Raw genomic sequence first — 72,089 nt, forward strand, 5'->3', positions numbered from 1 at the left:
TTTTGGACCAACTGTAAGCGTGTGAGGGAAGCCTGGTTAACACCAACTTAAAGTGCATTACAGTAGTCCAACCATGTAGAAATAAAAGCATGAATCCCTCGCTCAAAGTTAAATCCAGTCCTGGAAGAACTGAACAGAATTTATTTGTTGATCCAAAAACAGAAACCTTGAACAAAACCTGACGTTAGATGGGTAGCCATCTGCCTACATCAGTCAGAAACACCTGAATAAGATTATTTTTAAGCAGTTAACATCGAGTTCTTTGAATTAAAGTGAGTACCAGGCAGACATCTTTAATAGAATCTGATTTCAGGAGGGTCACCATCTGCTCATACTAGGCAAAGCATTTTTTAAATCAATAAAACAGACATTTTAGTTGGAAGATCATCCGCCTAGAACAGTCTTGAGTGCCTGAAATTATGTTTTATCACCAAAGTAAATACCATGTAGCGATAAAACAGGCACAGGGATTGGGAGAACCTTGTCCCAGGTGGATAGCCATCTACCTGGACTGGTTTAAAACACCTGAATTATGATGTTTTTTGAACATCAAGCTTCATGTTTAGAAAAACATCAGGGTAGGCAGAAAAATGGGCAGACACCCTGAACAAAACCTGACTTAAGTTGGGAAGCCAACATTGAATTCCTGCAGTTTTCTTCACTCCAAAAGTCAATGCCTAGTGCCAAGTCGTCAGTTTTTCCTTCTAAGCAGTAAAGTAGACAGAACCTTGCTCCAGGTGGACCGCCGTCTGCCTTGACCAGTCACTAACAACTGATTTAACATGGAAAGTAAGAGATTGATGTTATTTTTTTCTTCTCAACAGATAAACAGGCAGACACCTTGAAAAGAACCTTGCTCCAGGTAGACAGCCATCTGCCTTCAAAGAACACCTGGACGATGACCATTTCTATGCCGTTCTCATTAATCCCCATGGAGCCCTCTTGCTGTGATTGCCTGACACATCCTATTAGGACCCCTGGGTGGCCCTCGGAGCCCACTTTTAGAGCTGTGTGGTGGTGAAACCTAAGGTCCGGTGGCCTCTCCGTACGGCGCTGTGCCTCCTCGCCCCGCTCTGCTGTCACTCTGAGCAGCTCACAGGGCTCAGCATTTATTTTTGGACTGCCATGGCGTCTGTTCCTTCCATTTGTAGGAAGGGGGGTCGAGTTGGGCTCAACATGAACCTGCCGCTCTGACACTCCGGGCTGGGACAAGCAGGCAGCAGCCGGCCGGCCGCCCCCCGAGCAGCAGTCGCACAGGTAAACACCCCATAATTGCACCTTTTATTCTCCTGATAGGGCGCGGGGACGCTGTTAGACGTGTGAGGCGGGCTGCTGGATCCCCCTCCTCGGCAGCCAGGGACCTGACATGTTTGGAGAGCTCAGGGTGTCTTTTTCTCGTCCTCAGTGCAACATTAAAGCACCAGCGGGCTGAGCTAAGTGTTAGCCACGAGCTGTTTTTACTCCCAAACACACTCTGCCTGCTGTGCCACTTATCTGTGCTGGCTGTAATGAAGCATGACTGACCGATGATCACATTTAAGCTTTGACTGTTAATCTTCCTTATGTTATATGCCAAGGGGAATAAAGTTAGTTTAGATATCTGACATGAATGTTCTCTCCTGTTCTTTAAAGGGGACCCTGCCTGGAGCACTCTGAACACCAGCAACAAGTTTTTACCTGGTACGTTCCCACTGTTCCCATTTAAACTTCCTGTTTTCTGTCTTTGAATCCTCATAACATCACCTGATTTTTGGGTTGGATTCATTTACTTAAGGAGGCCATTGTGATTCCATTGGTTTTTATTACGAGTCTATTATTACCCTTTCCTCTTTTGAACTTGCATCCTGAAGGCGCTCCAAATACCGAGGCTACCGAAGCCTTAAAAGGAGGAGTGGGCTCTCGTGTGTCAGGCAGGCAGCAGGGTTAGTGGGGGGGGAGGTTTGTGAGGGGCTTTAAAGACAACCAGCTCTGGCCTACATTTCCCTGAGGTGACACACATAGTAAACGGAGGATATTAAACAGTTGGTTTTGTGTGGACTGCGTGATGCCAGCAACCCAAACCCTTTGGATAGCCATGAACATATCTGACTCATAATTAAACTTTATATCGGCTCTGTTCATGTTACACGAAGCTCGTGCATGGTTATTTTTAAATTAAGGATCTTATTTTGGAGGGTAAAGGCTGAAAATAGAGGAAATGGTCCACACAGTTTCTCCAAAGTCAATATGCAGAGCAAAATCAGCATGAATGATGGAAAAATTTAATGAACCTGCATTTTTATGACTATCTTTAGATTAGAATTTGCACAAAAGAACTCAAAATGAAGTATTTTTCTTATGTGGTCATTGCAGAAGGAAGTCCACTTAGTCTGGTTCTGCAGCAATGGTATAAACATGCTCTTTCTGCAAAGTTTCCTGTGAAAATTTTTCTGAAAAAAGAATGGGAAAGAGAGGTGTCAGGACGATTTATCTAAACAGGGAAATTTAAGCCAGTGCAAATAACTTTCAATAATACAAAGCAATCAAACAAAACTTAAACGTGCAATAAATGATCAAAACGCTGTTGCATTACAACACAGAAATATGTAAATATAAGTGCACAGCTAATGTTTTAAACTGGATTCTTATCCTGGCATGTGATTGGTTATTCTCAGTGACAACATTTTCCTGTGGCCCTATCAGGTGTCACTGGGCTGTGATGTCATGAGGTCGGATGTTCTGCATTCACTTTCACCCTTCAGCAGATATTTATACACGGCTATAAGTGTGTGTTTATGTGGGGAGAGACACGAGAGGATCCTGACACGACAAATCTGCAAAATAAAGCTCAGCTTGTAACTTCCTAGCTCGGTTCAGAGGAATTTTCTGGATTTAAAGTACAAAGGCTATAAAAGTACTTTCAGCAACATGTTAAATGTGACAAATCAGAGATTTAGAAATGGTCATAGACTGCAATTACACAATAATTCTGAAAACTAGAGCCCTGTGCAGAACTCTTTTCTTAATCCGGCTCCTGTAACAGGTGTGTCAGATTGCACCCGCATCCTGCAGGGATTATGACAATTACATATTTAAAATACCAGACAGTGCATTTACTGAAAGGCAATATTGATTCCTGTCATGCATAATGGTGCCACACATGAATAAAAGAGCAGCTGGGAGTCTCAGACTGATGTAACTCCTGGTTATGGATTAGTAATAGCAATGCCAAAGTAGTATTTTCCAACCTTATTTACATAGAATTTATTTAAAGTCACACAGAGGTGAAATTGTTTCTTGATCTCTGGAAAGTTTGTGTGTCATAAAACCTGCAGCACACTTCCATCAGCTCTCACAGACAGTAGGCTAATCTTTTTTATGCTGTGTTATTACCATCCTCATCATTAGATGCGTAAAGCAATAAAGCCAGTTTGCATGGAAAAGGTGTTTTTCCCCAAATATCGGCATAATGGCTCAGCTTCTCTGCGTACCGGTTACATATGTGCAGTGATAAGCCCAGAACACAATAAGAGGAGCATTAAAGCTGTGCCTTTTGATTTATTTACAAATTTTTAGTGCAGTTTTTGTGGAGCTTTAACAGAGGCTCACACATTTAAGCTGCACCAGCGACTACAGCTGACAAACCAGCAAGTAAACCGTGATTTCTCAGAGAATGGTTCTAACAGCAGCGTGTGACACATCTCGTGTGTTATCTTGTTTAATATGAGCATGGAGGAGCTCTTTAAAGAGAGCTGACTTTGCTCATGGAGCAAGTGTTTCATCTCATCCTAATACATTTCCTTATGGCCGTGTTTAAACAAAGTGCAGTTGTTTTCTAGCTTTGCCACTTTTTCTTTTGAGTACATAGCCAATAAAACACAGAAGAAGTCCCTGAATGATGACTTGGCACATCATTATGGGATTTAATAGGAAATCTGTACAAATTTAGGATTTCTGTCATGGCACAGGTTTGGAAGAAGTCTTCTGAGAAGAATCAAGGACAGACACACTACCACTACAGTAGTAAGATTTGGCTCCAAAACAACAAAACATTTATGGTAGTTACAAACATTTGAGGCCATACAGAGAGATATTGGTCAATATTTTTGTGGAAAGTACCATGTCTCATCAAATACTATCCAAATTAACATAGATTGTAATTTGTTTAGGACTATTAACAATATTGCAATAATCTCTGTGCAGTCAAGGTTCATAATTAGTGCAATGACTTTATTGTAAATTGCATTAACTGGATGCTTAATAGTCCATTTCAACACACTGTGGTTAAGCTACTGCAATGCCTGTGATAGCATTGAACCCATGGTTGGTGCTAAGTTTTACCTTTCCTTGAGCTCTCCCCTTATCGTCAGCCAAGTATGATTTATGTTAAAACCTGAATATCCACACAGTAAACTTCCACATTTTCTTTTCATTTTAGCAGCTTTCTTTGTCCCCAGAAAAGGAACCCTAATGATTTTACTGATCCCTGTCTTCACAAGCCAATACCAGCATTTATTTTTTAGTTGCAGCATAAAAAGCATAAAACCAAAATGCATATAGTGGAATTCTAAAATGTGACAAAGACAGGGCAGATTAATCACGGTTCACTGTAGGATTGAACAGAGTGATTTTGATTTTTCAAAAATTAACCCACTATAGTGTAGCAAACAGTGTAATTTATCATGACATTATCACCTAGTAAGAAATAGCAATCAAATCTGAAAATGATTTCCATCTTCCAAGGCATTGCTAGATGTTTCTAAAATCAGCTTTGTGTTTATTGTTCTCTCAGGATAAACCTCAGATAATAATACTGATGAACTAAGAACCTGTCTACAGCTGCTGCTTGTGATGATCATCAATTAAGAAGATCAATAAAGGAGTTGGGCACTGCCAGTGCATGAACACAGACCCTTATTCCCTCTCCTCCAGTGCCATAACCACTGCTGACTTTTAAACTATGTGAAAGAGAAATAAAAACACTAACTATTCCTTTAAAAGTTCTGCAATCAAATCCAGATTTTCAGGAGATAATCCATTTCCATTACGTGATTTTTAAAGATCTTTTTATGTGTGTTTAATTGGACAGGACAGCTGATAGAGTTGGAAACTGGGGAGAAAGAGGCGGTGTTAGAGGGGATTTGATCACAGCTTCCCTCTCTGAGAACAACAGCCTCTGCATATAGAATCATCTGTGCATCAAAACTTCCACATTTACCTAAAATTTTACCATGTGTTCATGATTCCAAGAGGATAAACCCTAATGTATGTTGTTTATCCACTACCTAGACATCAACCCTCTGACACTGACACTGTCGTATACAAAAAGAGACACAGGATAAAAAAGTTTTGAACCATAAATTGAAGTTATTTATTGTTTTTTTTTTTTTTTGTTTTTTTTTTTTGCTTTCTAGCTGTTACGGAGGCTTCTCTAGCTAGCCTGGAACTTGGGTGTCTTTAAAGATGAAATCCACATCAGTAACTCCAACACTGAACAGCTTTTTATCAGTTTTAAAAATCAATTTTACTATGGTTTCCACTGCTAGCTCTGCATTTGTCACCATATTGGTTGTCACATGGGCTGTGGCAACCAATGGCAGGCTGTTTCGTCATCACGTCTTACTTTGCCAAACTGCACATTTCTTACAGTGTTTTTTTCTTGGCAGCTAATTTTAATTGTAGTCTTAGTTTTAGTCTTTAAATGAAATGCATGTTAGTTTTAGTCACATTTTAGTCATTTCTACCCTTTTTAGTTTTAGTCGATGAAAACTCACAAAAATTGTAGTCTAGTTTTAGTTCATAAAAAGTCGTCACGTTTTAGTCTTAACTTTTAGTCCAAGCATTTATTTTCTTGCCTAAATCTGGTACCAAATCAGTAAAGTGTTTCCTCGCACTCTGCCGAAGCTGGGGTCCCTGCTTTCTACAGCTGAGAGGCAGAATAGATACAGATCAAGGTTATAATAGTTTTGGATTTTTCAATAGTTTTTATTTTTATTTCGTTTTCACTTTCTTTTTTCAATTTCAGTTTAGTTTTCATTAATTTTTACTGCTGGTTTGTTAGTTTAGTTTAGTTTTTATTTTGCAAAAATGCTTCGTTTCAGTTTCGTTTTTATCAGTTTGAGTGTTAGTTTTAGTTGTTTTTTTTTTGTTTTTGATACATGTCAGGCTGAGGGAGCGTCATATATTTTTAAAAACATATTGAAACCGGTTACTCTTTACTTTTCATTTAATTTGTTTTAAGAAAATGTTTAAATACAACTCCAGACATAAAACTGCCAGGCAATTTTACCCTCCCCAGACTCTGGTGTAGGTGCCAATCAATATGGTTGTATCAAAGAATAAAATTGAGGATATTTTTTTCTATATTTTCATTTTATTTCAGTTAGTTTTGTAAGCGCACTATAAAGTTTTCGTTAGTTTTCATTTTTTCAGTAAAGCTTTGTTTTGTTTAGTTTCAGTTAAGTAAAATGATTTTTGAATTTTATTTTAGTTATTTAGTTAGTTTTAGTTAACTATAATAACCTTGATACAGATGCATTGTTTTTAGACAGAATTACCCACAGTAGAGAAATATCACAGACTTTGAATGTCTGACGAAAACTAAATTACATTTTTAGTCTAGTTTTAGTCCTCTTGATGAAAACTAGACTTTTTTTGTCAGTTTTGGTCTATTTTTGTTAGTTGTTAGTTTTTGTCAAGTTTTTGTCATCAAAATAAAGGCTGTTGACGAACATTTTAGTCATAGTTTTAGTCGACGACATTTACTCTGATGTCTTAACACCTTGATCTTGGAGGAAACAGCCAGAACAGCTAATAAAGGAGAAAACAAGCCTGTGACATGTCCCTCTGTGTCTCTGCAGACAGGAGCAGCTAACTTTTAAAAAGTGCAAGGACTTTTTCAGCAAAATTTGTGAATATTTTGAAGAATTTTTGTCATAGAAAGATTTTTTTTTTTTTGGTCCCAAAGAGATTAGAGAATAAGTTTGTGCAAAAAAAGTCATAGTCATTAATATTCACTGTGTGTAACACATGAAAAACGTTGAGTTTTAATTTCAGTTTAGCCTTTTTTTTTATCTTTATAGTCCCATAACTTTTAAAAAGATTGAAGTGACATTACTGCAGCACGCATATTCTTAAAGCCCCGGTTGTCCTGAAGAAAAGGATGTTAAGAGCTTGACCATGCACCTCAGGATTGATGTTTCACAACTTTTAAGACAAAAAGTCCAGACAAGACACAGTGGTTAAAAAGAAGTCTTAGCTTAGATGGTTAAATGCCATAATAAGGATTACGTTTCTGTTTAACAGAAGAATATTAAACTTACATGGTGCTGATTGCTTTGAAATTGTCTCTAAATATATTGTAGCTCCACAGAGGATGAACCTTAATGACTTAAATGACCCTCTGCCCTTTCCTAGCACAACACCGTTGGGACCAGTCTGCTCTTTAAGCTCCACTACTGGTACTGGTGCACTAAAAATAGATCATAATCTGGGTTTTCTTGTGAAAAAGTTTTGTTATTAGGTGATTAGATTTGAAATTCTTTGGCCGTTTAATAGTAGTATAAAGGAATCAAAAGGTTAAATAAGTTGATTTTTCCTTCCTTGATTAAAACATTACCATCAGAAATTAAACTTTAAACCTTGTTTAATTGATCTATTTTTAATTGATCTTTATCCTCTGGTGTTGCAGCTCAGGTTATACAAATTTTAAAAAATCTGTAATCTAACATTGAGCGAGCTCCCTGCATGAAACCATGACTAGAAACATTTTCTGTCATGTATAATTATGTTTCCTCAGTTTCCATGTATTTGTTTCTAACTGCTCTCCTGTTTCAGGACGTTTGTCTCTGGTGTCCTGAGGGCAGCTGAAGTTTCAGAAGCTCCATCTGATCTGCATCACAGCGCTCTGATTTATTGTTTTCAGGAAAGTGATGCAGCCTGTAAAAAGCTGAGTGTCTTTTAAAAAAAAGGAGCAAGGTGATTGGTCGGCCTCGTAGCTAAAATTAGGCCAAGGCTCAGCTGTGAGACGGTAACATCATCCAGGAAGACTTTGGCCTGATTCCCCTGTGTGGGTGTCCGGTCTGCAGGATTTATCTTTGGCTTTTTTAATTATCACTAACACTATCATTATAATCCACATTAAAACACCTGTACGTGAAGGTTAGGACAAGTGTTATATAGCAAAACTAAATCCTTATAAAGCCTTTTCATAGGTTTATTATTTTTAATGTTGATGTTTTCCATTGGAAGAACACCCTGGAGGGCACTGGGAGGAAACCTAGAGGACACGATCACATTTCGTCTTGTAGAGGGACACCCTAAAGAGGACTTTATCACGTTTAACATAAAAGCTTTAACTTTATCATGCTTTGCTCACTGGAAAAGCACTCTTAAAGGCACCTTATCATGTTTTATTAACTCCAGCAGCAACATCAAAAGCACCATATGTTTTTCCCACTGGAAAGAAACCTAGACGGCATTTTATCATGTTTTGTCCTCTTGTACAGCACAATAGAAGGCACTTTATCATGTTTTGTCCTCTTGTACAGCACAGTAGAAGGCACTTCATCATGTTTTGCCTCTAAGAAATGGACACCATGGAGGACTAGGTATTATGTATTGTCCACCATAAGGAAACCAATAGGGCTCTTTATCACAATATTCTACAGATATGTCATCTTAGAGGGCACCTGATCATGTTTTGTCCACTGATATGATAGTAGCCTCGCACACGTTAAGTCGTGCGAGGCTACTCACTACTACAGGTTTTGACTACTGGAAGGGCCACTAAGGGCCCTTTATCATGTTTTGTTACCCCAGAGAGTACCCTGGAGGGCACTTCATCATGTTTTGTCACCTTTGAGAGCATCCTGGCAGGCACTTTATCATGTTGTGTCATCTCAGAGAGCATCTTGGGGGCATTTTATCACGTTTTGTTACCTCAGAGAGCACCTTGGGGGCACTTTATCATGTTTTGCCACCTCAGAGAGTACCCAGGAGGGCACTTCATCGTGTTTTTTGTTACCTTAGAGAGCATCCTGGAGGGCACTTTATCATGTTTGGTCACCTCAGAGAGCGCCCAGAAAGGCACTTTTCCAGTTCTGTCATCTTATACAACACCCTAAAAGGCTCTTTATCATGATTTGTTACCTTAGAGGGCACCCTGGATGGCAATTTATCATGCTATGTCATCAAAGAGAACACCCCAGAAGGCTCCTTGTCATGTTTTTTTTTCAACCCTGGAGGGCACTTTATCATGAATTTGTATCTTAGAGAGCTCCCCAGTGGACAACTTATGTTTTTTCAAGGAAGAGAGCACCCTGGAAAGCACTTATCATATCTTATTACTTAGAGAGCTCTCTTAAAGGCATTTTATCATGTTTTGTCTTTTAGAGAGCTCCCTGAATGGCAGTATATCATGTTTTGTTACTTGGAGAGCATCGTGAAGGGCACCTTATCATGTTTTTTCACCTCAGAGAGCGTCCTGAATGGGCGCAGTTGCCCTTCTGACTCTCCTCCACTAGTCCTTAAATGCATAGTAAATCCTATATACAATGACAACTTATAGTATTCCCTAAATTTTAAATAGTTTTTGATTGGTAAAAAGCAATAAATTTTGAATATTTCAGTTGTAGAATAAGAAAATTGTGATAAGACTGTGGTATCACGTCATCCTGGTATATTAAAATGAAGGCAAGATGAAGCAAAAGTAGGAAATCTTTTTAATTTATTTAAGAAAAAGGGTTATAAACACAAAGAAATTTGAATTAAAGAACATAAAGACAAAGGTGTGCAGTAGTACAGACGGACACTGATGAAGACGGTTTAACTAAAAGACAAACATAAAATAGAGCTTGTAGAGAAAATAATGAGAGTTGTCGAGATTCAGCAGATAAACCAGTTTTTGGTGCAGAAAGTGTCGAGCCATAATTCAGTCAATCTTTATACTTTTAGTCCCTGCATTTTCACCAGGACGACATTACAACTGTGAACTCCTCCATGTTTCTATGTTTTTGTATTGATTTTAAAGCCAAAGAGTATGTGAACAGCAGATAAAGTAAACCTGACGTGCAATAACATTACATGATTGAAAATGAAAACTTTTCAGTCTAACAGAACTTTACGTTTTCACACATAAGGAATCAAACATACATTTAAAGCTCACAGTCAGATATATACATAATTAAAGGAACATCAGAGAATACAAAAGCAAAGAAGAAAATAGACAAATATGGACAATTATGATCAGACTGGAGATGATGGTTTGGACTTGTCCATTTTTAAAGAGTCGGAAAAGAGATTTATTTGGACAAAAATAAAATACTGAGTCTTGAAATGCTGCCCTAGTCCGAGACAGAGGATGCTTGTGTGGATCAGGATGGAAACTCCTCAGTAATAACCATGGCATGAATCTGCAAGAGAAACAAAGAGAAGGTTAGATACACAGATATTATCCAGTGGTTCAAGTTTTTAAACTTTTAAGGTGATCAGACAAAGATCTAAAAGATAATATTTGCATAACTTTCAGACTTTTGAGGCCTAAAGTGTGCAAATAAACTAAAATTTGCTTAATAACTCGGTGTACTAGGCTTGTGACCTTGGATGTTTTTGAACAGGTTTGACTACTTTGATTTTGGTGATCATTTCTCTATTTTTTTTTGTTTTGGAAAGAATTCCATGACCCCCCCCCCCAAGGGTCTCGTAACCCCCCTTGGCTCCTGACCCCCACTTTGGGAACCACTATGTGAAACAAAAATTCCAAATGGATTCAAAAATGTATGTGGCTACCTTTGTCAGAATTGACATTACATCTTGTCTTGAGTTTAGTTTTCAGAAGATCACCGGACCTTCACATTTGCCAAAAACTTCAGGTCACCACAAAGTTTCTTTTCTTGATTTGACCATTTGCTGTTTTTTTTTTTCCATCCACAGGGTGCAGAAGCGCTCATGGCTATCGCTTATGGTGCTGTAACTCAGCTGGGCCTGCTTTCCCAGCAGTACCCCCCGCCCTTGCTGCCCAAGCCTGGGAAGGACAACATTAAGCTGCAGAAGCTCCTCAAGAGGACCGCTAAGAAAAAGGCCTCCGTTCAGGCATCGCAGTCCGCCGCACCTTTCCGCTCAAGCCTTTCCCCTGTGAATGAAGCAAGCCCTGACCTCGAGCACAGTGACCACTCCACACCGCCCAAGACTCCAGAGGCACCGCTCAGCCTCTACAGTGTCCAGCAGCCTCAACGGTTCACCGTCAGGCCGCTGTATCAACATGTTGCATCGCCTTACCCGCAGCGTGCAGCTTATGGCAGAACAGCAAGGTTCTCGCCTCAGACAGTGACGGTGCCGTCGTACTCCTATTCCCAAAATGTCACCACGGTTTCTTCTTATTCCTCATCAACCTATGTTTCAGGAGTCTCACCAACTCCTGAGCCACTCTCCCAGTCACCTGTGCCCAAAATATCTCTGCCGGCATATTCTGTGCCAGATCCAACAGTGCCTGAGGTGAAAAAGCCAGCATTTGGAACTTCTGGTAACAATCATGCCAGCCTTAGACCTGCTGCTGCTGTAGGAACTACTCAGCAAAAACCCACAAGTCCTGGTCCAACTCCCTACCAAGCAACAGGTTCCCCAGGTTTGGTACGGCCTCTCATTGTGTTGACACCACTTAAATCCAAAAGTCCAAGACCAACATTTAAAGCGACCGAAACTTCAAGATCACCAAAACCGATGTTTGATGTCCCTCAAATAAGGATGTACACAGCAAGCACATCTTACTATGAGACATCCAGGACCCCACCAGTGTACGACACAGCTGGATTAACCAATATTGGAAGTATGGTACCTCAAAGTAAAGCATCGATAGAATCAATGCAAGATTTGTCCCAAGCATTTGAGGTAAAAAGAGGTGCAACACCAACGACCCAGCCATCTCTATCAGGCTCTGACCCCCAGAGAAAGACCCCAACTCTTGAAGCTAAAAGATCCACGCCGACAGCAGACATGACTACGGTGAAAACACCAACCCCTGACATAAAAAGAGCCACTCCCACGTCTGAAATCAAGAGAGCGACTCCAACATCTGAGAGCTTAAGATCCACTCCAACAGCTGAACTCAAAAGAGCCACCCCGACATCTGAAATCAGAGTCAAAACCCCAACTTATGAGTTCCAGTCAAGGATTACAGCAGGACGACCAAGAACCCCAGCATACCATACTGCTCGGGCTGCAACCCCTGTCTTTGAAGTCTCAAGACCCAATCCTCTTTTGTTTGCAGTGTCTTCAATCACAGTAGAGCCAGAGAGGTCAAGAACACCAAAAACAGTGTCACCAGCAAGTACTCCTGTGGTGACTTCAGAGCCAAAGCCTACAGAGACATTGCCAAATGGGGACATCCTTCCAGACACAAAGCCTGCAGCTAAACCAGTACAACAAAACATAACAAAGGCCAAATCTGAGACTGATCTGACACAAGTCAAGATCCTGTCCACTCAAACTGGCACTCAAAGGCTCTCTCAAACCCCAACACCTCAGGCAACACCTCCAGCAGTGACTTCTTATGGCTACCAGAGGCCTAAGACTCCGACATTCGAGGCGTCCCGACTTATGGCCACCTCTCCTGGCTACAAGAGACCAAGAACACCAACAAAAGGGACTACCAGTGTATCACCTGTGGCCTTCCAGAGACCCAAAACCCCAACACAAGTGGCTTCAAAGTCAAAGTCTTCATATCGTGGTTTGACACCGGCTGAATATGCTGCCTATGGTGGAATCAAAACGTTCACTCCAGCGTTTGGTATCGGCAGTTCTGCAACATCGACCGAAGATGTGGTTAAAGCGACACAAGAGGAATCAGCAGTATCCAGAACACTGAGCCAAGAAGTTCCTGTGAAGGGACAATCTGCAGCTGAGGTTTCAAAAGTGATGGAGGACAAGGTTCCCACCACTCCTTCAGTGCCTGTAATTATCGTTTCCCAAGCTTCAGACTCCCCAGGAACCCAAGAGACAAGTGTGGTTTCCAGGCAAGTCGTGGCAAAACAAGAAAAAACTGTGATTCAGGAAACACCAAAGGCTGCACCACCACCAACAGTTGAGGTGAAAACTCCTGAGAAAAAGAAACTGGAACAAGAAGTCACCAAACCAGAGCCACCAAAAATGCCTGAAGCCAAACATCCTGAGCCCAAAGGGGAAGACCAGGATCCTCTCAAGGCTGTAAGGAAACTTCTGGGCAAAGATAAAGTCCCAGAGAAACCTAAACGTGAGACAAAAGCTGATGTCTCAGACAAAAAAGAGCCAGCAAAACCTCTAGCTGCCACCACAGCTAAGGTAGAGGTCTCAAAGCCAAGTGTCACGGCTCCTGTCGTGAAGCCAACAGAAAGTGAAGACAAAGGTAAATATAAGAAGACAGAATCTGAACCTAAGAAAAAGGAAGGTGAAGAATCCCTCCCAGCTGAGCCCCTCCTGAAAGTCTTACAAAAGCCAAAGGGAGTGAAATCTAAACTGAGTGGGTGGTCCAGGCTCAAAAAGCACATGGTGGTCGAGCAGGAGGAGCCTAAATTTCCAGAAACTGGCCCCCAGAAGGAGGCGACAGGGCAGGACCAGAGTGAGGGGAAGAAGGTTGAAGAGAAGGCCGCCGACAAGCCCAGCGCCCAGGATGGGAATCAAACCAAAGACGCTCCCAAAGCAACCAAGATGTGGGACGCCGTCCTCTTCCAGATGTTCTCCACCAAGGAGAACATCATGCACCAGATCGAGTTAAACAAAAGCGAAGAGGAGAAGCAGGAGGAGAAAATGGATGAGGTGAAAGAGATACCGTCATTTGCATACCGGCTGCCCGTGCTGCTTTTTAGTCCAAAGTTTGACGCCAAAAGGCTCAAAGAAGCGGCATCGAGGCCGGTGACTAAAATTTCAACAGTGTTTGAGATGGGTTTGATTGGGCGGAAAGGGAAAGACGAGGAACCAAAAGACTTTAATAGAAAGGCAAGGGGGTTCACTGCTACTTAAGCTGACCTAACATATATAATATAAAGTGAAAATGTAAAGAAAACAGTTATTTACGTGTTTTATGTACAGGTAGAGAAATCTTAGCGACAGAAATGATGTACAGGTCTGGAATAGTCTTTGTGTTAATCACTGATGTTTGTGGCAGTGTGGTAGAGAAACTCGGCCTGAACTTTATACTTGACAAATGCTTCATGTTGCAGTTGTGATTGGTCGTCTGGATGTTAAATGTTTGTGGCGTAGCTGAAAAAAGAGGAAGCTACATTTGTCTTAAAGTCATTCAGACTTCAAATTAAAGCGTTTATGTTTTAAGTAACTTCAGATCTTTCTGTTTTTTCTTTGACACACCTTCACCATAAGTGATGAGTATATAAGCATAAAAATTAAGCCTGTCAGCATTTATAGATCCCAGATCAATCTATTTTATATTAATCATGCTATTTTGCCCATTTAGGCACACCGTAGTTAAGCTATCTTAGTGGAGCAACTGCCTGCACCTTAAGATATCACACATTTCACTCTTTCTACATTTTCTTTACGCTGTTTCCATGTAATTTTTTTTTTATCCATAGCAAGTTCTTTTTTCCTTTAGCTAATGTCATAACTTTTGAGCTACAAGAAGTTCCTTGTTTTCCTTCAAAATAAAAGCAGCTTTTTTCCAAACGGGAAGTAAAGTACTTTTAGTTTAAGAAAATAAATAACAAAATAATAATAAAATCTGCAATGACAACATGCAATGACAAATAAACATTTCTATGATTATCTTTTATTATTGGTGTATGTCAGCAAGAAAATAGAGATATTATTAGAAAGGCGGTAAAATGCACTAAAAATAATCTTCAACTATTGTGTTTGTAAAAATGGTTTACATTGGCATAAATAAATAAAGCATTACTTTTTGCATTTCTGCATGATGAACGCTTTATATGTATACATATATATATATATATATATTTTTTTTTTTTTTTTTTTTTTTTTTGCTTGATCTAAAGAGGGGTTGTCAAGATTATTCACATTAATCACGATTAACTACAATCCAAGCATGTTTAATTAACCTGACACACCAGATGGATGTGTGAAACACATCCATCTGGTAAACCTTCCATAGACAGGGTTTGGGAAAGGGCAGAGCCTTTGAAAAGAACTCGGAGGATGATTGGATGAACATTCTGTCTGTCACATCTTTATGGGCCAATCAGAGCAACAAAACATGTGATGTAGCCGCTATTGAGGAGTAAACTCCATAGAGAACTGCATAACATGAACCATGGCAACTGTAGACATGTTGGTACACGGCATTTATCGGTTTTGAAAAGAAAACAACTCACTGCTGTTCTTTGTTCTTCTTTTAACAAAGAAATGTCACCAGGTTCTGATAAAACTGGCGCTTTAGCAGCATCCACGCTAATCTCTTCTGCCATAATTGCACCGGCCTCTTGTTTCTGCTTGCTAACGTCACGACTCCACCGCACCCGAGAGCACTGCCCCTCGATGCTGATTGGTCCTGTCACTTTCTAACCAGGCTCAAACGGTTCGGGTGGGAGCTTTGCAAGATGGATTCACCAGTGAGAAACATGGAAACGGGCGAATCCACCTGCTTTGAAAGGTTAATGTTTGATAGCATCTTGTACACTTAGGTTAAGCCACAGTGATGTAGAAATAGAAATTCACAGACAGCTCAGTGGGCGAGTCAGAAGTCACCTGAACCTTATGTTATCAGTTTTTTACCTCTTAAGTGTCACTTAATTCCTTTTCAATCCATAACAAGTTCTTTCCTCTATAAAATCAGGTCAGTATCTAAACAGAAAGTCAGTAACGCTTTGTTTGAGACAGTAGAGAAACCAGAAAATGACACATTTGCAATTTTAAATGCAAAACAGTAACATTTTCAAATACGATGAATAGGGTGTGATTAATTGTGATTAACTACAGAAATCCTGCAGTCAATTGCATTCAAAAAATATTCTGAAAGCCCTTATCAAAAGTAATCAAAGTTGTTAAATTATGAGTGTCCCAACATTTGTGATAATGTGAGGATAAAAATAATTTGGCCTTCTCTGTAGCTGGTTTTTAATCCCTTCATTATTTATTTAATAGAAAGTTACATTATTAAACTTCCTCTTAGAACTGTGGGTGGACATCTAATCCATCACATGCTACTGATTTTAGGTTGATAGTGAAGCTCTTTAACTGTTTTTGTTTGTTTATATGAACAACTCCACCATAGGAGGTGCTCTGAATGAAGTTAATTTATGCTACATGTTTTAAAATGTCTGGTTTCCAGGAGGAGGATGAGTTAAAGGAGACACAGGTGATTCACCTGTGGACTGATCTGAGTCACACCTGCAGATCATCAAGGATCTGCTGACTGTGGTTGACTTCAGGTATACAAAGGAAACCTCTGAGATTTTACTGCTGAAAATATCAAAATTATCTGCTGAAAATATCAGGTTATAAACTCCCAGCAGCGTTTTCAAATATCTCTAGTCCGTCTGTGATCTTACCAGATTTCCCGTTGCTGAACGCTCCTCCGTCCTCGTCGTCTACGGCGATCTTTTCGTATTTTCCGTGACCGGTGACAACAAACTTGTACTTTTTAGTGGCTGCTGATCCCTGAAGAGAGAAGACACAACACCTGATTACATGACGGTTAATTGTCCTGTTATGATGATAAATAAAATAATAAACTATGTTACTACTGTTTTCATTTCTCTGTTAAAATGCCTCACAGAAATAAAAAAATGTTGATGCAGAAATCTTCTGCATTAGTCTGATAACAACTAAAAGGTTTGTGATAAAACCTTAGAGTACATTTTATTTCACACACACGGTGAGTACATGTGGATCAGCCAAAGGAAAAAGGATTTTAAAGCAAATTAACCTGAAATCACAAAGCTCCATCTATCATATAAGCATGATGGGTAAAATATAACTATGAAGGTAAATGTGAATTAAAACCATTAAAATTGTAAAGAATTACAAAAAAATGTAACTGAATGAAACTAAACTTGATATTAAATAAAGCAAGTATCATCAAACAGTCTCTAAACAGATTTAAACATGGACACACTGACAGTAAAGTCAGTTTCTGATCATTTGCCTCTCACCTTTGCTCGGCCCCCCGCCCGCTCTGACGAGTCTCTGATCCCCTCCCACATGTTCTTCTTCTGCATCACGTCTCCAGGCTTCACATCCTGATAAATCAATCAATCAATCATCAATACAGATCAATACAGCCCGTTTACAACCCAAATCTGAAAGGAACAGACTGACATTTTAGAAATCTCACTTCTGTTAGGCTAATGAGTCAGGAAGACGGTAGCCAGCTTAGCTTAGCTTAGCTTAGCTTAGCATAAAGACTGGAAACAAATGGAAACCGTTAGCCTCATCCTGTCTTAACTTTAGCTAAAAGCAGCAGTGGAACGTTTCTTTTTGCAGAGGAAGGTTTTTAAATGAGCAGAATTACTCAAAGATGTCTGAGTGAGTCAACAATAAGAGCTTCATTATTAGAAAAGAGGAATCAGTGCTTCTTTAACTTTACATCCTTCCACAGTAAACGTGAAGTTTGAGCATTTGTAACTTTTTGTAAAGTCTCCAACATTTGACTGTTTAAGAACAACAGTAAAAAAGATGAAGGATGTGTAACTTATTTCCTTAGATGAAGTGAATGAATAGTAATGGAGGAGGCAGGCTGACCCACACGGCGTAGGGATACAGGGTGGATGGATACACATTCTGGTCAAAAAATAGTTCCAACAAGAACTTTTCCATGATGACTTTCAGCACTTTTGTCTTTTTGTTTGTTTTGACTTTAAATGAAAATGCAGTGGAATAAAAAAGCAGATATATGGCTTCAAAAATCAAAAGAAACTTTGAAAACTGAAAGGATACATGTTTCTCTGTGAAAGGTTAAAGGGACAGTCTGAAAAATATAAAGTCATACATTTACAGGAGAATTGAAACTATTTGAGATTATAAAGTATGGGAATTATTTAATAAATGGGAATTATTTAATAAAAGTCTGAAATTTATGGGGGAATATCAAAGTTTAAAGTTAAAAATGCTGTAAATTGACAAGATGTTTATACACTTTGAAATCATAAAGCTATAGATTTACAAGAAACCAAACTTCCAAACACATTTCTGAGTTTAAAGCAGTCATAAATGAATGGGGGAAAAATGTTTTGTTAAAAAAATGTAGTAGTTTTATGGCAAAATTCAAAATCTTTGACATAATAAAGTCATCATTGAACAGAAAAACAATCTAAGAATTTTTAAATTAAAAAGTGACAGGTTTATGAGAAAATTCAGTGTTTAGAGACTATAAAGTTCTACATTTTTACAAGAATCCAGGCTGTGAATTTCTGAGTTTACTCGGTCACAAAATTAACTGGAAAAACAAAATTCAAGTAAAAAAACACGTAATGCGGTCAATCTCTAAATCTCTGAATCTCTTAAGGTAAAATCTTCAAATAGAAATAAAACTAGTCTCAGGATCTTAGATCTGTGGACGTTCACAATAAAGTGAAATCTTTTTCCAATGTAACAGATCTGAGGTACAAAGATGCGTGCCTTGAAATCACACGTGGCGCTGCTCGCATCATTTCTGAGAAATGAGCCGCACTTTAAGAGACGGTCCGCCATGTTTATTTCCTCACATTCAGTGTTCTTGTTCACACTGACTGCTTCTCATTAACCCTGTTTTCAAGGCACCAGGAAGTGAGGCATTGAGGGACTTGTTAAGATTGAATGTAAATGATGTTGATGGATTCAACCAGCCCTAGCCAGAATCTATGGTGTTTTAAACTCAAAGATTTTAATGCTTTTCTCCACTTGTCAGACCCTTTTTATTTTGTATTTTTATTTTTCCTAAGAAAATACCAGGTTTGTTTCCACGTGTTTTCTTTTTTTATGTTTTCTAATCAAAATATCACTAAGAATGAAAAATCAGACAGACTGCAGAGGAAGAAGCTGGTTTGAACAGGATGTTCCTTGTTTCTCCACTAGAGGGAAACCTCCCATCACTGACTTCAGGCTGCACCTGACCACATCAGTGTCAGAGGTTAAACCCACCTTTGTTTAAACATAAAGACCAACAAAACTATGAGAAAACACTAACTATGATTAGGGCCAGATGCATCCTCCATAATTAAAGCTGGGGTAATGTTAGCACATCAACTGCCTTCATCTAAAAAAGCAGCGAGTTCATGAATTAATCCTCCATCAATGATTTTTTTTTTAAATTCTTATTTAGAAATAATGAAGCCAGGGTTTGTTTTGGAGGCATTCTCATGTTTTTGACTCTAACATCAGTTCCCTGCCCCTTAATGCTCTCTGTAGATAAATCAGAGCTGTGGAGTCGTGTTAATTTCTGCTCTGGTTTTTATGAAGCCATAGCGAGATGATGATAAAACAGGTTCATGTTGGTGTCAGACTTACTGCTGGTCTGCAGGGAGACTGTCTGCCGCCGTCAGATGGACCTTTAACCCACTGAGTGATACGATTGGCCACGCCCACCTTCAAACCCTCCGTCTCCTGATACAGAGAGAACAAAAACACTGTCATGTTAACACACTTTTCTCAATCAGAAATTTTAAATGATGGATTATGGTTAAAATGGATGATCTGAGATTTTCTACATGTGACATAAAGAACTCCGGTGGTGGGCTGTTGATGAACGAGCTGGTTCACAGAGCCAGCTCTTTAACATGAAGGTAACATTCCTATTGGTAGAAGTAACCTGATGTGTCATGTGTCTACTGCATCCACATCCATCTAAAGATGTGGAATATGTAGAAAAACGAAAAGATTTGGGAAGGGGAAAGACTCTCAGAAGGTAATTAGATGACCGTTCTGTCTGTCACATTCATGATGGACCAATCAGAGCAACAAGTCAAAATGAGGTTGTACGCATGCACTACTCTTGAGCTGCTGTAGATTGTTATTGGTGAAGCTTCCCAGTGAATAAAAGTTACACAAAGGCTGGTCAGTAGACGTGCAAAAACATCTCTGCTGAGAAAAGCTTTTGGTGTGAATCTCAGTATTTGATTCAAAGCAAAATGTGGTCCAGTTCCGATTAAACTGCCACTTTCCTACAGCTAAATCAGCTAACAGCTACTGCAGCAGCAGCCACTGGATACGCCAGCAGACTCCACCTCTAAACTCATGCTGAAGCAGACCAGGAGAAGAGCCGAAACTCTTAAAACCCCCCCTATTTTGTGGCTACATCCAAGCTAATCACCACACTCAAGGCAGCTATTGCAAACGGCTAGTATAAGGAAGCTCCGCCCACAGCTACCGCCTCACTCTCCGTAAATGATGCTGATTGGTCCGAACCGTGTTCAGAGTGGCACAAATGTTGCAGATTGGAGCTTTTCCAGACAGATTAGCCTGATGACACACATGGAGTCTGGCACATCCATCATCTGAATGCCAGAAATACAGAATCAGTGTGACATGTGACACAAGCTTTGTCTTACCAACAACAATCATGCACTTTTAAGGCATTCTGAGAGTAGGAATTTTCTTTCTGGATATTTTCAAACAATGAAGGATTTTAATTTTTATGGCAGAGTTAAAAGATGTTTTGTTAGATTTGTAGCCCTCTGTAGGTTTGTTTGATTTTTCCTCTGAGGTCTGTCATCCTCAAACCTGTACACAACTGAAATGTTCTACAAGCTGTTGGTAAATTTACTGAAATCAGACAGGATTCTGCAAAAACAGATCTGTAGCTGGACTGAGATTTTTGATGTTGCTACAATTTTTTACCTCAAAAGTGAAGAAATAAAAACATCATTATTAATAAATCTGTGATGAAGCAGAGGATAAAAGTGTTTGGCTTTTTTTTGAAAAAGTTAATGCTCTTGCGGTAAAAGTTGTTTGTATTTTTTTTTTTTATAGCTTAGTGGTGAAAGTATAATGTGCCGAGTTTATTTTCTGTAACAGCCAATGGGAGATGCTTTTGTTTCTTTGGCGCTGGTTTTTAGTGACCCAGGTCTCTAGAGTGTTTCCTCACCTTGCAGCTAGCTCCCTTGCTGGGGCTCTGGCTCCAGGCCTCTCCAGCCTCAAACAGGTTTTTCTTGGAGGCGACGACCTCAGGTGAGCTGGTCGGCAGGTCGTTCAATGGTGCCTTCACTGCCCGCGTCTCCTGGGAATTCAACAACAACAAAAAAAGGTTAGATGGCAGCCCCATTGATCTATGGGAATTTTTAAACAACAAATAAGTCAGTTAGTAAAATCTGGCAGCATCAGGCTTCCATACAACGGTGGATTCAGGCTTATCTTTTTGTTTTTTTGCAAGAGGGTCTGGCTGCAGACCTTGAAAAAACCTCTACGCTGGGGCATTCAGCCGGAGACCTCTACGCTGGGGTGGACCTCTACGCTGGGGTGGACCTCTACGCTGGGGTGGACCTCTATGCTGGGGTGGACCTCTATGCTGGGGTGGACCTCTACGCTGGGGTGGACCTCTACGCTGGGGCGTGCAGCGTGTTAGCTGTTGTTAGCATGACTACACTGCTGTGCTAACTAGACCTTAGCATAGCCCCATACGCTGGGGCGTGCAGCAGCAGACCCTGACCCCTACGCTGGGGCGTAGCCCCAGTGTATGGGTCTACGCTGGGGTGTGCAGTAGCAGACCCCAACCTCAGGTCTACACTATTAACACCCGAGTGGTTCGGTTTAGGCATTAAAACCTGAATGGTTAGATTTAGAGTTAGCCAGTGGGCAAGCGGCTAGAGCAGAAAATTCGTCGTGGGTAATTTATGTCACACCCCAGCGTGGAGGTTTGCTCGAGGTCTGCAACCAGATGGCTCTCATTTTTTGGGTCGTTTAAGATTTTATTTTAATATTGGTGATCATTTATGGCTACAAACAAACATGAAAACCGTTTTTTTATTTGTGGGGACTACATGAAAAATCAAATTTTATTACATCTATTTTAGAATATGCATTTCTTTAAAAGAAATGGCATATTTTGTGAGTCAAATTTCCATTTAAATTCTTTAGTATTCAAATAGAAAGAAAATATTTGATCGGTGATATGAATAATATTGGCAAGTTTGACTTCTGTACAGTTTGCATTAAATGGCAATTAACAGAGTGAAGTAAAAACACTGAAATTAATTTTAAACTCATCATTAAACAAATCTTAACATAAAATTGATTTTTTTGATATCTTAGTTTTATCTTTTGTTTTTTTTTTATATTTGCACCCTTGGACCACCCTAAAGCTAGCATTGTGTTGAATCTGAGTTACTTTATACATTTTAAATGCCTTTTTTGTAATTCTGATATTTATATTAAAACATGGAATATACCTGGGTTTTAAAAATATGTGCAAATAAATAATTTTAAAAAGGCTAGATTGCTTTTAATTTATTGTCAGCCTTGGAGGAAAAGAACTCAAAAATACTTGATCAATTAAAATAGTACAGTTAATTTTAAAAGTTAAAATGTAAATGTTGGAATAGGACAGTTCTCTCATATCTTAAAAGTTGTTTAAATCTTTTTTTTAAATCATTTCTTTTCTGATTAGCTCACTTGCATTTCCATACATTTGGCATTTAATTGTGTTAAATTAATGTTTTGTGTTTATTTTTTTATTTAATATTCTTTTTAAATCTCCATTTTTGGCATTAACACTAATGATTTATTATTTTTAAATGAAATCAGTAACTAAACTTTCCAACTCTAAGATTTAGATTTACAAACAAAATGTCAGTTTGATTAAATGACACTGGCAGCCTTGGACCTCCTTGAAAAATTGTGTGCAAATGGAAGGTAGTATGCTTTAGTTTATAAGCAGCCTTGAATGAAAATAACTTTAATTTCAACCTTTATAATTTTAAAAAGGTTAAAAATGCAATAGTCGAAATAGGGAATTATTCCTGCATCTTAAAAGTTGTTTAAATCTTTTTTTGTTGACTAACTTGAACTTCCATACAATTGGCATGTAACGATGTTACCTTTTTAAATTAATATCATTTTGAAATCTCCATTTTAGCATAGATACTAATGATTTAATATGTTAAATGAAAACAGCTACTGAACCTTTGCATTTGAAGAAATAGATTTGAAAATATAATGTCACCTTGATTAAATGAGATTGGCAGCTTTGGACCTCCGTACCCTCAAGGTACGTAGTATGAATGAACGTTTACCACTGAGGAAACACCAAAAACAGCATCTTAAAACTGTTTTATGATGCTAATAATCATTGATCTTTAAACCTGGAGCTCTTGTTCTCTCTTGCTCTTTGTGTCAAACATGATTTAATCGTTTAAAACTCTCCATGAACAGGAGTGTTCGTGTTAAACATGATTAAATGTTTTAAAGCTCTCCATAAATACGAATGTTTGTGTCGACCTCGGGTCAGTGAGTGAGCTGTTAATCAGCCTGAGAACAGCCTGAGGTGAGGAGTAAAAACACGGAGCGGAAAGATAAAAATAGAGATCTCTGAGCGTCCCCTCGTATATCTGTCTGCCTCGCTGCACCTCCGTGTCGTCGCCCAGGTGCTGCAGAGATTTGTGAACGCAGCACAAAGAGGGTCAGAGCCTCCTCTGCCCCTCCGCTGCTTTAAAACAATAAAGGTCCAAAAGTTTAACTGCTACTGTGCACCAAAGACCACACGGTTTCAGAAATTTAGAGGAAGATCACCTAGCCTGGGCTTTTCTCTCTTCTTTATAAAAAAATATTTGCCTCTGTATTTTAGCCTCTAAATTTACAGAATTGTTGCAAAGAATCTGAACATGTATGTCAGTGTGATATTTCCGTTTTTTATTTTAATCATTTGCAGAAATATCTGAAATTCTGTTTTCACTACAATGGGTTACTGCACCTAGATTAATGAGAATGAAAGTGAAATTAAAAGATTGCAGCATCAGGATGCAACAGAACAAAACTTAAAAAGTGAGGGGGTCTGAATACTTTCTGAATGAGCTGTAAATTTGATAAAGAAGTCATGTTTATTTTATCGATATAAATGTTTTAGTGCATAAATAATTCACATTGCAGCTTCATGTGTTCCAAATTCAGAGACATATAAAACAAGTTAAACTTAGATAAACTCAAATTTAAATTCCTTCTAAAAAGCTCATTAAATGATTTAAATAATGTTAGTATTTCTCTGATAGCTTCATTATTATTGGGCCCTTTTGTCTGATGTGTTCTTCTTTGTGTACATACATAACTGTTTGTTAATAATGGTTGCTGTGTGCATGCGTGTGTGTCAGCCGACCTCCACGGCGTGAGCGTACTGCTCCATCTTGTCGTCGATCTTGGGCAGCAGGACGAGCGGCTGAGTCTTCTTAAAGCTGTTGCTGAATCACACAAAAGGACAGGAAACATTAGCAGCTATTAGAGTACGAATGTCCTTAAAAACTTCCTCCAAAGCCGTCAAATCAATCTGTGGTGCACTAAACCGACAGTTCTGTGTGTTTCTAATAACATCTTCAAATCTGTCAAACTGCAGAATTCATCCTTGGTGGATCAGATGATGCTGAAACAATGAAGGTTCTGGATGTTTGGAGAGAACGGCACTGACGTCACGCCTCCTCTGAATGCTGATAGATTTTCCTGGTACAGTTATCCAATAAATAAATAAATCCACTCTGAGTTTTCTCTCCTGCTGAGGTCTCCTCAGATGGCCCGGAGTCGCCGTACCTCACGGCCCATCAGAGGAGAGAAAATACAGCCGCCTGCATCTGGACGGAGTTAAAACCAGGACATCAATCAGAACTGAGGAGGGCAGAGGTGACCTCTGACCCTCTAAATCAGTGTTTACCTTCAGGATAAACGCACCGTGAGAAACCTGGAGCTGCTCCATGATGACTCTACCAACAGAAATACACTTTATGATAACGGTATGACTGTCAGTTATCGTTTTAGTTTCTGATCAATCCTAGGGCCAGGTATTTTTCCGGAAATTTCAGGCATTGTTTGGTTTGATGCAGCCATAAAAACTGTTAGTTAGAGTAAAGTTGATCAGGATTTTGATAAATATATTTACCTTTTCTTGAGCGAGCGGTTCAGGGACTCTGTTCTCTCTGTGATCTGCAGAGAAAAGAAGAAATCTCTCATTATTGACTGAAATTATCGCCCTGATCAGACTGTTATAACTCAGACAAAGACAACAGAAACAGCCGAGTCTGCAAATCTTCATCAAGCTCTGAGTTTCACAGCAGTGCCAGGAGCAATGCATTATGGGAAACAGAGCATTAGGCTTATTTGCCTTATTTCTGATTGTCTTAGCGGTTTTCACGCCTCATTTCAGAGGTTTCAATTAAATTCTACTAGAATTTAACCCTCAGACCTTAGATTTAAAACAGTTTGGGGAATGTTATGTCAGCGCTGATATTTTTGCTGCTTTCAGGACATTTCTTGGAGTGTTTTCTAATGTTTCAATCATCTAAATTTCACCACGATATTCATAAAAGTATTTACACTTCATATATTTCTTTGGCCATACATTTATTGAAATAGTAAAAGTGTTGAAACTAAGTCATAAATTTAAAAATGATCCCCATATGTTTTCATATAACTTTGCAAAATAAAAAACATGAAACCTGATGATTCAAACAGGATAAACAATTGCAAAACCTCCAAATTAATTTTATTTTACACGCTATTTTGAAGAAATTTAGCTCTTCAAGTCTAACCTAAATGTAATCATGTAATCACAGTAATATCATTATCATACAAAAATATTTAGAGCAAATGCATTAAATGTAAACATATTCTATTCCTTTCTGCTTATAATGATCAAGGTTCATAACTAAAAAATATAATATTGAAAAAGTCTGAATGCATGCATATATGTCAATGGTTATGTTTCTTTTTTGAGTTTAAAAACCCAACAGGACTCAAAACATGCAGAAACAACATTAAAAACCCGTGGATAAGACTGTATGAGGACAAATAAGACATCAAGATCCTGTAAGTCTGGAACAACAGTTAAAGCTTACTGAGCTCAGTGTTTCACATGGAACTTTGACTTTATTTTTTATTTTCTAGTTTTAATCAGTGATCAAATGTCAAGCTGCAGAGGTTAAATTTCAGGTATTCTTCACACTAACTGTTTGCTAATGTCTATAAATGGTCTAAGCTGACACACAGACTGTTTCCTATCTCCATTGCATGGATGTATTGTATAAAAAAACGGCTTAGAAGGTGATTGGATGAATGTTCTGCCTGTCACATTTATGACGAGCCAATCAGAGCGACCAGACTAAATGATGTCGTAGACATGTGGAGAGCCGATCCTAACCGGAGCTGGCATTGTTTATGAGCAGCAGAGCCTCTTGGTTAATAAATCCATGCCATTGCCCGTGGGGAGACGTGCAAAAGCATCTCTGCCAAGACAAGCTCTCACTGTGGCTCTTTGCTCTTGTTTTAATAAAGAAATGTGGTTTAGGACGGCTAAAACTGCTGCTATACTATAGCTACAGCACCACTTATTGCTACACTGGTGGCAGCTATTACTGCGAGCATAAATGTGGTAGATTGGAGCTTTGCAAAATGGATTACATGGAGTTTAGCAAATCCATTTGCTCTGCAAGGTCCTAAATATTCAGTTTTATGACAAAACAACAACAACTGAAGGTGCACAGGTGCAGGACACACATGCAGTGTCATGCACATCAAACATCAACAATTCTACACACGACCTCAAGTCAAGGGAATCTTATCCTTAGAATATGATGACAATTCTTCAGAGGCTTTTCTTGAGATCATAACTTTTTTGCCTACATTCTACTGCATCCTTGCTTTTGTGCACAAAATTAGAAAACTGAGGAGCTTGCCGCCTCCAGCTGCCAGATATCTACGATAAAAAACACTCACCAAAAGCCCTTAAAAAGTAACTGAACCCCAGAGTTTTAGCTGAATTACTGTAAATAAATCCTTCAATAAGGGAAAAATGTCTCTTTGGAGGGTTAAGACTCACTCAGATCTACACAGTCTTTTCTGCTTCTTAGATGTGAATTTCTGGCCATAATGCCAAGTCAGGCTTACCATGATCATGGTAAAAGATCATTTAAAAGACTCAAGCTTGCATGTTATCAACCTTGTCTTAAGAAAAACATGGTTTGGGCGCAGTCTTGGGTTAAAGAACTACATTACCCACAATCCTAGAGTATCACAGCCATGTGTCTGATTGGGAGTGGCCGCTATTTCCCTTTAATTTCAGCTACCAGCTGCTGAAAATGGGTGATAACTGTTCTGTGGTGATGACCTGGCATATGTCACCCGCCCCCCAGATCAGCCAATAGGAAAATTCAGTTGCAGTAGTCAGGTTTCAGCCTGTAGAGGGCAGCTGTGTTTCAGCAGAGAAAAGGGTCTCGGGGTTTAGTTGCTCTTTAAATCATCAGTGAATTCTCTGATCACACACCATGCTTGTCCTGGTGAAGCCATAACACACAGGCTCTTATACACACATGAACACACACATGCAACTTACAGGCTGAGCCCATCAGCTGTGAAGATAACACAGTTAACTGTTAATAAGGTGTTTTAGGAGTAACATTTAACTAAAGGCAGGCTGCCATCGCTGTGTTCACCTTGTGTGTGGGAGCTTTGGGGCTGAACGGGCTGAATGTCTCGTCTCCATCCACACTCAGGATCTTCATCCTCTCTGCTGCCTCCATCCTCCTCCTCTCAATGTCCTCCTTCATCTGTCTCCTCTCCTCCTGGGACAACAGGTCATAAAGACGGTTAAACTCCTTATTTCTACACAGGGAGATCCAGAAGGTGGCACAAAGGACACAAGACCCGTAGACGATCCTCTTTTACCTCTTCTTTGGCCAGCCGATGCTGCTCTTCCTCCTGCCTCCGTCTCTCCTCCTCCTCCCTAACTCTCCGTCTGTCCTCCCTCCTCCTCTTCAACTCCTCCAGCTCCTGCTCGGCCTCGGCCTGTCGGTGTCTCAGCTGCTCCAGCTCCTGGCTCTCCTTCTGCTGGAGGCCCTGCCGGATCTTCTCCAGGCGCTGCTCCGTCTCCAGGATGGCCTCCGACTCCTCCGGATCCGAGCTCCTGCTACACGTGGAGATGAGTTCACTTTTTAAATGCAAATATTACTTTAAATTCATGCAGTAATTCTGAAGTCTTCATTCACATATAAATCTAGTAAGAGAGATTAAAGACCAGCTGGGCAGGTAGATTCTCTGTTACCACAGGGGGCGCTATGCTGTCTCAGTGTACTACTTGGACTTCTTGTATTGTGTAAACTTGATCTTCATTATGTCTGTGTTTAACATTACAGCCCGAGAACACTGACTGACAGCTGACAGTGATCCTGGTTCTATCTTCACTGCAGCTGTGACTCAAACACTCACCTGCTGCTCCGTTTTGTCTTGTTCTTCGTGTACGACATCACTTCCTCGCTGGTTGCGTCTCCGTTGCTGTGTTTTGGCTCTTGCTGGACAAAAACTTTGGATGTGTAGGAGATTTTAACTTCTTTTCTTTTCTCCACCTGGCCAAGAAAGTTTGACAGAATTAATTCTTATCCTCGACGTTTCATTTCAGTTAAAAGATTTTCATCTTCTGATTTGGTCTATGAATCACGTCAGTCTTGACAAGAAAAAAAGATATTTCCATTTGAAATCAACACTGGACTTTTTAAAGCCTTGGACTTGTGGCAGAAATGGTTGTTTTGTCTCCTACAATTCAAAATATGACTCAGACTTGTTTGGACAGTTTGCAAGCATCACTTAAACCTTTTATTGTAAAAAGAATCAGGACAAGAACAAAGGATCTGAGACATAAAAAGAACATATTTCCAAATATGTCAGACTTGCCTGTAGACTTGACTTTGACCTTAATGGACAGGTCTAAAACATTTTTGGTAAACATCTTTGGATTTGACTTCATCTCAACTTTAAAGTCTTGTTTTGTGATTTGTTATGAGTGCCTTGACTTAAGCTGACAAAGACTGAAACTGTCTGGGTCTGGATGACTAGACCAGTGGTTTTTTGAGCTTTTTTTTTTGGCCGAGGCACACCCAAGAGTGAGCCAAAATCTCAGGACACATCATCTCCATAATGATGCAAATTTTACTCTTTAACATGTCTTCATGTTGTATTTTTTTTGACAACCCTGGCCTTTACCATTTGGTAGTAACTGGCGTACACAAATGCACTCAAAATTATGTTTTTGCAGCGTACATTTCAGATATATCTGCCTTATTCACAGTTGTCGATTAAAGCAATCTGTCGTTGCACATCCAAAAATTTTTGCACCTGTTATTAGGCATTTTTACACCTAATTATCCAAAATATGTACAGTACTGTGCAGAAGTTTTAGGTATGTAGAGCGCTAATGGTTCCTCACAGGTCCTGATGTTCTCCAACCCCAGGCTGAAGAGAGGAGGGAGGGCAGCCAGAGTCAGTGTCGACACATTTGACATGTACGTGTGTCGCACAGCAGCCAAGGTTGAGCTTAACAGCATTCCTTTTGTCCGGGCCTTTGCACCCCTGGTATTACGCCCAGCAACCACCAACAGTTTTCAGGTGCTTAGAACACACAAACGACAACCAGGGGGTTGTGGCAGCCCTCCTACCCGCCCTAACAGTACCCCAGGCCATGTTTAAGCGCCACATCTACCCATAACTCCGCCCTAAATCTGTGGAAGAAAGAGCTGAGTCGAAATGCGAAGCTCTCCATTTACTGGTCAATCTATGTTCCTACCCTCACCTATGGTCACGAGCTGTGGGTAGTGACCAAAAGAACAAGATCACGGATACAAGCGGCCAAAATGAGTTTCCTCCACAGGGTGTCTGGGCTCTCCCTTAGAGATAGGGTGAGAAGCTTTGCCATCTACTGGGAGGAAGCCCTGGAAAGACCCAGGACATGCTGGAGAGACTATGTCTCTCAGCTGGCCTGGGAACACCAAGGGATCCCCAGGAAGAGCTGAACGAAGTGACCGGAGAGAGGGAAGTCTGGGCTTCCCTGCTTAGGCTGCTGCCCCTGCGACCTGACCTCAGATAAGCGGAGGAAGATGGATGGATGGACGGGTCGCAGTAATCATGCATGGTTGTACAAATCCCCAAGGCACACCAGTGTGCCTCGCCACACCATTGAAGAACCACTGGACTAGACCATGGACTGTATAAAACATGGACATAGCCTCATTTGGCCACTACTGGCTTTTGGAAGTGTAGGTTTGATGCACATTGGTCACCATATTGGAAATGCTGTCCCATATTAATTTTTGATTGGTGTAAAAACAGGCAAAGAGGTGGAGCCAACGTGGGCTGTAAGCCTTCTTGGAAATGGATACAATGTGACCATTTGTTGGTCAACTTAAAATCTATGTATCTTAATACTTTAATACAAAAACGGACAAATGGTTTGAAAATATCCCTCCTCCACAGTATGCCAATAAAAAATATGAGCCCTTGACACCAAATTTGTGGCTGAACCAGGCTGTAAAGATGCTGAATTCTGCTGTTAAAAAAGGACATTTTAACATTGGTGTGTGTGGGATTGCCAAGGCTTTTGCAGCCAGCCTCTAGTGGTTGATGGAGGAACTGCAGTCTGCAGAAATGGCTTACTCTACATGGAAAAAAAAGAATTCAGCCAACTCATAATTACACCAACAGGAACTGTAATGACATTGTATTCAAATCCATGTACTTTAATATGGAGTTGGCCCCTTTAAGACTTTAGAAAAACTCATCATCTGATTCATCAGAGACTTGTCAGGAAAGAACTGAAACTAATAAACTCTCACCTCTTTATTTGGCCTCTGACTTTCCTCCCTCCTCTTCATCATGGCCTCATCTCTCCTCCTCTTCTCCTCTTCCTCCCTCTCTCTCTCCCTCTTGGCCTCCTCCTCCTCACGCTCCTTCCTCCTCTCCGTTTCCTCCTGCTCCTGCCTCTGGACTCGTCTGTGTGATGCGCTCGAAGCCTTTGCGGGCATACTTTTGTTCAACATGACCTCCTCTTCCTCCTCCTCCTCTCCTCCCTGGCTGAGCTCCTGCAGGCGCTGCTGCCTCTGTTTCTCCCTCCGTTGAGTCCAGTCGCTGAAGCCTTCGTCCTCCTCCAGAGACGGGGAGCTGCTGGGCTTTAGGCCGCCGTCGTACCTGCGGACAGAGTCAGGATGTCTTACTGACCGCTGGTGGAGAATCAGAAATAAACCCACAAAAATTACAACTTAGACTGCTGGGACTGCCTGGCTTTTTCTAAAGTTCGGGTTTGCAGGAATTGTCCTCTTCCTTAAATAAATCCTCTCTGCTGGTGGGTTAAGTTGTTGTTATACTCCTGAGAGGTTTTGGGAAATCATCATTAGTCATAAACTTAAGAAGAAACGGTTCACAGCTCAGTTTAAGTCCATCAGAAGGTATTAGATGATTTTATTAATGAGGCTGCAGCGCTTCAGTAAACAGAGATGGAGAGAGAGACTTCAGGAAGGGCCAGCGGCGCGTCCCTGGAGCACCACTCCGCTATGTTCAAGGTATGCTGCAGGTCTTTTTCAGTGCCGGCCGCTGCCAAACCGCATCAATACCCGTCAATCAGAAAACTTCAAAAAGGAAGTCACAAGCGTAGTATATCCGGTCGTAAATCATCACGATCTCAACATTATGTCTCATCCTGCAGCGAGAGCAAAGGGTCACTGAGAGGTCAGTGGGTCACAGAGCTACAACGGCGCCATTGACGAGGAAAAGTTAACTTTTGAGGACATTTAGCCAAAGAATTTTGCATAAAAACAAAGATCCTTTAAGCAAACATTAACCTTTTAACTTCATAATGTCCTCACCCAATGGTGGAAGCAATAATACCATGGTCTTATACTGAAAAGGATGATAAATTAACCTAAAAGGGTAAATCGTCCGCTGACATACTATTCCTGCGTGAACTTGCAGTTCTCCTGTGATCTCTGCCCACTGATCAGGGCTGTGCTCTAGACTCACCTCCAGTGGGCGAGGTTGATCACCTTCAGTCAGAGCAAACTTGTGGCGCTTCGGTGCGCAGTGCAGTAATCTTATGCGGGTCAGACTGTGAGAAACAAGATTCTCTGGTCTGATGAAATCAAGACTAACCTGTTTGCTCTCAATTCTAAACCTTATGTTTGGAGGAAAACAGGCACTGCTCATCACCTATCTGCTACCTTTGCATGGTGGGGGCAGCATCATACTGTGGGGGTGTTTTTCAGCAGACATTTCCTCGATGAAAACCTGTTCTGCAGCCCTCAGGACCTCAGACTAGGTTGAAGGTTCACCTTTTAATATGACAGTGACCCTAAGCACACAGCCAAGACAGCACAGGGGTGACTCTGTAAGTGGCCAGGCCAGAACCCTGACCTGAACCCTAACCAGCATCTCTGGAGAGACCTGAAAATGTCTGGCACTGACGGTCCCCATCCAACCTGACTGAGCCTGAGAGGATTTGCAAAGAAGAATAGCAGAAAATTCCCAAATTCAGGCGTGCAAAGCTTGTTGGTCATATTCAAGAAGACTGGAGGCTGTAATTGATGCAAAAGATGCTTCAACTAAGGACTTAGAAAGGGTCTGAATACTTCTGTCAATGTGATTAAATTAAATAATATATTACAGTTTCTAAAATTCTGTTTTCAATTTGTCATGACAGGGTAGTCAGAGTGTCTTTGGCAAATGCTTTTTCTCATTCTGACATCTGGAACATGTGCTGCGTTCAAATGCAGTAAATAAACCAGAGCAAAGCATTTCTGCCCTGATTAGCCTCGTTAATCACAAATCCATTAGCAGCAGATTAAAGCTGGTGAATGTCTGATTGGCCTCAGACAGCTGGGATAATAACCTGGACAGAAAAACATACGGGACACATGTTCCCAGAGTTCAGTCATGACGGAGGCGTTAAGGTTTTAGAACATCGAAGGTTTTATCCACCTTCTTCTTTAAAAACAGTCTGCCAGGTGACCATCGCAACAACACAAGACTTTAAGTGGCATGATTGCGTCTGTTTTTGCACACGTCTGCAGCTGAAACTGTGGTAAACATTACAGAGAATGACAGCAAAATGTTAAAGAAGTTCTTATTGGGGGCATTTTCAGTCCCGCTCTGAGTGTTTTGTGTTCCCGGGAGCTGGCAGAAAGGAATTCACTCCACATTCCCCACATGATTAAGACACTCCGCTCGGACCGTAGAGCCCCCCCCCCCCCCGCTGCATGATGGGGGTCTCTGCATGATCTCACAGTGGCTGACAGCCTTAACGAGCCACCATTTTTCTGTTTGTGTGAGAAGGAGACACCTGCACTGATTCCTGACAGGAGTGAGTCAGACCAGGTTTCATCAGGAAACACCTCCGGGGCTCTGGTGTACTGTCTGTGACGTGGAGCTGAGCTACAGCTGTGTCACACGCTCAGGATCTTTACACAATCGTTGACGGGAAGAGGACGAGTCTGGTGAACTCTCTAAACCCCCCCGGGTGCAGGCTTGTCAATCATCTTATTCTATTCTATCACTCATGTCAGCCTTTCTGTTGCATCCTGCTGAATCTCACTCAGGGTCTGGACTAGGCCCCTCGTCTTAACTCAAAGCGCTGATAACCAGCTGCTTGGCATGATCTCATGAAGATAACCTGAGTTTGTAGAGTTGTCTTCATAGTTCAAGCTGCAACCCAACGCAGCTGCCACATCAGCATCCGAAGGTTCAAACTGTTCCTCCTGATCTCAAATGAGGCAGAAAATCTTGCAACAAACTCTCACAAACAGCATTACATCAGGGCTGCTTCTGACAGAAAACTTTAAATTAGAGGCTGCAGAGGAGCTGCAAGCCGGGTCACTGCGGCCTCAGAGCAGCTGACGTGACGGAGAGGAGAAGGTGTTGTAGGTGCAAGCTGTAATCAGGTTTTGTTAAATTAATAGTCAGTGGCTGAAACACAAGCTTGGACACGTCCGGGGTTTGTAGTAAACATTCTTTGGGGGTTGTGTAATGAGAAGGCAGCTGTGTGTTCATCTTCACATCGCCGTGGCAAGAAGGGGAAAGGGTTATTTGCAGCTTCTCCCGATGGAAACATTTGTTTTTTGTAACAAGACATGCATGAAACCTGTAAAACATGAGTGTACGACCAGGAGGAGGAGGAGGGAGAGTGAGGACCGCTACAGCTGGAAACATGACGACAGACTCTTTAAAGAAAAACAGCCACACAGTCAGCAGCTTGTACAGGAAATCATTGGACATGAGGGAAATGAATGAAAAATGTTCTGCTCTTAATAACTTCCTGGGTTCCCATGATGCCATGGGCCAGGAATTCAAGGACTGTTTGATGTCACATTTACATCCTTTAAGGGCCAGACTCTTCCAGATTTTAGACATGACTCAACAGCACTAGAGTCAGATCTCTGCCAGGGAGTGAATCTACTGCATGAAAGTCCACTTTGACAATGTGATTTTATGAACGACCTTATCATACATTTAGAAATATGCAGAGTGCATTAGCAGACTCAGGAGTGAAAAAGGGCACCTGCTGTACGATGTGAGGTATCAGTGCAAGTTTTTCCCACTTGGAGACCAACAAGAAAGACACTGTTTTCTGATCAGCAAAGAGGCACCTTGTTTCATTTTGCCTTCCAAAAATGAATTTGATCATCTATGGTCCATATTGAAGGCAGCCCCTGAACATAATCCCCTACAACAGCTCAAATATGCAAAACCAAACAATAAACCTGATTTGCTATGATGGTTGAACTTTTTTGATTGAATCTGTAAACGTGAACCCAACAGCAGGTATGTCTCCTGCTAAAGCTATGAAGTAGTTTGTGAGGTATCTAAGTGGCTCTGTGCTTACATGCTCTCCTCTGCCGGCGTCTCGTTCTCTGATGAAGACTCTGCGTGTAGCGAGCCGCCGTTCGTCCAGCGTGACGCCTCCCGAGCTCGTCGTCGACGCTCCCGCTCCACCTCCTCAGCATCCTCGACGCTCCTCTGAGCTGTCAGCCTGCAGGGAGATAGATGGTAGACTCACTATTATTCTGGGTTACCCATGAGACTGCATTTACAAATATCTCAAATCATGACACTTGGTTGGGACATTTTGCTTACTATATGGATTTTTTTTGGCTTATTACAAGACCTTGGGTCTCATGAAAGGTGCTATTTAAGTCCAAGCTATTATTATTATTATTATTATTATTATTATTATTATTATTATTATTATTATCACTATTATTATCATTATTATTATTATCACTATTATTTTATTATTATTTCAATTCTATTATTTTTATTATTTTCATTAGTATTTTTTATTATTATTATAATTATTATTAAACTCAGGTCTTATTTTGCCATTTTAAGCCTTTAGAGATCATTGGGACATTTTGCACCATTCAGTTTTTTTTTTTATTTTCAAGCCATTTTGGCTCTGTTGAAAGAATACAGCTCAAGATGGCCAGAGGATATTTATTCATGTATAGAAATCTTTAAAACAGTTATTTCATTGGCTTAAATTAGCCTAAAATGACTATCTACACAAAAACCGACGCATTTGTTCCTAAAGACCAAAAATGTCCCATTGAAAACCATTGAAAATGACTTTTTCATCTGATGCATTCCTTTATGTTAAGAATTAATTTTGGACACCTAGCTTTCTGTTTTTATTTTACATATTTGTTGTCCATCAGATGGCGCCACTTTTTCCCATTCAAAGTATGAAACAAAATGTCACTATCTTTACTGTTATCTGCAGGGGTTGCTTGCTACTGACAGGATACCTGTGACACTATTAATGTTAGATAAAGGTGTGTAATTCAATTAAACTTTTTGTGATTTTGTTCTATTAAAACAGTCGCATGTGTAAACATACTGGCCTTTGAAGGGTAAAATATTTAAAGATATAATTAATATTTTACATGTATATTTCAGTCTAAAGTTGTTTTAAAGGACTGAGTCGTTTTAAGTGGAATAAAATATAAATATATTTTATTTTCACAGCAGTTTTTGGGAAGTTGGGCTGGGAAATTAATCAAAAATTAGATTAAATCGCTATATGCCCTGCTGCAATTTTCAGATTGCAGAAGATGCAATTTTCTTTAACCTGAAATTTGTGTCAAAATAGCAGATTAAAACATTTTTTTGCAGCAGAGACAAAAATCCCAAGTTTGTCTTATTAAATTTGAGAATGACATAATAATCATAACTCCCTTCAATATATCAATTCTTGTCCAATTTGCAATACAAGTCAAAATCATCACTACAAGATATTTTTCTAGTTTTACCTAAAATTGTGTTGGTTATAATATAGAATGATTTGATGATTTATTGCTTGTCTGTTTGTTGGTTAAAACATAAGGAACTTAAGAAATAATCGCATATCAAATTGCAATACTGGGGAAAAAAATTGCAATTTGATTATTTCCCCGAATTGTTCAGCCTTACTGGGAAGTGGACATGTTCTGTCCACAGGGTTAAATGTGTTAGGACATTAAACAAACTCTCAAGGGTTAAATCTGGAAAATGACATAAGTCACATTCACTCCAAAAGTCAAAATAACAGCTTAAGTGCAATGGGATTTTTTTATTAACCAGGAATGAGACAAACAGAGAACTGATGAATCATTGCAGCATATCTTAGAGTTTGTTTACTCGTGATAAAACGCTTGGAAAGAGGACGTTTGCTGCAAAGAGAAATCAAAAACTGATGAAAGTTTTGGCAAAAACAAACAAGAAATTAGCAGATTTAATTTCTTTTCATCATATTCTTTTCCTCAAAATGTTACTCAAGTGTTGTGAAAAACAGCCTCAGTCCTTCAAACTTTAAACTTGTGTGTTAATCTTAAAGGATGAATAACACCTCTGCATAAGTCATCCTGTATAATTTCTAAAGTCAAATCAGTGCACTTAATGGAAACTTTACAACAAGAGGAATGAATTTAAAGAAATTCCTGTAAAAGTTTAAAAACTCAGAGACATAAACCACTTGAGTAACACTTACTAAACTCACAAAGAGCAGTTTGGCCCCTTAGAGACTAAGTCTCTCATCTCTGGTGGTTTTAAAGCAGTAAAAGTTCAAATGAGAACCATTTGTCCCGGATCACTCCCACTGCTGACTCACGACTGTCCCCCCTCTCTCTGTTAACAAAGACTCTGTAACTGAACATCCGTCAGCCTCAGATAAAGAACGATTCTCTGTGTTTATATCAGGATAAACACACCAGCTGCTCACCTCATGTGTCAGCATTTATTACAAACAATGTGAATCTTTATTTATTCAGAGACAAGGAACACCAACACTCGAACATGTTGTTAAAAATTCCTGTCAGAGTCGGCGCCTCAAACGCAGCCTGCACACAGAGAAACAACCAGGCCTGCTGTAGACCTCATGTACTGCTCACCAGCAAGAAAAAAGTGAGAGAGGCCACCAAGACACCTATGACTACTCTGAAGGAGTTCCAAGCTTCAGCAGCTGAGAAGAAAGACTCTGCAGACAACAACTGTTGGCCGGGTTCTTCACCAGTCAGAGCTTTATGGGAGAGTGGCAAAGAGGAAGACACTGTTGAAGAAAACTCAGATTCAATCTGGACTAGAGTTCACCAGAAGGACTGTGGGAGACTCCATGGTCAAGAGGGAGAAAGTTCTTTGGTCTGATGAGACCAGAATGGAGCTTTTTGGAGATCAGACAAGATGCCAAACACACCATCCCCACTGTGGTGGTGGCAGCATCACGCTGTGGGGATGCTTCTTAGCAGCCAACCCTGGAAGGCTTGTTTAAGGTAGAGGGTAAAATGAATGTGGAAAATCCTGGAGGACAACCTTTTCAGTCTGACAGAGAACTACGGCTTGGGAGAAGATTTATTTTCCAGTCAGATACTGAGCTGAAGCGTACAAAGCTACACAGAAATGGTTTAAAGACAACAAGCAGGATGTTCTGGAGTGGCCCAGTCAAAGCCCAGACTTCAATCCAATAGAGGACTTGTGGCTGGACTTGAAAAGGGCTGTTCACACCTGATCCCTGTACAACCTGACAGAGCTTGAGCAGTTAAGCAAAGAAGGATGGAGTTTAATTACAGAGTCAGTCAGGCTGAGGCTTTTACCTGAAATCTGGAGCATGCAAACATATTCAGACCCCTAAATGTTCCTCAGAGTTTGGCGTTTGTTGGTGTTTCATGTGTTTTAGCCTCACTGGTGTCGAGTTTCTAAACTCACACGTGGCCCCAGGCTCACTAATAGATCCCTAATGGGTCCTAGGCTCCATCTGTTCCTCCACCCTCCACTTTCTTCAGTAGACAGACGATGTAGGTGGGACACACTTTGATCTCTGACCCGAACCTTCTTCCTCTCGCCTCCGCAGGCTTGGTTCATGGTTGTTGGACGGTTGTTTGACTGATAAATGGATCTTAAAGGCCATTAAAACTTTACTGATGTATTTAGACTGTATGAATGTTTCTGGCTACAACATGACATCTTCAGTCCTCCTTGAAAAGCCCTGGTCAGCAGGATAAGATGCCAGCTTTATTACAAAGAGTGGAAAGAACTATGTAAGAGTGGGCGTTGATTTAAGAGCAATGATAACCTCTACACTCATCCACATCACTTCCTCTCTTCCTTCATTCTCTCTCTCTATCCTTCCTGTTAGAAGGCGGGGGCAAGCAGAGAGGAAACGAGGGAAATGGTGGAGGTGAAGAGGCCTGAGAACAGCTGGATGTGGGTCAGAAACTCTCTGATAGAGGCTCAGTGATGATAAGGTAAAAGGCGGGGCGACAGCAGCCACTGTGTCATTAACAACAGCAACTTGGAGGCTGATTGGATGAATGGTCTCTGTCACATTTATTACAGTTTATTCAAGGCATAAAATACTACTATAAATTCTAATAACTGTGATTACTTACTAGCAAAGCCTGCATTAAATTGGACACATTTTATTAATGCCCTGATGTTGATCCTTGTTCAGACATCACATTTATGTTTAACCCACTGGCCATAGGATTTAGGCCCTTAATAACCATTAAACTATACTGTTTCCTTTTTAAGCTTTTAAATCACTAAAAACTCACTTAGATGGAAGGTCTTCATCCAGAAAGGGGCATCGCTGAGCAAAGTACCCAGTTGGATTGCTCTTATTTATAGACCTCCCACTGTCAGAGGCTTACAGTCATTATAAGCTGCCCCTCTCCAAGATGGCCGCCGCATAGACATACTGCTCCTGTGAACAGTAGAGAGCCAGGTGGAAACTATGTTTATATCTGTGGGATTTATTTATCTGCAGTGGATGTGGGTTTTAGTAGTAGCATGAGACTGTAGCTGCATACTTGCAATGAATCATGGGACTTGCAGGCACTTTTAGCATGGCTCCATTAAAGCACATACTGAGGTATATCTAATTTAATATGATAACCATTATCTTTGATTAGACAGAAAAAAAGAATTGCTGAGATGATTTTGTCCGTCAGTGTGAACACTGGCTCTAGTTGCTGGTTTGACAGTTTATCCTGAGGTTAGAGCAGTCTGAGAGTTGAAAGCATAAACTTTGAGCTGAGCCCTCCCTCCTCTGCCCTCTCATTACGTCTCCTTTCTGTAATCAGTGCTGCGGGATTCAGTGGGACTCTGTCATACCTGGCACCGGCTCAAACATCTGATTCAGGCTGAATGATTAATCCCTCTCAGAGTGATTTTAAAGCACCAGGATTACCGGCAGCTTCACTTCCTCCTCCTCGTCCTGTGTGTTATCAAAACTTGCTCTGTGGCCTGTACGGAGGCTAAAGTGTGTCCTCTCCTGACGGTTGGTGCCTAAAAACACTTTCACCTCTGTGGGAGTTGAGCAGCTCTTTGTCTGTGAGTCTTGTGTTGTTGTTGCTCTGTAAAGTGACACCGCAGACATGACCGAGCACGCCGCCAGCACCGAGTCTTCCTCTGTTAAAGCTGACTAAGAACGCTGGGGGGTCTGTGTGACTGACAGGAGGTTTAAACCCTTCTCAATGATACACCTGAGCTCTAAAGTCAACAAAGAGGGAGCAGGGAGACCAGGAAAGCACTTTAGAGATAAAAGAAAGGCACTGGATTACACATCATTATAAAGCCTTTTAAATTGTATTTACAGAAGAAATTTTGTTTATTTTCTGCTTGTATTCTCAAAATAACGTTCCTGGTTTTGCTGTATTTCAAACACACTTTACTGGGCAGAAGATGACGGTTTAAAGTGGAATAAAATGGGAACAAAAGTAACAAAAGTTGATCCAGTGAGCTCCCAAGACGACAACATAACCCCTGAATAAGGTATAAAATGGTCAGTCTTTTTTAATAATCAATTCAAAATGGTAGATTACCTGTTGAAGTTAGGTTATGACTTCTGGAGGTGTTTTGGAGATCACATAAAGCCACTTAAGTCCACCAAATTTTATCCATGTAGGTGAAAGTGTATTTGATTGGGAGCCATTTGGCAGGAACTACAGGATTAACATCAAAGCTTTTTTTTTTCCACCAAATCTGATGCCTCTGTGAAGTTTCAGAAGTTTTTGGACCATGTGATGTAATTTATTTAAAGAAGTTCAAGTACAGATGAGAAACAGAGTCATTGACATCTTTCAATCTGGAAAGGGTTACCAAGGTTGGATTTCTGAGGCTTTAGGACTCTGGCAAACCACAGTGAGCTCCATTATCCACTAATGGGGAAAACTTGGACAAATGGTCAATCTAAAACAATGACTCCAAGAGCGCATCCACAACTCATCCAGGGGGTCCCAAAACAACCCAGAACAACATCTATAGACCTGCAGGCCTCGCTGACTCAGTTAAGGTCAGACTTCATGGTTCAATAATAATAAAGAGACGGAGCAAAAATGGCATCATGGGAAGGTTCCAAGGCCAAAACCACCCCCCACCCCCATCAGGAATAAAACTAACACAGCATTCTTTCAAAAGAACATCAGACCAACAGTCAGACATTGGGGAGGGATTTACAGGACAATGTTTTTGAGTAAAAACACAAAAGTTTTGTAGCATTTTGGCTGTCCGTTTACACGGCAACAGTGTTTTGGTGCCTGAAAATGGAACGTTTTGGAAACGGGCTCCAGAGTGGAAGTTTGTCAAAACGCCCCCGTCTCCGTGTAAACAGGGAAACTGGCACTTTCTTAAAATGGACATGCACACTGCGGCTGTAGTAAATATCCATTCGTGAGTAGGCTTATAACGCATGTGTGGATGGGAAGCCCAAAACAAAACAAAGATGGCCAACACCAGTGTGCTGTTCGTGCTCCTCACTCTTTTGAATTTAACTGTACTTCTCCAACAAAGTGTTGATTTACTTCACCATCACTTTGATCAGCAGAGACATATTTCGTGCCTGCACCAGATTCGGACTTGACCCATACGCAGCCCGAAGGGCAGCCCAAAGACCACATTAGACATTGCAAAATCACACCGCCATCAACTGGCCTGGCATGTATACTACATTGTTTTAGGTGTTTCCCGCAGTCTCATGTGAATGGAGATCATTTTGAAAACACTGCCGTCTGAACGTGGAACTTTTTGGAAACAAAAAAGGAAAACGAAGCAAAACGTTGTTGTGTAAACGGGGCCAAAGTCTAAACTTAAATCTGATTGAGATGCCATGGCAGTCAGAATGAGAATAAAGGAGGAGCTGGGGTGGAGGAGGGTTGCAGAGCAGTTTAGTCCCCGTCCACATGGAGATGAATTCAGGAGTCTACGCAAACGTTTTTTTGTCGTATCAGCATTTCATCCACACAGAATATGCATTTTGGGTGACTGTAAACAATACTTTTTGAATCCCAGAGTGCAGAAATCCGTGAACATCTACCGTTTCGTTTTCGTGTGGACAGCCAACCACATCTTTCTTGAAACGATTATGTCACACATAGCGTAGCTCTCTTAAGATGCCTGCGTGGGTCCGGCCGAAACAACAATGGCGGTTACAGGGTTCGTGCTGCAGAAGCTACTGAGCTTGTTATGGCTTTTACAGCAGCTGGTAGCTGTCGACTCCGTGGCCTGCCTGAACTAACCCCATATGCTCAATTTAATGGCTGACAAGCAAAAAGACAATCATGTCCAGGTTTTTGAGGAGGCCAATCAGATTTAAGGGGGCCTTGATTGGCCCAAACCACTGGCTCCACCCCTAGAATATTATTGATAGTGCCGTAACCCATCAGGGGGTTGGAAACAAGATATTACTATTATTTTGGTTCCTAATATGTTTACCACTTACAGTGCTGTCATAATTTAGTCACAAAAATACATCAATATTTTCTTCTTGTCAAGATGTTTGTTTACAGACTTAGCATGTAGCCCCGCCTTCTGCTGAAATTATTAAGTCCAGTACAGTCAGGCACAAGCTGCATGTGCAAATATGGGCCGTATTTCATTATATTGCTAGAATTAGCTGCGGGCCAATCACAATTGGACTTCCGGCTGAATTAGTTTAGACACCCCCACATTAGGAGGAGTTTATCCAAGTATGACCCTGCGATTCACCACTTTGATGCATCTGTGACGTTTCTGGACAGGTAAGTCCATCAAATAAGCAATTCACTGAGAAAGAATGGAGCAGAAAGCATGGAGTCCTCGTGCTGTGTCAGTGCTTGGAATATGGACAAAACTGGCATTTCTGGTTAGTTCAGCTTAAACATTGAACAATGCATTCTGTCTTGGTTTGATTTCATGTAAACACGACACTTGTCCTCTAAATAAAGGGTAAATGCTCAGTGAAGAAATCCCCAAATCCAGCCTTAATACCGGCTCCCACACGTCAACCCTGTAGGCCTATGGAGTAAAAGACCAGTGTAGATGGAGTAAAAGTGTAGAGAAACTGTCTAAAATGTTGAAGAAACTAACAGATCCCAGTGTCTGAGCTGCACCGCTGCATGTTTGGAGATTTTCATACAGAAGCAGAGACATGCAGCAGTGTGAGCTCCACTAAATGAAAGCAGCTCCACCTGCCAGCAGAGCACCTGAACCACCTGGACCACATTACTGTGGCGCTCTGATCTGTCTGCACTCGTCCGGGCCACGGCGTTATTGTCCGGCGACGATTCCCCGGAACGAGAGTGAAAGAGGGATTGAGTGTTGGGAGGAGAAAGGTTAAAAGTATTACAGTCCTCAGCTGCTCTTTTGTGAGCGAACATGCTGTCATCGCTGGGATGACTTGGCTGAATGACACAATAATAACACGTTTCCTCCCCGCCTGGACGCCCGCCAGGCTCCGTGGGACAGAGGAGGATGGTGGGAAGACGCTTGTGAGGTGAAGTCACTGTTGTGTTGGAACAAGTCAGGGCAGAGGAGGGGATCGAGGCACTGACACGACAACTAAAAGACGCAACTTCACTGGAAAAAGAGGCACAGCTTCACAGGGAAAACGTCAGCACAGTCATCAGACCAGTGACGAAACAGACCATGCTTCACCCTAATACACAATAACAGTAAAACTTCACCATCGCCTGTCCTGGTTTAACAAGCAATTGAACAGGTGTACCTAATAAAGAGGCCAGTGAGCGTATATCTGGGCAACACCCCATAGATTGTGTCTGGGATGGGAAGAACATTTAAGAAAGTCTTGGAGACAAACTGGGCAGACAGATGTTCTACAGGTCTCATTCATTTCAGGCTTTCAGCAATAAAACATGACATAGAAGACTTTAGGAGTAAATTAAACGTGACGTAGAATACTTTGGGAGTAAATAAAACATGAAGTAGAAGACTTTAAGAGTAAATTAAACGTGATGAAGAAAACTTTGGGAGTAAATAAAGCATGACATAGAAGGCTTTGGGAGTAAGTAAAACATTTTTCCACCAAGAAAAGCTCCGCCATCTACCGTCACTAGCAAACTTGCAGTCCCCTCCCCAACATTAGGGTCAGGACCCCATTTGGGGTCACAAGTCACTTAGAGAGGGTCCCCAGATGCCTTCTAAAACTAAAAACATTTTTGAATACACTGATGCTACTTTACACCAATTTTGCCTAATTTTAACACATTTTTGCAACTTAAAACCCATTTTTGTCAAATTTAAACCATTCCCACCCCTTTTTCCTGCTTGTTTTTGCCACTTTTAAACCAAATCTTGCAACTCTCTGCCTGTTGTTGGCTCTGTTGACCCATTATTGCCACTATTAACCCCTTTCACCACTGTTTAAGCCACATTTCACAATTTAAAAAGCCCATCCTTGCCTGTTTCTAACTTTTCCTAACCCTTTCTTACCAGTTTATAACAATTGTCATCTCATTTCACCACATGTCCACCTATTTTTGCCACTTTAATGCCATTTTGGCCCCTTTTGAATCCCCTTTTACCACTTATGCCCATTTTTTTGCCAATTGAATCCAGTTTTGCCACTTTTATCAAATTTCTGGCATTTCTAACACATTTCTGCTACTTTAAAAATCCAATTTCACCACCTTTCCCACCATTTTTGCCATTATTTACCCATTTTAGCTATTTTTAATGTATTTTAATTATGTTTTTAACAAAAGGATTTACATTTTTAAGAGGGCTACTTACTACACAAATGAATTTAAATGTGTTTCTTTGATAAAAGTGGTTATTATTCAGGTTAAATACAAAATACCACAGCTTAACTTTACAATGACGATGATTTTGCTGGCCCCCAGTTTGGCTGGGCCCCAGAAACCTCTCCCATTCCCCCCCTAATGGGCAGCCTTGTCTGTACATGACTATTCTAGAATGTGCATGGTTGTGTTCAACCACCTCCAGGTACAGTGGGGGTCCCCGGTCTCTGGTACCTTTATTTTGGGGGTCGCGTGCTGGAAAGGTTGAGAACCGCTGCTCTAAATCATGCCAGTGGCTACCGCCTCTTTCTCCTCAAATGCTGCTGATTGGTTGAATCGTTCAAGATTTGTCCAGATTTCCTGTCTATAATCAGGTTGATTAATCTTGCAGTCGGCGCTCCATGTTTATGCAAACCTGACAGAGCCAACCAAACCTGCAGGGTTCAGCAAGGTTTAGGCGGGAGCTGCAGCAGCAGACCCTGCTGTAAAAACTCACTATAGGATATTTACTGGATTTACTTAATGTTCCATATAAAATCGATAAAACCTATCCAGATTGAAGCAGATAAAATCTGCTTTGTCATTTTACAAGCAGTCATCTGCACTATCATCATGTCCCACACATGAATCTGAGGGTGTTTTCACACTGGAGTGGATTTAAAGTGGAGTGTGGACGTCAGTCTTCATACCATCATGTACTTTTCCAAAGATAAAACCCACATGTGGTACAGCTGCTGCCTCAGAGCACTGGCAGCATGGTTGAAAAATTCCACTCCAATCCAGTGAAATATGACAGATGGAAAAATCACTCTTGGGTATTTTTCACATTTTTCAGTCTGAGGTTGAAATAAAACTGATTTCAGATCATCACAGTGTGACTGCAGCACTGCTGCACATGGATATAAAATACTGACCTCAACATTAATGATGTAGAGCAGGTAGAAGGAGCTGAAAATGAAGGTTTTAGCTCTCCAAGCCTCTGGAGTCTGATGTCATTACTGACAGAACATGGCTGAATTATCACCAGACTGACAATGGCTCATGGTTATGTATGCAATATAGTCCTGTGTTTCTGATTAGACAGGAGAAGACATGGTAAATATTTCTGTGCTCTTATAGAGCTCAAAAGTATGTAATAAGAGCAGAAATCCCTCTGACGATTGCTCCTATTTACGTTTTTGTTTTCTGGTTAAAGAGATAAAAAGCGCTGCTCTCACAGATAGGACAACTGGAAACAGGAACCCCCTCTCTGTTTACTTTCCCTCTGTCCCTGTAATACAGACAACCTGCGGGGGGGGGGGTCATCGCCCCCATCACTCATCAGCTTACTCCACCCTGCTGCCCCCCCCGAAACATTCCTGAGTGTCTTATCTCCCCTGTATCGTAAACAGTGAGGACACCCGCCCATATGTGGGGGACTGAGGGGTCCGAGGTCACGGCAGTCGGTTTGTTTGGAAGCAGGTATGCCTCCTGGATGACATCACTGTAGAGAGGGGGGGGGGTTGATTAAAAACAGTCCTACTGCATGCCTGCTTTGACCCGATCGATGGCACACGGTCTGATAACGGCGAGTTTCTGGGCTCGAGTCAGCGAAACTTTCTGATGACGGCGACGTAGGTTTGTGTCCAAAGTTTGCTGTGAAACTGTCAGGGCCATGCTGAAATAGTTAGGGTGATAAATGTCCACAGATACTTTCTCCATAGAAACAGCAATAAAGCCCCTTTTACACATGCAATGAGCTCCTGGAACTTTAAAAGATCGTCCTGGTTTGATCAGGAGAACCTGGCTGCAGGCATCAGATCCATCAACACTTGGTCTCAGCTGTTGATCCGTAAATTGAGAGAGCTCAGTGGTGTAAGGACTCAAGAGTTTGAGGCAAAAATGATAAACAGGGCACCTTCTGTATGCAATGGGGTACCAGCAAACAAAAAGTTCTCAACCATTTGTGCACATTTAAGGAACTAAGGATGGCATTTTTGTCTGGGCAGAGGGCTCCAAAGAGGGGATTGTGTCTACTTAGAAGGAACTTCAGAGGGCACATGCTCAATTTTATCCCCACAGAGGGGCTAAAAAGATGATTTGTCAAATTTGGTCCATTTAGCAGGAACTTAAGATGGCACTTTGTCAAATTTTGTCCACCCAAAGGGCCCTAAAGAGGCAATTTGCCAAATTTTGTGCACTTATAGGGCACTCTGTCAAATTTGGTCTACTCAGGTGGCCCTTAGTAGGCAACCTGACAAATTTAGTCCACTCAACAGGAACTTAAAAAGGCACTTTGACAAACTTTGTCCAATTTTAGGGGAAATTTTGTCCACCCACAGGGCTCTGAAGAGGTAATTTGTTAAGTTTTGGTCACTTTTAGGGCGCCTAGGAGGAGATATGTCAATTTTTTTTTTCCACTCAGAGGGCCCTAAGTAGGCATTTTGTCAAATTTCACCCACCTAGATTGCACTGAAGGGGTCTTATTATCATGTTTATTTACCTGTGGGGCATCAGAGATCAAGCTTCAACTGTTCAAGCCTCAGTGCACCCACGGAGGTGACTGCCCCCTCTGCCCCCTCCCCTCAGGGATATTTGTGCAAGAAAGGCCTCCCTCCTTCTCTCCATTTAAATCAGTTTCTTTCTTTAAAAACGTTCCTTTATTTCTTGCTATCATTCCTCATTCAAAAGCTGAACAAACGCAGTGAATGCAGATTCTGCTCACACATGAACCTTCAGAAGTAAAGTGCTCATACATTTGCAGATGTCTGATGTCTGCAGCCAGGTGCATCTTAGTATGATTGTACATCTAATCTTGATCAGACAGACTTTATGTGGTCATTTTATGTGAACTTTTTCCTGCTGTTGAGTCTAATTAAGGTAAACTGGAGACAGTGTGGGAAAGCTCAAAAATCCCGACTGAAGGTAGCAGAAAGTCGAAGTGTTGGCTTTTTGCTACCCATTGGTCTGCACGGGTGACTTGTGGAGGCAAATAGTAAGTGCTGATCCTTTCTAAAGTGTTTATTCAAGTCTTTAATCTGTGCAACATGCCACCTCATGTTCCTGACTTTTCTGAAGCATGCGATAACAGAGGAGATTCTGCAGAGTCCATGTCTGCAGAAAAACATCTAAACCGCAGTTTCGCCTCAACCATCAGCGTGCTGTTCCTCATCAGGCTGATGGATCCGTCATCAGGAAAAGCTTCAAGCTGATAGGCTGTAGTTGGTCAGAGAATGACTGTTCCAGTATGCTTTATGTGAGGAGAAAGAAGCGGTGGCTGCAGGCGTGGTTTCATCGGAGCGACTGCAAGCCTGTAAACAACGGTGGCTGGTGAAGAGATTAGCATGGATGCAGCTTTACATTTATCTTTTTTGCAGGAAAGAAAAAAGCCATAAAAATGGAGGAAGAAGCTGTAAGGTTGCATTTTTATCTGTTAAGATTTCAGCTGAATATGCTTCCTTTGTTCTTGTCATGGAGGATTTAAAGGACGTGATCTCACAGCTGTTTCTTGCCTTCACTGGAACAGAAAGTTCTACTGATAAAAAGCTCTGTTCTGTAGTGTTTTCAGATGCTTTGAATATAGAGCTCTGCTTATAGCAGAGTAAGTATCCACAAGTCTGGACCACTTGTGGATTTATTTAAAGTCCAGAGAGAAAAATAGTTTTCTCCTGATCTCCTATTATTACAATAAATCCTAAAGGATCCTAAGGAAAAGGGATTTTTGTATACTTTGGTGACCATGGGTATTTTCTAACACTAATGCAGCAGTGTGTAAAGCACCATGACTGGAAAGTCAACGACACTCTTGCTCAATGCTTTAAAATTCACCCTGAATCACGTCATCTGACAGCCTGGATGATGGATGTCAAACATGCGAGCTAAGTTGCTGACGTTGTGTTTTTGCAGCAAGCTTTGGGAGTGATGTCATCATTTCTGTCAACTCCTCCAGACTGATGCCATCTGCAGAGCGAGACGCCGCCGCCGCCTCCTACAGCTGTTATCTGCTTCATAAACACACGGCCTGACCGCTGAGCTCACTCTGACTCAGAGATTTATCCTGACACATCCTGAAAACGATCACAGGACAGCAAGTCTACAGTTGTGACACAACCTGTGACAGATCCAGGCATCAGCTACGTATAGAGAGTAGATGGAAAGTCACAGCTAGGACAGAGGCTGTTTTACCTTCTAGAGAATCTGATGAATCAACCAGACTTTCGAAACAGAAAATCCCCTTTAAATGTCAGTTTAGATTCACAAGTTGGAAAATGTGGGCATGTTTGAAGATGGAACCTCCAAACCAATGTTCAAAAGGTAATTTTAAAAAATTAAAGACATCTGAGCAAAATTATGCATCCTCTTTAAGCATATAACACCTGATTGAAACCCAAAGAGGGGAAACAGACTCAACAAACATGTCAGAATTCACAAGTCAAGCTTGGTTTTGCAAGTCTGGCTATTGTCATAGCGATACTGTGCCCTAAATTCCCAAAGACTTCTCATATTTAAGTGCTAAAGGTGCAAATTTTCAAAAAAGGTGGGCAGTTTCCCACAGTCATGTTATTTTACCGGTATACAATTTAGACAAACATTATATGGCAAAATTTCTGACTTGTGTCAGTGCTGCCTAGACACCAGCAGGCTGGACTTGGCCACCATTTGGATTCAACAATGACATGGTAGTAAAGTAGTCCCAAAGCCACGAAGTCGCTCTGTCCAAATCTTCCTATCACTTCTTCGCTGTGACTAAGGAGTCTCTCTAATCCACTCATCACTCCACAGGCATCATTTCTCAATGGAACACCACTGGGTTACAGTAAACGCATGACTGTGACCTAATAAGGGAGAAAAGATGTTGAAAAGTGGCGCCACCATCCTGCTCTGCATTGTAGCAGCAACTTTCAATACACAGTGAAGGTAGGATCATTTTAAATCGAGTTAGATACAGTGATCAGGTTTTACCAAACCAAACCAGACGCCTATACCTGAGCGTTGACACTGCTTGTCCAGACTTCAGACAGAGACTTTTAAGCCATGTCTGTCGCTGTCTCTCCGTAAACTTTTAGCCTGAATATCTATCTTCTCTTTAGACTTGAGAGTAGCTCAGGGTTGTTTTCTTTCCTCCCATTTAAGGGGATAGAGGAGCACAGAACGTTGCATTTTGATCAAGCTTATTCATGCTGAGATCACTTCCTGCCCCACAACCCATCAGTGACTCTAAATTGCCCGTAGGTTTTGGAGCAAGCGAGGCTGCCCTGTGACTGATAGGTGACCAGACTAGGGAAGACCTCTACAGGGAAGCGACCAGGAGGCATCCTGATCAGATACCCGAACCACCTCAACTGGCTCTTTTTGACATGAAGGAGCAGCAGCTCTACTTTGAGATCCTTCCGGATGTCCAGGCTCTTCACCCTATCACTGAGGCTGACCCTGGTCACCCTCCTGAGGAATTGCATTCCCACTTGTATCTGCAGTCTCATCCTTTTAGTCATTACTGCAGTCATTAGCTGAGAGCTGGAACGAAGATCAACAGTCTGGTTTAACTCCTGCAATACTGCTGACGCTGCACCGATCCGCCTGTCAATCTCACGGCCCATTCTACCCTCACTCAGGAAAATGACCCCAAGAGTTCTCTCCACTTGGGGCAAAGACTCCGTCTCCACATGGAGGCCCCAAGTCCAGGCATCAGGTATTCTATTCCAACTGACTCCTAACTGGCAAACTAGCTATGCCAAGAGGTCCGCTTTTAGAAGTGAAAAGGTATTAAACCCACTCCTGATAGACTGTTTTTATGGTAAGAGAAAATGTGGCACATTCATGCACATCCTAACTAGACATGCTGGGCAAAAAAACCCCAGCAAAATATTGTCTCTTTTGAGTTAACCAAGTGGATTAAGACCATAGACCTTTCCAGGTCACTTCAGTGCCTCAGTTACGATGGAAACAAGAGCTCTGACTGCTCAGAGTCCAATCTGGAAGATCGCTGTCAGTGATGGAGAGAATTATGATTTTATGGCCGTCGCCTCTGACCAAAACTATGACAAAAACAAAGACACCCCTACGGGACCGACAGCAGCTGAGCTCTAATTATCTCAAACCTCTGAAAGCCGACACAGGATGAAAAAAACCCTCTCTTCCCCTAAAGACAGGACGCGCTGCCACCTGAAATCACCCAGAAAACAAAAGACCGACTGGAGTGACTTTTCACCTCTGACACCAGTCACTGACACCACATCCCCTTTCTCTGTTTGCTCCAGGGCGTCCCAGTTTGACTCTGAAAATTCACTTCCAACATTTCCAGTTAGTCATTAATCCTCTCATTCAACTTTTTCCAAACGTGCTTTAAAGGGAAAGTAAAGATTTATGAGCAGAATGGATTTTTAATACTGCCCCTTTGTTATGAATAATCCCTGCATAGGGAGGTTAGTCAAAACCCCAAATCCCCCTAAAATCCTGCGTGACCCAAAACAATCCCAGTAATCCCACTGTTCCCATTTAAAGAGACATTTTTAGGGCACAAACATGCTCCTGTTTATCCATGTGAAATCTTTGTTTTATCCTGCAGATTCGAGGGGAAATTCACCCTGATAGTGCTAGATTTCTCCTCTGATTGAAATAAAGAGTGGTGGTTTTTCAGCTGAGGGGGTGCATGTGGTGTTTTTAAAGTTTAAATATTAACTTCAGCTGCTTCTTTCTCTGTGTACAAAAGAAACAAACAGAAACCACAGACCACATACCTCATCAGGTTCTGTAAACCTTGTTTGCTGGAGTTTCTCCTCAGCAGAGCGTTGGACATGTTGGCCTCTTTTTCTTCTTCACCTCTGGTAGAAACAAACCAGACCAGCTGCTCTTCTCAACTTTCTCCCCTCTTGTTTTTCTTCTTCTACCTCAACAATGAAGGCAGCTTTGGGTCCTGTAAGCTTTAAATGCTAGCTTTAGAGAGCGGTTTCACACTCCCTCCTTCCTGCTAAATCACACACTCTTCTCTCCAGCAGTGCTGGTTGGGAATGTCAGCGGAGCTCGCAGTGACTCCCTCCTCTTTCTCTCTCCCTGTCGGAGGCTGGGTTTTGAGTCATTACACTGGCCCCCCCTCCCTCTGTCCTACATGTGGTTTTCATTGAAGAGCTCAGAGCAGCGGGGCCCAACATCTCTCTTTCTCTTTTTTTTTTTTTGCAGCTTTTCTCTGTTATGTCGGGTCATGTGGTCTTCCCTGAGGGGGGAATGAAAGACGATCACCCCCACCCACAATCCCCCCCTGAAGAAAAAATCCACGACTGAATCATCCCCGATCCCCTACCCGACATTTCAATCTCCCCCCAGAAGATACAGCGAAGCGGAGCGAGGAAAACAAAGTCAAAGAGAGACGACTTATTCTTCTCCTCTGGGAAAAATCATCAAAATATTCAATACTCAATAAAGTTAAAGTTTCAGAAAGAAGCAGCCATAAAACAGTAGAAGTCCTCAGTAGTTCTCAGGTCATTTCATTCAGTCCAGAGCTGATGCTATCAGCCTAGCTTAGCATAAACACAACAAACAGAGGGCAGGCTGGCAACACAGGCTGAAAGTTAGGCCTCCCGCCTTGAGTGGGTTTAAGGGTTGTAACAGCCAGTTAACTTTAGGAGTGAAGGTAGATGTAGTTCAGAGGCTCCTTTATCAATCTTATCATTTATGTTCCATTTCTAACCTTGCAAAGCAGATTAATTTGCCAGTTTCCATGTTTCTCACCTGCAAATCCATCTTGCAAAGCTCCTGTCTGAACTGTTCGGGCCCGGTTAGAAAGTGACAGGACCAATCAGTGTCGAGGGGCAGTACTTTCGGGCGCGGCGGAGTCGTGACGTAAGCAAGCAGAAACAAGAGGCCGGTGCAGTTATGGTGGAAGAGATGAGTGTGGATGCTGCTAAAGCACCAGTTGTATCAGAACTTGACATTTCTTCGTTAAAAGAAGAACAAAGAACAGCAGTGAGTTGTTTTCTTTTCAAGAACGACAAAAGTCGCCTACTGACATGTTTACAGTCGCCATGGTTCGTGTTATGCAGTTTACGCTTCAGTAGTGGCTACATCCCGTGTTTTGTTGCTCTGATTGGCCCTCTGAGTTTTTTTTTCAAAGGCTCTGCCCTTTCCCAAACGCTGTATATCAGAGGTTTTCCATCTGGCATGTAAGGTTGCTCCATTTGACTATGAAAACAGATGAAAAACATTTAAACACTACAGCTGTCACGGCCCACATGTCTGTTAGGTTTAGCTGGATGTTAAAAAATGTAGTCCCATTTAAAGTCACTGTCTCTGTAACAGGGAACACAAACAAAACAGAACACAATGGAAATAATATGACAGAAATGCTATAAATCCTTAATAAAAGTTCTTGGTGGATCGATTCAGAGACAGAGTGGGAGAGTACGTAAAACTTTATCTACAGTTTACCATAAAGGTCCTTAATAATATTTAGTTTTAGAACCTGTAATAAGGCAACGCAAGCTTCCACATCAGGAACGTAATTTCGCCAAACTAAATTGCGGCTGATGTTTTTCGGACCGTGGTTTATTTTATCAAAGTTTGGAGAGGGACCTGGATGCAGCCGTGGACCTCCAGACTTCATACCGGAAGTCGGACAAGCACCACCATATCTCGTCTTCTAACGCTGTGTTCGATTGTACTCGGAACTTGGAAAGATCTGGGTCGGAAATTCCGGCTTCCGAGGTAAATGCGTTTCATTGCATAAGCTCGGAAAAAATGGCTGGCCGCAGTAAACTGATATTTGTTTTGGTGTTTTCGGAGGATCAAAAATTACTGTTGGGGAAATATATTAGCTACTTGAGGGAGAGAGAGAAAGAGAAACGTCATATGCTGTAAGTATGACTTGAATGCACCAGCGAGGGGAAGCCTGCATGCATCATTGAACTTATACGAGCATCAAAGCGAGCTGCGCAGAGGCCTGTACTGTACTAACACACATGCTAAATTAGACGACACATACAAGTAAAAGTTGAGGAGAAAGTGACTCTCACAGTGTGTGACGCCATTTTGCTACGTCATTCTGACCAACTCGGGCTGCTTGCATCCTACTCGAGTTCCCGAGTCGGAGTCCCGAGTTCAAGGGCCATTCTATTGCACTCTTCCAATTCGGAGGTCAGATTTATCTGCAATCCAAGTACAATCGAACGCAGCATAATACCGGAAGTCACTTGAACTGAACATCTTCTTTCTTGTTTTCTCTGTGTGTCACCAGCATAATAATAGAGGTAAGTCCGCCACATAAGCAAATACAAGAAGACGATAATTTTTAAAAAAGTTTTCGGGTTAACAAGCACAGGGATTACATTACATAAATTTTAATGAATTGATTTATGATCCAAATTCATGTATCACTGAGCACAGTGTTCACGGATTTTTAGAACACAAAGTACACAAAAAAATCCCTAAAGTTTTAGAGCTTTTTGTTAAAGATGATTTTAACCTCAAACATCTGTTAAATGTCATCTCCACTCCTCTTCGCCCAGAATCATATTTATTTTACTCCTCTGCCCACGAGGTTTCCAGCTCTCCTCGGTTGTTTGCCGAGCTCTTGCAGGTTGTGAAATCTCCTCGCTGCTCTTCACACTTCACAAACAAACCCTCCGTCTTTGTCTCCGCCCCCCTCCTGGTTTCAACACACCGCCGTTGCTACAGTAACACACTCATCACCGTCCATTCACTCCTGGAGTGTCGGAGGGTCTTGCTTGGTGGCATGTCAGACAAAAGGGCATTCTGGGAAGTGGATTCACTCATCTCTCCTCCCACCCCTCCCCTCCTTAGCACTCAAGCTTGTAAACCAGTCATGGTTTCCGACTGACACAAGCTGGCCTGAACGCAACCTTGACGCTCAGACTCCAGAACAGAAGTACAGGAGACAAAAGGAACGGGTTAAATATCAGGGGCTGAACAACTATAAAAGCGTTTATACCAGTGTCTGAACATTTACAGGTGCAAACAGAAAACAACGAATCAACGAGCCTCAGGGTCAGTTTTTCCCTCTCTGAGTAAGATTTATCAACATTTATAGTCTAGTTCAAAACCATTCTGGTCAGAAGGGTTCATATCTTTGGGGACACACACCGTACAGGGCTCCATCTATTTAGAACTCATGTGTTTTGGGTTTAAGAATAATACAAATTCAGACATTTGCCAATTTCCAGTATTTTCAAAATCATCTGACCCTATTCTGATATTGATGCTGTTCTCTAAATGTAGCCCAGACCTAAAACTTCAGTCCTTAAAACAAACTTAAAGTTTGTAAAAATGAGGGTCAAAGAAAAGACTAATGGATCCAGCGGTCCTGCCGAAAACCTCAAACTTCACAGCTGATATCTAGAGCTGAAACAGACCAATATTTACAGCTGTTATAGGCTGATATGCAGGTGGTTTTACAGATGATAAAAACCAATATAGGCTGACCTTTTTACAGCCAACATAGACCAATATTCACAGCCATTACAGCCCAGTGTTTAAAGCTGGTAGGGACTGATAATTAGGCCAATATTTACAGCCAATATAGATGGTTACAGGATGATATCCACACCGAATATAGGCAGACATTTAAAGATGATATTGGTCCATATTTACTGATACTAGTCAGTTTTTAGGCTGATAAATAAAGTGATAAATGCTGTTATGCAGGTGGTTTAACAACAGAAACAGTCCAGTACTACGGCCAATAAAGGCTGATTGTTTATAGCCAGTGAAGACCAATATTCACAGCCATTACAGCCTGATTTTTACAGCTAATATAGACTCATAAGGAGGCCAATATTTACCGATGGTACTTATTGATTTTTAGGCCGGTATAGAAAGTGATAAAAGCTGATATACAGGTGGTTTTACAGCAGATATAGGCCGGTATTTGCAGCCAATAAAGGCTGATTTTCATCAGCCAAATTAGACCAATATTCACAGCCATTACAGCCAGATATTGACGGCTGATATAGATCAATAAGTAGGCTGATATTCACAGCCAATATAGATGAATACAGGCTGAAATTGACAGCAGGAATTTAAAGATGATGTTTGCCAATATTCCCTGACGGTATGGATCGATTTTTAGGCCTATATTTAAAGTAAAAACTAATATTAAAGCTGATATTTACAGCAGATAAAGAGTAATATTAAGGCTGATATTTACAGCAGATAAAGAGTAATATTAAGGCTGATATTTACAGCAGATAAAGAGTAATATTAAGGCTGATATTTACAGCAGATAAAGAGTAATATTAAGGCTGATATTTACAGCAGATAAAGACTAATATTAAGGCTGATATTTACAGCAGATAAAGAGTAATATTAAGGCTGATATTTACAGCAGATAAAGACTAATATTAAGGCTGATATTTACAGCAGATAAAGAGTAATATTAAGGCTGATATTTACAGCAGATAAAGACTAATATTAAGGCTGATATTTACAGCAGATAAAGACTAATACTAAGGCTGATATTTACAGCAGATAAAGACTAATATTAAGGCTGATATTTACAGCTGATAAAGAGTAATATTAAGGCTGATATTTACAGCAGATAAAGACTAATATTAAGGCTGATATTTACAGCAGATAAAGACTAATATTAAGGCTGATATTTACAGCTGATAAAGGCCAATCCTTATAGCAGTTAGCTGATGTTAGGGCTGATCTGTAAAACTCACATAGCCTGATATATACCCCTGATCCACCCACTATTTGAGCTGTTATTCACTGCCAATTTAGGCAGATATTTGTAGATTTGCATATGGGCTGATATTTACAGTTATATCAGCTGATATAAGCTGATACAGTGCGAGGGTGATCACACCTGCCTCTTACTGAGAGTGGATCAATCACTGCAGCCAGGTGTGTGGCTGGTGGGGGTTGATTGCCACTGATTGGGTCCAGGTGTGGTGAGGTTTTATATACTCTTAGGTAGCAGCACTCAGTGCTGACTCATTATCTCACCATCAGAGTTAGTGAGCGCATCTCCTTGTGTTTTCCTGTGTGTTTGAGTGAGAGTTTGCACAAGCCTTCCTGATATTGTTTCAGAGCATATTTTCTGTGATTTACCAGTTGAAAATGATTAATACTGGAGGCAAAAATGGACAGCAACATGCAAAAATGCATGAGAAGTGACAAAAAAATTAATTACAGGTGGCAAAAATGGTCAAAAGTAGTAAAAGCTTAAGAAGGAATCAGTTAAAAGTGACTTAAAGGAGCAAAAAGCAGCATAAAGGTAGCAAAAATGGGCAAGAAGCTGTAACAAGGTGGCAAAAATTGGAAAAATAAGTGCCATTAAATGGCTTACAGCAGCTTTTATGGGCAGAAAATGAAAAAACAGGACAAAAGTGACAAAAATGGGCAAAAAGCAGCAAAAATGGGAAGAAAAGTGGCAAAACCAGGCAGAAAGAGGCAAAAATGCTGGAGAAGTGACAAAAAATGAGTTTTATGCATAGACTGTAGAAAGAATTGGACAAACCCCATGTGACGTCAGTCATCTGCTTACAATCAGCTCATCTGCGGAGCTTTTGAAGCCAATCCGTGGAGGCTTTCATATTGAAATCGCTGTCTTGACCAAACTTTGGATCAACCTAAAGGCCCGCCCACTAAGTGCGACTTCCTGTCTGCCTGCTAGCTACGTTTCCGGTTGACAGGAACGGAGCCTCTGCCTGCCAAGCTATCTGTCAATCAAATGAGACACACCAATCAGCTTTCATCCTAAATATAACTCAAATGATCGTGGTACAAAAAATTCAACCCCCGTACAGTGGGAGCACAATAAGACACTAGCTAATGAGACACGTTTGGTGTTTTGAACCAGGCTGTAAACCAGTTTGTGCGTCAAAACTGGCTGTTTAACGTGTGCAGACGGAACTTCTGGTTTTCCTGCAGCCAGCCTCAAGTGGACACTCGCGGTATAGCATTTTTTTGCACTTCTGCATTGGCTTCATTTTTTAGGACCCGAGGTTGCCGCTTGGTTTTATGTGGCAAAAATGGTCAAAGGTGGTTGAAACTCAACAAAAAATCTGTGGAAAGTGACTGAAATGGGCAAAAAGAAGCATAAAGGTGGCATAAATGGGCAAGAAGCTGTAAAAAAGTAACAACAATTGGGGAAAAAGTGTCATTTAATGGCAAAAAGAAGCTTAATAAGAGCAGAAAAATGGTAAATAAAAAGGGGAAAAATAGCAAAAAGCAGGACAGAAGTGTCAAAAATAGGCTAAAAGCAGCATATGCGTATTAAAAGTGGGACAAAAGGGAAAAAGGAGCAAAAAAATTGCAAATGAGGGAAATAGAAATATGCTGACAAGAAAATTAAGGTTGACAATTAAGTTTGACAATTAAGCCTGCTGTATCAGCGTGTCAAACACACTAAACAATGTAACTTGCAATGGATCATTTCTGAGGTTCATGTTTCCTTTTTTAAGGTTTTCTGGGGAAATAATATTTCAAATTAAGACATAAAACACACATGCACACACACACACGAAACTCTCCTTGATTTTAGGCACAAAAAAATGTTCGGTGAAAAATAATGTCAGTATATAAATGACACCACATTTTTACAATTTCTTCTCAGGTGAAGTCTATAGCTTCATTTTTGTTTAGATTTGGCTCCAGTAGTGCCGTAAAGCAGCATTTTAACATGGCGTACTCTACAGATGGCCTCTAATGGACCCTCAAACATAACTGGAATAAAATATTGATATGTAGGTTCTGCAATTATTTGTGCACTTTTAGACGACCAGTGAATTTAGTAAAACATCTTCAAATATCTGTTAATTGTCAGAATACTGATTAGTAGTTTCAGAGGTTACTTTACATCTGCTCACAGTCATCTCTGCCTTATCTTGTCCTCCATCCCTGCTGAAAACAAACCCTCCATCCATCAGCAGAGGAACAAACACTCTCCGTCTGCTGCTTCACTCTCAGCTGTGTGGTTTCTGCTGCAGGACGTTATCTCCAGATGCCAGATCCTGAAACCACGCTGCAGCCTCTATCAAAGCTCTGTGGTGAAGATTTAAGACGTGGACCGTCTCTCCTTAACGTCCCTGTTTTCACAGCTGTATTTACAGAGGAAAACTCGCAGCTTTAAGCTGTTATAGATTTTACTAGTCAATGAAATCTCAACAACAGACATACTTTCTAAGTAAAGAGAGTAACAGCCCGCACATTTTCACTCTAGACAGGAGAAACTTGTCATCAATAAAACACAAATACAGTCCTTAATCTGCTTCAAACAAAACATTTTAATCCACACTGGGCTCCAAACACTGATAACAGACGCTCAGAGATACCAGACACAGGTCTGACCATTTGTTAGAAAGGATAAAAACACAGCGAGTAACAGAGACGAGCACCCACGTATCTGAGACAAGACAAACTGGGCACGAAAAGAGGAGATGGAGATGAATTAAAATCAAACTTTTTAGTTACGTTTGTCGTTTAATTTGCACTTACCTTTTACAAGACACTGAGGACTGGACACAATGAGAAAAACTCCCCTAGAGGGATGAAACATCTTCAGTATTGTTTTCAGAAGTTCAACAGGCACTTGTGTGGCTCAACGCTGATGAAAAGGTGTTTAACATTTGCTTTTCCTCTTACGAAAACTTGTTCCAAGTTTCAGTAATTTAAAAGGTGCAACTCTGCTTGATCTGGAGAAAACTGGCCAGATTTTAAGAAACGGGTGTAGAATATTTGTGCCCTTTTTCACCTTTTAACAAAAGTTTGTAGCATTTTTTTAGTAATTGAACCCTTAAATTCCACATACTCCATACTACTGCACAGTGATCTACAGAAGAGGATTAGGGCCAGTGAAAAATAATGCTGTGCACTTAGGAGATTAAAATTGAAATGGTGAGACTAAAGTTGAAATAAAGTTTCAAAGCAAATTGTAAAATTGAATTTTCCAGAATAAAGTTGGAGCTCAGTACTATAACAAACAGCGGAACTTAAACAACCACACTGTTTGAGCCAAAAGAACCTTGTTAAATCCAAAGTATAGTTTCACATGTTCATCCATGTAGGCGTTTTATAGACATTCAAGGTTCAGTTTCTTATAGTCTTCAGTAATATTCACATGGGATAAGTAATACCTGTTGACCTTGAAATTTCAAATTTAATCTTACAACTATTTCAACTTTATTCCCAAACTTTATTCTCATCATTCTGACTTTAATCTTGAAATGCAATGCATTATTTTTTCTTTATCTTTTGCCCTAAAGGCCCATTTATGCTCAACGTTAAATACGGATACGGACAGAGCCGCCTTCTCTGTGCTCCACGTTCATTTTGTCCGTATTTCTGCATGCTTCCATAAAGCTTACGGATACGGACCAAATGGAGCAGTACCACCGGAAACCGAGGGGGCAGTGCTGCTGTCACTACCTGATACGTAGCTCTAGTGAGACACGGGAAGAAATAACAATGGTGGAACTTTTTGAGGAAAAGTTTTGCGAGTTGGTTAGACACGCTGCCTCCGTTTTTTTCTTTTATGGAAGAGGTACATTATCAATACCTCCTCCACAGTCACCATGTTTGTTTTTGAGTTTGTTGTCATAAACTTTTGACTCTGGGCTGGCCCCCCGGTGGATGTATTGGTTAACATCTATGCCAACGTAAAGGACGCATGGAAGTATGTGAGCAGTGACCGTAACGTTGTTTGAAAAGGACGTATACATTTTCATACGTAAAGGGAGTATAACTGGGCCTTAAGACTCTTCCATAGTGATCAGCATGCTCTGTGCACTCCACAGCAAGCTGCTCCTTTCCCCAAGAAGATCTAGATGCAGACCTCTATGGTGGGGCATATTTAGGCTCACCTGTTACAGACTTCTACAATGAGGGGACCTTAACCGTGTGGTGGGAGGTTAAGTACATTACCCAACGCTGAAACCAGAATGATGTACCAATTAAAGTATTTCCACTCACTATCAGAGATTACGGTGGGTGACAAATTTTCCCAATGAATACAAATCCCAAAGTTACTGAGGGGGATACATTTTTATCCAACAGACTAAGGAAAACCCAAAGGGGGTTAGGCTCAGGCGCCTGAACCCCAAACGTTAGCGTAAGGGGGATGAAATTAAAAAATGGCTCCACAAACTACAGAAAAACCCACAGAGGGTTAGGATTAGCCTCCTGAACCCCAACGTTAGGGTAAGGGGGGCAAAGTTAAAAAACAATAAAGATTAAAGTAAGAGGGATAAAATGAAGAATAACAAACCACAAACTAAGGAAAATCTGAAGAGGGTTAGTTCGTCACTTCCTGCCCCACTACAGAGGTCTGCAAAAGATGAACCCAAAACACCCCACTACAGAGGTCTGCAGCTATAGATGCCCCCCCGCTCTTCTAGTCAGTTTTTTAAATCCCAAAACATGTGCATCAATCCATCATCCAGCGTGTACCCAAAGCGCCTCTCTGTTTGACTCGAGATATGGTGTGACTACACTGAATCCATCCAAGCAACAAGTGGCAAAGCATCGTACTGTGCCTACATTTGCTTACTTACTTTGGGAATTATTTTCTCTAATCTCTACATATGTATATTTAATTCCATAAACCACTGTTATCATTTCACTTACACTTCAGGATGCAAGCTACTTGCAAAGCCCCTAAATTCTATCATTGTGTATTTGGCCCGCCCCCATTCCGCCACATCAATGTAGCTGGTTTTAGTTTTAGTCAATGAGAGTGCTTCCACCAGCTCTACTGTGGTCCATCTCTGCTGAGCCCTTCAGATATACAGGACTTCTATTTTTGCTGGAAGCCGGACCACTGTGTGTCAGTTTAGCACAGAAGATCAAGGCAGGAAGTTCTGCTGAAACCAAATTAAAATATCGGGTTATATCTGTGTGGAAGTGTGGGTACCCAGGTGAGGGTATCCTGACACAGCCGGCAGATTCATGGCATGGGATCATTTCACATCCATTTGTGCAACAACCTATGGACGGTGTTTGGGAGAGGCAGACCTGTCTGTCACATTCATTACAGAATAATCAGAGCAACAAAACATGACCAAGTAGGCGGCACCACCACCAAGGAGCATGACCCATGTCTCTGCTGGACACCCTCTCTTTAATCTGAGGTACCTTAGGTCTTTTATGTGCCAGGAGCCTATTCAGGGCCATATTTGACTAACTATTGTTATTACTTAGTGATTTTAGAGTGATATAAAGGCATGTCATAAGCCTATAGCAGGTTCACAGCAACAGTCCAGGGTGACAGGACTGTATTTTTTACCTGAGTACCTCCTGGTACGGTAAACCCTGTAGGCTCAGCCTCTCCTGAATTCCAACGCTCTAAAAGGTTTTTAAAGCCCCAAAAGTCCCCTGTGCTTATTTTAGCAGAGGACGGATTAAAGCTCCGGGTTCTTGGGCCTTCAACACGAGGAGGAGGAGGAGGAGGAGGAGAGGTCACAGCTGATGGGAGTGTTGACCTGAACAGAGAATGTGTTTCTGCTTCTCCTCCATTTCACGCTCTCATCACCTCCCACGCAGAGCCGCTCCTCTCCTCTCCTGATACCCGGAGAAGAAACTCTACTCGGGGATCCTGCTCAGAAATGTAGTCTGCTCTCTAATCTTTGGGTTTTAGTTTGGGAGCATCTGGACTGTTTGTTGTACATTTGTGATAGAAGTAGTACTGACGAGCGTTCGCTTTAGTCATGCCATATTCGCACAGGAGTCGTTTTACCTATGAACCTCTGATAATTTATGATAATGTTTATGATAAGGATGTCTGTGTTTCTAATCCCGTGTGAATCGACCACGTCTGTAATTTGTAAAGTAACCATGTTTCAGTACACGGAGGTCCACAGGTAATACTTATCCTGTGTGAAGCTGCATCTCGGTAATCTAGGGTTATGTTTTTCAAAAGGTCTATGCAACTTTTCCTGCACCTTTTTCTGATGGTAAAAATAATAGAGGCTTTGCAGGACTTTGTTAGCAAATTTCAGACACATCAAGATTATATAAAGTGCTTCTCTTTCAGTTTATTTCATCTCGTGTAAAAATGGCTTAATTATTGCACTGCTGCTCTCTTCACATGCACAGCTCTGCTTCCTATGGTTTCTCTTTGCAAGTGCATCATATATCGGCAATATTTAGCCATACATTTCATGCATATCACAATTTATGATTTGAAATGTGCCTGTCATCATTCAGTGGCTAGGCTGCAATAGCTGAGCAGATGTGAATTTTGTAGTCCATCAACATTAAATTGTAGTTTTACACAAATAACATACGTCACATCCGCAACATCTGCCTAGGGAAAGTGTGGTCGGATTCCCTAATCACCGCTGTTCTCCTTCACTATCCTCTTACTCCCGCTTTCCCTTGACCCTGTGACGTGTTTCACGGGGGTTAAGGAAAAGTGGGTACTAAAGGACTAAGAAGGTAATTTTTTGGACTTTTCGAACCCTCAGTCTTAGTGTCATCATCTGCATAGAAATGGTTCCAAGAACAGGAAAAGTTCATTTTTCTGAGGGATGCTCAACTTTCTCTCTCTTCCTCTAACTGATCAGCTGCAGATACTCACAGGTGACTGATGCAACCTGGATGCATAATGGGAGAGTTAGAGGAGATATTTCACTAGTTTGTTAGTCACGGACAGCTTACTTCAGATCTAAAAAAAGCAACCTGCAACTGGCCTTCAATCTATAGTAAGGCATACACCATGCACTTTTAAGCCTATTCTCACCTGATGGTTTCTGAGTCATACGAATGGTTTGTGGGGACACAATAGCTGACTTCAGCTCATTTAACTCACCAGAAACAGACGAGCACGGGCAATTCCAGGGGATATAAAGGACCCAGATATTAGGGCATTTATTTCCTTTAGGAATGCAGAGTATTGGTTAACTTTTTGGTCTAACACATGCTTTCTGGCTGCTAATCTGACTGTAAATGATGCCAATGTGGCTGCACCTGAATTTTTGCTAAGTTCACAGTTGTCTCAGAGTCATAAATCACCAGACGATAGCCGTCTGAGACTACAGAGTCAAACACCACAAAAACAGAGGAATTAGAAAGCTTATACTCCATTATCATCCCACTGTAGGCTTTTTAAATTTACTGCTACACATCAGAGTTCCTGTAAGTTCATCTATGTGCAGAAAATCTGAACCTGAACCCTGACAGAGACGGAGAGACACCACAGAGCCTCATTGTGCTGCTCTTCATATCTGCAGAGGGATTGGATTTCAGATTCTTCTCATGATTAAAACGTGCAAACAAGTATGAGAGGAGCTGACGAGGAGAAAGACGATCCCAAATGTAAAAAAGATCTGAGGCTGAAGATGTCACAGAAGTATCTGTTCTGTGTAAGTGGAGAATCCCTGCTTACAACTGAACACCATCACATGAAATATCTGAATATTTACACTGCTGTCGCTCCTTCAGGGTGATTAAAGGGGAACAAAACAGCTTTGTTTTTTGTGTGGAGGTGGTAAATAAAGACGGCTCCCATGGCAGAGATCGGCAAACACCAAGCTCTTAATAAAACCATTCTATTCTGTTTTAAATTCATATTAATATTAGTGCACTTTTCTGGAGGAATCACTCATTTTTTAATCTGACAGCAAATTTTGGAGAATACATCGTCCTTTGTCACTTTAACGTTGACTACACACAATTTTGGGCAGAGTAAGGAGGATTCTTGTGGAAAATATATCTGAGTAAAAGTATGCTTCTTGTATCAGAAATGTAGTGAGGTAAAAGCAGAACTAGTAAGAAATTTAAAAACTAAAGTAAAGCATACTTGGATGACTGTGTTTGCGAGACTGCCAAACGAAATGTCGTTGCATTTTTGCAATGCTAAGATGGTACAGTGGTATTATTGTTCACACACACAGGCAGGCTGGTTGCATCGACCTTGTGAGTATTCCATTTGAAACTTGGCTTTTTTAATGTCTTATTTCACATTTGATTTAAAACTGTGGCTTTGTTAGTCAAAGACCTCCAATCCCTGCTTCCTTCCGTTTTCTGTTCTTCTAATCTTGAGAATAAACTCGGCATCATTATGAAACTTCTTCTTCATGACATGATTTGCAGCTTTCTTGGAAGTGCCGAAGGCTCCTCAGGGATCCAGAGTGACTCTGGAGGTTTAACCCAAACCTGGAGAACAGAGAGCAGCCGTATAAACCTGTGTTTGTGTATCGTTGAGTCTCCTCCAGGTTTATGAGCTGGAGTCAGGACGGCTTTTATGGCAGTGCAGTTATTTTACAGCCCCCACCAGGAGCTTTACAGCATGCAGGAGACGTGTCGGAAGAGAGGAGTGAAGAGATGCAGAAGTGATTCTACGTCCAGGTCGAGGAATTCAGCCTCAGTAAAGTCACAGAGAGCAGGAAGGACTCCTACCTGCTAAGGCAGGTTAACCAGGAAGACACGGCTCTTTAATGATGAAGTATAGGTTCTTTAAAGATGATGACACGCAACAGCAGAAGAGTGCCGCTGGAGGGCAAGAGCAGATTTCCAAACCTATCTGGCCCCGTGTACATCATGAGTTAAATGTTATAAACTACAGTTCTTGGAAAGCTGAGTTCAGTTTCACTGGCCACACCCAGGCCTGATTACCACCAGATTTGTTGAATGAAGAAATCACTTAGAAGCTGTCAGACAAAGTGAAGTAGGCTACAAGATCTCAGAAAGAAACGCATCCTGTCACCATCCAAAGAAATTCAAGAACAAATTAGTAACAACGTGATTGAAATCTATCAGTCTGGAAAAGGTGACAAAGACATTTCCAAGGCTTTGGACTCCAGCAAACCACAGTCAGAGCCATTATCCACAAATGGAGAAAACTGGGAACAGTGGTGAACCTTCCCAGGAGTGGTCGGCCAACCAAAATGACTCCAGGAGTGCAACAACAACAACTCATCCAGGAGGTCCCAAAAGAACCCAGAACCACATTCAAAGACCTGCAGGCCTCAATGGCCTCAGTTAAGGTCAGAGTTCATGACTCAACCATCAGAAAGACACTGGGCAACAAAGGCATCATGGGAGAGTTCCAAGGCCAAAACCACCACTGACATAAAAGAACACAAAGGCTCGTCTCACATTTGCCAAGAAACATCCTGATGATCCCCAAGACTTTTGGAGAAATATTCTGTGGACTGACCAGACAAAAGTAGAACTTTCTGGAAGGTGTGCATCCCGTTACATCTGGAGTAAAAACAACGCAACATTTGATAAAAAGAACATCATCAACAGTCAAACATGGTGGTGGCAGTGTGATGGTCTGGGGCTGCTTTGCTGCTTCAGGACCTGGTCCACTTGCTGGGATTGATGGAACCATGAATTCTGCTGACTATCAGAAAATCCTGAAGGCCAACGTCCGGCCATCAGTTCATGACCTCAAGCTCAAGCACTCCTGGGTTATGCAGCAGGACAACAACTTGAAACATACCAGGAAGTCCACCTCTGAATGGCTGAAAATAAAGAAAATGAAGGTTTTGGAGTGGCCAAGTCAAAGTCCAGACTTAAATCCAATGAGATGCTGTGGTGTGACCTGAAACGGGCAGTTCATGCTGGGAAACCCTCCAATATGGCTGAGTTAAAACAATTCTGCGAAGAAGAGTGGGTCAAAATTCCTTCACAGCGATGAGAAACTCATCACCAGTTATCACAAAGGTTTGATTTCAGTTATTGCTGCCAAGGGTGGAACAACCAGTTAAAAGTTTCAGGGGGAAATGACTTTTTCACACAGGAACAGATAGGTATAGACCCCCCCCCCCCATAAATATGCCAAAAAATCAGGAATCAGAAAGGGGGCAAATACTTTTTCGCATACTGTATGAGTAGGGGGCCTTCAGGAACAATCTGGGAACCACTGGGATCGATGACGTGAGGAAGGGATACTGGAAATGATCAGTAAGGAGAGAATTTACACTTTTAAGAAATGTCTAGAAAGAATGACATTTATGGAGTCCTGAAGCAGCAGTAGAGCAGGGCTAAATTTAACCTCTCCAGGCAAAACTGATAGTGGATAGGGGGTTTACTGAAAATCAAACAATATTGATACCTAATAACACAGAAATGATGGAAGTTGTATGCATACTGTGTTAGGTAATTCCTTTATTCTAACGTCAAAACATGCAGCTAGACTAATGCATGCTCTCTAAATGGCATCTTAAAATTTCGACCAAAGATTCAACATTTTTATTCAAACTCTGCCACTTCTGGGTACTAGTGATCCTTTTAATAATGGAGAGGATTGTCTTTTATGACATGTAGGTTTTTCACACTTCTGACTTAAGTGTCAACAAATGTAAAAGGTTTTTCTTAGAGTATTCTAGAACCTGCAGGACTAATCCTCCATGTGCCGTTGTGTTGAAGGAGACAGAGCTGTTTTAGATCAGATAAAGCCGATGTTGTCTGCTCACTAGCTGATGGAAATCCTGCAGAAAACACACATGGATGACTGAGTTGAACAGCCTGGGATGTTAGAAGAATCACTTTTCATATGGATAGATGAGAAATCTCAGTGTGCAGAGAGGCTTAGACGCTCACCAGCCTCCCCGTTTACGCTGAAAGTGAAACCAAGCGTCCCTCGGAGCAAACAGGAGAGAGTTAATGAGGGTTTGAGTGGCCGCTAAATGGAACGACACTCCTTGAACTTTTACAACGACCTCCGGCCGGCTGGACGCAGCACGGCTGGATGAGTTTACAGCCCGGGTCAGTTATTAGGACCGGCTCGGGTTACGGTCTGCAGGGAGATGACACGATGACGGAGAAGAGATTTCAAACGGGTTCAGCAGAGTGAGGAGATGGAAAATGAGCCGAGCCATTCTCACCACTTTGGAAATTAAAGAGACATCAAATCTGATTGGAGTTTTTAGTTTAACAGAGGAGGCAGGAAAACGAACCTAGAGGAGGGTGTAGACCTGCACGAGGAAATCTGCATCTTTCTAATCCATTCAGACTTCATTTAAGCATCTGATTTACATTAAGAACAACACTTTACTACTACTGGAAAAACAATCAAAAGAAATTGAAGAAACTGTGGTTTCATCCAACTGACTCTTTTTCTGTTGTTTTTAATTGAGACCAGCTGAAACCACCATGGGAATATTCTGGGATTTTTGAAGTTTGGTTGTAAAGAGGGAGCTGGGCTGGATGGCAAAGCTCTCAATTGTGCAGTCAGTTTTTGTTCCAGTCCTCACCTGTGGCCATGAGCTCCTGATACAGACCAACAAAACGATATCACAGATACAAGCGGGCAAAATTCAAAGTAAGAAATCATAGGTGGCCAACAAAGGCAACAGGTGTGCACTGACCTGTCTTGCTCTCTTTAACACACTTCGTCACTGAGCGCCCCCTACAGTCTTGGAGTGCTTCTGATGTAAAGGCTGTATTTTTCTGTTTAATCTCGATGATTACAAGCATCCACCATCTCAAAATATTAAAATATCACAAAACACCAGTCCTAAAAGAGTATTTATGATACCGAGATACTGACCTTCTGGAAGATTTTGTGCATTCATGTACTCAGTACTTGGTTGCAGCTCCATTTGCATGAATTCCTGCATGTCTACAGTGTGGCATGGGGGCGATCAGTCTGTGGTCCTGCTGGGACATTATGAAGCATCAGTACCTCCTAAAGCTTCTCAGCAGATGGAAGCATGAAGGGCTCTAAAATCTCCTGACTTGAGAAAGATCAGACCACTATCAGCAGAGGACATGGACCTCAAACCATCACTGACTGTGGAGACTGGAAACACTGGACTTCAAGACCTGTGACTTCTGTGCCTCTCTGGTCTTCCTCTAGACTTTGGGAATTTGATGTCCAAATGAAATTCAAAATTTAATCTGAAAACAGTCAAAACATGCAGCTAAACTATTTTGTGTCTCCCTGCCACCAGGGGGGACAGGTGACCTAGTGGTTAGAGGTGCGCCCCATGTATGTGGGGCCTGGGTTCGAATCCGGCCTAAGGCCCTTTACCGCATGTCTGTCCCCTGCTCTCATCCCTGTTTCTGACTCTATCCTCTGTCCTCATCTATCAAATAAATGCCCAAAAATAAATCTGTAACCCTCTATGGTGCAGTGTTGCCTGTAGGCAACATACCACTTTTTGGCCTTGTGCACTCACATAATACATTCCCAAGTATGATCGAATACTTTTTAAAAAATGACAGGACTTTAAGTAACCTGTAAAAGTGTTTTGACTTGTCATATGACGCTCTGGATGCCATCTCGAACACTTTTTGTGCAGACATTCTCAAACAAAACAGCTCGGCCATTGCGCTGCAAAAGAACAGCAAGAAAATAGATTTTCCAGATATTTCTGAGGCTGGAAAAAAATGTGTACATAATTATTGGTGATTAAAGTTTAATTTCCAGTAGTTAAATGTTGCATTTTTGATGAACAAATAATTGAAATCTGATAAAATATACATGCTGCCTTGAGGAAACACTGCACCATTATGGATTCACAATGATACCATTACCTTTTGGTATTGTGCATTTCGGTATAAATCTGTGATTACTGAAAAATAAAAACAAGGACAAGGACAGTGAGACTGATTACAATGAGGATGAGGAAAGTGAAAAGTGATGTGGGTCAGGATGAGGACAGTGAGGGTAAATGTACAGCAACGAATATTACCAGAATATAGTAAGGTAGATATTAAAAATAATTATTTTCATCATTAAAGTTCAAATAACATGAATTGCAATTCCAATAAGCTTTAAAAAAAAACTTTTTGTTTAAATTTTAAATCATGTTTTTTCTTGTTCATTCCATTCCATAAAGGTGCAGTGTTGCCTTTAGGCAACGCGCCCCCAAAAGGACCCTTCAAAAAAAATAATAATAATAATATTTTTTTTCTTAGATTATGTTTATTTAGTCTATTTTATGACAAAAACAAAACAAACAAAAAAAACCACCACAAATATTTTCTTCCACCTGGCATCATATTGCACACCATAGAGGGTTTAAAACAAAAAAACAAAAAAAAGAGCCACCCATGCAAAAACTATTCTCTTCCCCAGAAAACTCAGTTTTCTTGTCTGCAAAGATGCATGCAGGCTTCTTACAGAAAATCACAGCATAAAGTCACAGAGCTCCTTCTGTCTGCAGACGGTTTGTGTTCATGTGAAACTCAACCTGAGTGTCCGCTCAGAGCCTGAAAACAGAGCAAACACGCCCCCTACTGACTAAAACCTCATCCGCATCATCAGGGAGACTCTGAGCAGCTGATCTGACTCACCCATAACGAGCGTCTGTGTTGCCTCCTCCTGCAGGAAAAAATGACACGGCTGAGTCACGGCCTCTCCGTGTTCGGCATTTCTATGACTCCCTTCTTATCCCAGAATTTTCTGCCCTGAAAAGCTCCAGATTAGATCTGAACGGCTGCTTCTTTTTGATTGGATTTAAATATGCAAATAATCAGATAATGTATTCAAACACACAGAGGCAGACAGACCACCTCTGATCAAACTGGACTTTGGGAAAAACCAATGGAACACCTTATACAAAAAAATGTTATTTTTTTCTTATTTGAAAGCTTATTTCTTATTGGTTATTTAGTCTGATTTTAACAAGAGGAAATCTAAAATCAGTTTTAGTTTATTCTGTGATCATTTGGGTCCAATTTTTTTCCTCTTTAGGCAAAAAAAAAAAGAAAAAAAATTCAAAGATCTCACCTTTTTCCCACAGATGCCCCACTTTTGATGCCTTTTCACACTTTTCTTTTTTGTGCTATTAAATCACTCAGAATATGTTTTTACACTAAAGTCACAAACACAGAGAAATAAATCAGTACCAGCAGCAGGGACCAGAAGGAAAAAGAGACAAACTCTATTATATTTTAAATTCTAATGTCAGTTTAGTCGGCTTGCAGTAAAATGGATTTGGTCAGAGATTTGCGTGTTGCTGGTGAAAGACAGGCTCTGATTTAGTCACAGCTGTGCCCATATTTCCAAAGTTAGAAGAGAGGAGACTTTGCTAGAAATATTTCCAGTAATTGCTAAATAAATCTGTACACATGTTGAGGTTGTGTTCCTAAAGCAGAATATTCACCTGTCTTTATTCTGCTTATTTTTACACGATTCAAACCGACCTCTGTCAGAATATCATCTTCCAGCTGATAAATTTAACCTGTGTCAGTTTTCAGAGTCAAGTTGGTCAAAGGGGGAAGCTCTGACCTTTGACCTCTGTGCCCGCCTGCAGCTCCTCTGACTGAATCTAACCTCCAGTCACAGACTCAGAGGAACGTTCTGGATAAATTTAGGAGTGTTTAGATCTGTCCTACTGTGAACCATTGAGTTTTTGAGAGCTCTGTCATGAACTTTTCAATGATTACACTCTCTGTGACTCTGCTCGTGTGCAAACTTTACTATCAGACTTACCCAGAGTTCATTGCAAACTTTGTGTCATGAAGCACCTCAACAGGCAGTCAGGTCAGGTATGGTCAGCCTTAATCCTGTATTTCTCTGGCCTCCTGATGGTCATCCTCCAGGCCCAGCTCTCCAGGCTGTCCCCTCCATGATGCATGAAGCCGTCTGGTTCAGGTCCTGGGCACCCAGTTTGTGGTGAGCTGGATAAGGCCCTGGAAAGCACGTCAGGTACATGTAGAAGCACAGCTGCTGCTCCTGTATCAGACAGATGCCCAACCACACACCACTCAGATACTGTGAGTGCCGCTCTGCCTTTCCCACTCTGAACTTGTGCCTGATTTGCCGCCATTCTTTCTTAATAGCTGCTAAGAGCATGTAGAGATACAGAGCCACAGTAAGAGAGGCACAGAGATGATCAATGTTTGCAGAAGAAGCAGGTAAAGGAGGTCTGATATCAGGCCGGTTGATGATGCATGGACTAAAGTGTAGTCACCTGATGTCCAAATACAAAAACATATTGTTAATAGAAAAAAATAAACAAGGCCTGAGACGGGTTTTCAATATGGTGACTGCAGGAAATTGGCTCCAACAGAAGAAACCTAACGGAGGATAACGCCCAGACTTGACCCGTTATTAGATAATAATACGCTCCATGGTTCCTGGATTCTCAGTTGCTGCATTTTTCACAAAATAAAAGCGATATTTCTTAAATTTGGACTTTGGATGTGTTTCCATTAAAGGGAGTTTTGGGCATGAGCCTCATAATTCTCATAAAATCTCTAGCGAGACTCTAGCTAGGTTTCCATTACACTTGGAAATGTGCAAAATCTAAATAGCACAACAAAAAACTGGTAATGGAAACACCTTAATTTTTCGAAAAAACCCTAAAATATCACTAAAAAGTTTTTACGCTTTCATGAGGAGGTTTTTCAGGCCTTAATCGCAAAAGTGCAATGGAAACACTTTTTCCGCATTTACAAGTCACGGGACGTGACGTACGGTGTCATGTGACCAGTCACTTCGAGACAACATGGCGCGGTACGTTCAAAATTGATTAAAATTGGGTTAAGGAATAGGTTAAAAGTGGGAAAAGTGGCAAATATTGTTTACTAGAGGCAAAAAAGGGAGACAATGGGTATACAATGGGAGAAAGAGGTTAAAAAGTGGCAAAAAAAGGTTAAAAATTGGTGGCTCAGGTAGTATAAAGGGGTTAAATGTTGCAAGTATCAGTTAAAAGTGGAGGAAAATCAGTTAAAGAGGCAAAATTGGTTTTAGTGGAGAAAAAATGGAAAAAATATGCAGATACAATGATTATAAAAAGAGTTCAAAAGTGGCATTAATAAATAATTTGAATGTTAGAACCCAATAATAGCCTGACAACCTAATCAGCTCCAAAA

General features: G+C 41.1%; 2 protein-coding genes across 3 annotated transcripts; one reads left to right on the top strand and one right to left on the bottom strand.

The window, feature by feature from the left end:
- Nucleotides 1-1,090: 1,090 nt before the first annotated feature.
- On the top strand, nt 1,091-14,289 carry prr33 (proline rich 33). Its single transcript, XM_041795632.1, has 3 exons — nt 1,091-1,257; nt 1,633-1,680; nt 10,912-14,289. Exon 3 carries the CDS (start codon nt 10,927-10,929, stop codon nt 13,969-13,971), a length of 3,045 nt encoding a protein of 1,014 aa, XP_041651566.1. The 5' UTR covers nt 1,091-1,257; nt 1,633-1,680; nt 10,912-10,926; the 3' UTR covers nt 13,972-14,289.
- On the bottom strand, nt 9,690-51,390 carry lsp1a (lymphocyte specific protein 1 a). Of its 2 annotated transcripts, none has more exons than XM_041795634.1 (13): nt 51,101-51,390; nt 34,724-34,870; nt 30,690-31,041; nt 28,294-28,430; nt 27,754-27,991; nt 27,522-27,650; nt 24,974-25,017; nt 24,203-24,284; nt 20,984-21,115; nt 19,408-19,503; nt 17,076-17,162; nt 16,473-16,581; nt 9,690-10,391 (listed from the first exon to the last, which is right to left on the bottom strand). In XM_041795634.1, the coding sequence occupies exons 1-13, from the start codon at nt 51,157-51,159 to the stop codon at nt 10,369-10,371; spliced, it is 1,635 nt and encodes a 544-aa protein (XP_041651568.1). In that variant the 5' UTR covers nt 51,160-51,390; the 3' UTR covers nt 9,690-10,368. The 2 variants fall into 2 exon arrangements, with proteins under 2 accessions (XP_041651568.1, XP_041651567.1); XM_041795633.1 differs by having other exon boundaries at nt 27,754-27,994.
- Between the last annotated feature and the right edge of the window lie 20,699 nt (nt 51,391-72,089).

This window comes from Cheilinus undulatus, linkage group 9, assembly GCF_018320785.1.
Source record: "Cheilinus undulatus linkage group 9, ASM1832078v1, whole genome shotgun sequence".
Classification (NCBI taxonomy): Eukaryota; Metazoa; Chordata; class Actinopteri; order Labriformes; family Labridae; genus Cheilinus; species Cheilinus undulatus.

Coding starts and splice junctions, on each gene's coding strand:
- prr33 (XM_041795632.1), top strand. CDS start 10,927: ATGGCTATCGCTTATGGTGCTGTAACTCAGCTGGGCCTGCTTTCCCAG.
- lsp1a (XM_041795633.1), bottom strand. CDS start 51,159: ATGTCCAACGCTCTGCTGAGGAGAAACTCCAGCAAACAAGGTTTACAG. Junction 34,871..51,100: donor GGTTTACAGAACCTGATGAG/GTATGTGGTCTG, acceptor ATCTCCCTGCAG/GCTGACAGCTCAGAGGAGCG. Junction 27,995..28,293: donor AAGACAAAACGGAGCAGCAG/GTGAGTGTTTGA, acceptor CTCCACGTGTAG/CAGGAGCTCGGATCCGGAGG.